The 72,089-nt window shown below is 37.8% G+C and overlaps 1 protein-coding gene across 7 annotated transcripts; it reads left to right on the forward strand.

The window, feature by feature from the left end:
* Positions 1–1,834: 1,834 nt before the first annotated feature.
* Positions 1,835–33,726, forward strand: LOC308634814 (uncharacterized protein). Of its 7 annotated transcripts, none has more exons than XM_081268928.1 (5): positions 1,835–1,974; positions 7,324–7,373; positions 8,167–8,232; positions 15,327–15,364; positions 31,463–33,726. In XM_081268928.1, the coding sequence occupies exon 5, from the start codon at positions 31,762–31,764 to the stop codon at positions 32,938–32,940; it is 1,179 nt and encodes a 392-aa protein (XP_081125054.1). In that variant the 5' UTR covers positions 1,835–1,974; positions 7,324–7,373; positions 8,167–8,232; positions 15,327–15,364; positions 31,463–31,761; the 3' UTR covers positions 32,941–33,726. The 7 variants fall into 7 exon arrangements, with proteins under 7 accessions (XP_081125054.1, XP_081125055.1, XP_081125056.1 ...); XM_081268926.1 differs by lacking the exon at positions 1,835–1,974 and adding an exon at positions 2,140–2,277; XM_081268929.1 differs by lacking the exon at positions 15,327–15,364.
* Positions 33,727–72,089: the final 38,363 nt, after the last annotated feature.

Below are 72,089 nucleotides of genomic sequence, written 5' to 3' on the forward strand. Positions count from 1 at the left end.
GGTGAGCGTGCTACCGCTTGAGCCACATCCCCAGCCCAACAAGTAAAATATTAACAAGATTAAATTTTTTGATTCATTAGGGTGAGATTTATGTGCCATCTCATACTGTTTGCATATATATTAGTCTATGTATACTCACTATAATTTTAAATTTATGTTGAGTTAATGCGTAGTGTGAAGAAATGAGCACTAATTTTCAGACAATTTCCTTATTCTCCTGAAGCATTCCTTACTACTTTGTCTTACATAATTAGAGGCAAAGGGTGGGGTTTTAAATATTGTGTCTTAAAGTAATGCTCACTTAAAGTGGGCTTGATTAAACCATTTTAACATCAAAATTCTTGTGACCAGGATGAATCTTGATGATACAGATTCATTACAAATTATCTTTTCACTTGAAACACTGCTAGTTATGATAGAGAAGAATTAAAATAAAGTTTAGCTCAAGCTAGCTACAGTGTAACAAAAATTCCCTCAACTTGTTTAACTCTAAAAAGGATGTTTATTTTGATTTAAAAAAAATCTTGTAAGGTGTTTGTTATTTATTACTATTGAAAAGTGCTATGGGAACAAACATGTAAATAAAGACTTCTCGGAGAAGGATATATTTTCAATTGTTTAGAGATATATTGAATCTCTTTGACCTGAGAAGTCAGCCAAATTGAAAATAATTAATTTTTATTATTTTGAGCAAGTAAAATGTTCTAGTTTCTAAGCATGGAGGATATGTTGTCAAATAGAAAAAACTTGCATGCCTTTATGGAGTTTTACATTTGAGATACATAAGAGTTAACTAGAAGGAAAACAAATAATTTACCATACAATTCTGTGGTTTATAATTAAGGCATTTCATTGATTTTTAAGATGCACATCTGAGATGGATGGAATCTTAAAATTGGCATGTTGAAACCATATGGCAATTTTTCTTCTGAGTGGTACATAGAATAAGAATGTTCTAAGTGTCTTAAAGGTGATGGCATCTCAGAGGCAATGAAATAGGAAATATATAAAAAATGTCAGCACATTGGTTAATTTTTAGCACCCAAAGCTAGTCAAAGATGACTTGCAAAAAGAAGTTCCAGATTTCTATATCCTTTATTTTTGCGGGAGGGTGAGTACCAGGGATTGAAATCAGGGGCACTCACCCACAGACCTACATACCTAGCCCTATTTTATATTTTATTTAGAGATAGGGTCTCACTGAGTTGCTTAGTGCCTCACCATCACTGAGGCTGGCTCTTGTCTCAGCCTCCAGAGCTTCTGAGATTAAAGGCCATGTGACACCACATTTGACTTCTAAATCCTTCTGTCTAAACTAGTTTTTTTTTTTTTTTTTTTTTGCAAAAGTCAACAATCTTTTATTGTGGCTTCCTGGAGGCCCACAGCGGGGAGGGGAGCGCCATGCTGCCCTAGGGCCTGGAGCAATTGTTGCGAGCCCAGAGCAGCAAGAGGGAGGGGGCCAGGCCACTGGAAGCTAGCCAACCAGCCCACCCCATTGGCACCCCTTGGGAGGCGGTAACCATGGCGACAGCCATTGCCAAGCACGATTGAAATTCAGGGCGTCACCCAGGCTGTTTCAAAAATCTTCCCACACAGCGTGGAGGAGGGGAGGGGAGGCCCCAGCAGCCCGCAGCCCGGCCAGCCTTGACGCAGGAGGCACACTTGCGCGCTGGGGCACCTTGGGGGCGCTGGGCTTGGCCACCTTCTTCACCGTCTCGCTCCCCGCCAACGCTGCTGCTGCCTTTGTCCTTGGCAGCACTGCCTTCGGGTCACGCTTGTCGGCTGTGGATCCTTTGGCAGGCCAGGGGGCGGCGCCTCTGGCTTCTGGGGCTTGTCTGCGGCTTGTGGGGGGCGGGGCGCACCCTCACAGGCCTCCAGCTTCTTGAAGTTGAACTGGAAGGAGTCTTTGGCACCCTTGCCATTGACCTGCAGCAGCCAGTCGTCCTGCATCAGCACTTGCATGGAGCATTTGAGGTAGGTGCGCCCTTTGTGGTGATCGAACCACTGCTACCTTCCTGGCCTCCATTTACCTTCCTGGCCTCCATTTAGATGGCGCCACGCTTGCCCAGACTGCAGATCGGATAGTCTGTACCACCAGCTGAGTGTGTACTTGCCCAGCTGGTTCTTCTTGCCGCTGCCCCCGCTGCTGCCGCCACCCGCCACGCACTGTTTTCTTGGCCTTCTGGGCGCCCGTGGGCGGCAGGGCCTCCTCCACTCCACCTACATGGTGGCCAGTGGGTTGGTAGTGGTGGTGCGCAGAAACCGGGGAAGAGGAAGGTGAGGGGCCGCGCGGGCTCAGGGCGCAGGTGGCTCCACCACGGGCCTGGGGTTGGGTGGCAGGGCTGGGGCTGAGCGGGCCAAGCGCGTGGTGGGGGGGGGGGCGGGTCTGGGCAGCTTGGGGCTCGGGGAGGGCTGGGGGAGCTCGGGTGGCGCAGGCGCTGCTCCGAGGCCTTGGCGGCAGAGCTCAGCTAAATCAGAATTCTTTATTCAGAAGTTTCCTATAGAGATCTTTCTCTTCATGTGAAACAAATGGAAGACTGGTGTTCATAAACATGACTACAATTTTTCTGAAAAGGGTTTGAGGGGAACAAACTTCTTGGTGCTTTTCCATGTAGAGCACATGGCGGGCAGTTAATGCATTTGAGGTTAAGTTGTTCAGACAACACAAGCAGAATTTATGGAATATGGATTACTTTTGTTTTTTTTCCCCATTTCTGAAAGTTTGTCGGTCCCCTTATACTTTTTTTTTTCCAAGTAAGACGTCCTTAAGTTGAATTTTGATGTTTCATAGTTGTTATAGTTTTTATAAGAATGTATTTGAAAACATTTATTCTCTGTGTGCACAGTTTACTTGGGAATCTAGCTCCATGATCTCTCTTGGCTAGGAAGCCTGTATAAGGACTTTTTCCTTCTGATACTGAGGACTGGTTTCATAGGAAACTCAACCATATAAAGGTTACATACCTTTTTTCCCCAGGAGGACTTCAGCTTTGCTTATCCAAGTGTGAGTGTGGTCCTAGAGCAGCATATCTGAAGCATCCTGGATCTTGTTTGAAATGCAGACTGGTGGTGTACATGAACCTGTGGGAAGCACCAGACAAGATATGTGACCCTCAGACTTGAGGGTACTACCAGGATTGCTGGACTAGTACAAAGTTTCTGATTCAGTAGTGGGTGGGAGCCTGAGAATTTTAATTTTAACAAGTTATCACATGATGCTGATGCTGCTGGTACAGGGACCATACTTGGAGAACCATTATACTAGAGTGTCCTCATTGTACATTTTTCTCCTCTTTCCTAATTTCGTACTCCTTCAAATAGCTTTTTAAAAACAGATTATCATATCCTTTACTTGATTGAAGGGGGAAAAAGCATATATATATATATATATTTTTTTTGCGAAGACCACACCAAGATTGCTTTTCAGCATCTAATTTCAGAGCAAAAAATCTCTTTAAAGCTTGGTTTGAAGTCTTATCTATAGATGTCTCTTTCTCTTCTTTCTGTAAGTATTTTTTTTTAATGTTTAAAAATTCTTTTAATGTAGATAACACGTTCTTATGGTTCAAAAGTTAAAATGACATAGGCATGCTTGGGAAAATCTGATTTCTAATTGCTTTGCCCCACCACCTTTACCCTTCTTTAGAGTAGGAGAAATGCCAGTGTACTATGTTCTTTTTATATAAAATTAGCATACAATGTAAGTAATTCTGTCCCATGGCTTTTTCTTTATATGCTCTTGAGATATTTTCCTATTAGTATTTATTTAGAAAGAATATAATATTTGTTTATAGAAAACACTTTTTTTTTTTTTAAAAAAAACAGCTATATTTAAACAGTGTCTATTAATGCCTTGTTTACTTAACCATTCCCCCTGGTGGGTATTTGGGTTGTCTCTAGGTTTATCACAGACCATACTGTCATGAAACATCTTGTATACATATCATTTTATACATGTGCAGGTACATCTCCTAGAAGTGGAATTGCTGCACCTGTGGGCAGTGCGTTTATAATTTTGTTAAATACTTCCTTTCTTAAGTGTTGCACCATTTTTAACTCCCATAAGTACAGTTTCTCTTAATTATTCATGAAGGATTGGTTTGAGGACCCCTTTGTGGATACTGAAATTCAAGGATGCTTGAGTCTCTTATATAAAAAAGCATAGTGTTTGCATATAACCTATGAACATCCTGCACATACTTTTAAATCATCTTTAGATTGCTTAGAAAACCTAATACAATGTAAATGCCATGTAAATAGTTGTTACAATGTATTGCTTATGGAATAATGACAAGGAAGAAAGTTGGTATGTGTTCAGTATGACAATTTTTTAAAAAAATATTTTCACCTATGATTGTCGAATCCAGTCTGAATATCACAGATACAAGAGGGCAGATTGCAGTGTATGAGAGAGTTCCTATTTTTCTGGGGCCTTTCCAATGTAGTGTGTTTACAACCCTTGAATTTGTTAACAGTTTGATAGATGAGAATTATCAATATAGAGTAGTTTTAACGTGCATTGCTATCATTATTAATGAGGCTGAGCATCTTATGCTTAAACTAGCTGTATTTTTTTTTCCTGTAAACCCTCTGTTCATGTGTTTTTTGTACATTTTTGTTTTGGGTTGCTATTTTCCCCTTATTAATTTCTAGAAATTTATAAATTGGAGAGATTAGCCCTGTGTGATATAAATCGTAGTTTTTACAATTATTTATTTATTTATTTCATTTACCTTCACATATTTTGATATATAGAAGTCTTACTTTTTTTTTTTTTTCCGTTGAATTTTACAGTTTATATTGTTCATTATGGTATCTGGAGTTTAAGTCACTGAAAGGCCTTCAAGATTTTTAGAATTTGCCCATGGTTTTTTTTTTTTTTTTTTTTTTTTTTTTTTTAGTACTTTTATGGTATCACTTTTACATTGAAATGTTCAAACCAGGATTTATTCTGGTGTTCAGAATGATACATAGGTTCAACTTTATCTTTTTCTGTGTGCTCGTTCTTTTCACCTGTTGGTTTTAGAGCCCTTATTTGAATATTCTTACTGTATTGTTAACTTTGGGATGCATTGGGGTGTCTCTGGGGTTTGTATTTTATTAGTCTTTTTCTTCATATACCAGTATCACATTATTGGTTTTATAAAAGTTTTAATATCTTTTAAAACTAGTTTTCCCTTGTTGCTTTTCATATTCCTGGCAATTCTTGTTTATTTTTTCCATGAGTACCTTAGAACTGTTTTGTCTAATTCCAGAAAAACAAAAACCCAAAAGAAATAAAAATGAGATTAAATGTATACATTAATAAATGTATACATTTTTTAAAGAGAGAGTGAGAGAGGAAGAGGGGGGGGAGAGAGAGAGAGAGGCAGAGAGGTGGACACAACATCTTTTTTTTTTTGTATGTGGTGCTGAGGATCGAACCCAGGCCGATCGCATGCTACGCGAGCGCGATATCACTTGAGCCACATCCCCAGCCCTAAATATATACATTTAAAATCTATTTATCTTCTCCAAACTTCAGTTTCCTAATCTGTGAGAAGAACAATACTGCCTTTATAAGAAGACTGGGAAAATTAAAGGAGAAAATGTATGGAACTCATCACTGTCTCTTCCACCACCACCATATGCTGAGGGGGTGGTTCTTTTTTTTCTGCTTGTACTTTGCTCACTTTTAAAGAGAGAAAGAAAGAAAAGAACGACAATAAAAAGATATTGGAGTTGAAGTCACAGCTAAAATCTTTCTGTTTTTAGTTTGAAGATAATCAGTGCATTTCAGAACAGGAAACAAACAGTCTTTCCTTCAAGGCATTCCTGCTTATCCCTATCTTGGGTGCACCCTAATAACAGTGCTACTCAGCATTCCCCAAAGGCCCTGTGTATCCTGTGATGCCATCATTTCCACCCAGATTCTTCCACACCTCATTCTGCCACTTAAGATATGTTCTACCCCTAGCCCAGTAAAAACCAGTATCTGTCACTTCAAGAAGCTTTCCTGTGTTGTGGTGTCAGCCTTGGTAGATGGGATGCTCCTTGAGAGAAACTGGGTCTTTTCTGTATAGTAAAGAATCCCAGAACCCAGCAAAATACCTGACAAAGTTTGCTGAGGGCCATTGCCAAGTAGGAATGACGCATCGAAATTTCCTTGCCAGCATACCCCATGTTAAAAGGTGACCCTGCTCAAGGACGAGGGTGGATCCAGGTTTAGGGTGTATCCTGCAGGTTTTAGGAAGTATCCCGGTTTAGGATAATTTGGGTTTAAGGCGTTCCCGGTTTAAGACTTGGGTTTAGGGAAGTTCCAGGTTTAAGGTGTACCCTGCGGGGGAAATAGGGCGTATCCTGCTGCCTCAGGCACGCCTGATCCTTGAGTTCCCCTTGAGTTCTCCTGAGATTCAGAAAGTATTGGAGAAGAAAGCCTCGTGGAGTAGGTGAATTGGGCGGCGGCAGAACTGGGATTTTTCCCAGAACGTGTGTGTAGAGGCCGGTGTGAGTTCGGGAATAAAGAATTGCTGTTTGAATCTACAAGGTGTGTGGTGGCTCGTGATTCTGTGCCCAGCCAAGACTGCGGCAAAAGTTCACATTGAGATGTTTGTTATACAAGCAAATGAAGAATTCACTTTGGACTTTTGCCTTACATGTCTGGGTAGCTCATCTCACCCATTACACATTAGCCTCTAGAATACAAAGACTATGCCTCTTTTCAATAATAGTAATGAGAAATATAATAAATAATAGGGGTTCAGGTGGTGAGTGGCAGATTTTTTAATTACATGAGAGGCTATAACAGTAAAAACATTGGATGTTTGTTATGTTCTTTTTTTTTTTTTAAAGAGAGAGAGAGAGAGGAGAGAGAGAGAGAGAGAGAGAATTTTTAATATTTATTTTTTAGTTCTCGGCGGACACAACATCTTTGTTGGTATGTGGTGCTGAGGATCGAACCCGGGCCGCACGCATGCCAGCGAGCGCGCTACCGCTTGAGCCACATCCCCAGCCCTGTTTGTTATGTTCTAAGAACTATTTTAGAGCCTCTGATGTGGATTATCCTTCATATTCCATAGCAATCTTCCTAGTTGGGCATTGTTATTATACATATGAAAAATAGGCCCAAAGAGGGGGGCTGATGTGACTTGCCCTCAGTCACACACAGGCAAGTGGGAGAGGTGGGGTCCAGGTGCAGGTACTCATTGGTTCTATAAAACCATGGTGCCCCAGACATATGCACTGAATGCAATCATTTATGTAGGTTAGATTTGTAGTGGTGCTCAACTTTACTTCGCAGTTGTCCCATTCTTTCAACTTGTGTTTTGTCCTGATTGATTTCAGATGTTCACATCCTCCAGGAGGATTTCTCTGACCACGTTTGCTGCTGGCATGTAAGTATTTGATAGAAAATAATTTTTACATTGTTTCCCCCCCCCCCCTTCTTTCAGGTTCATAATAAAAGTGCTAAAGAAAGAATGTAAGACAGGAAAATAACTAAATATTTTTACTCTGCTAAGTGTTTTATGATTTTATATTTTAAAAATTCTTTAATTATTATTTTTTTTAGTCTGCTTCCTTAAGGTGTAAAAGTGATATTGTTTTAGGAGTTTTTGAGTTGATAGAACCTATGGGTGGTAAGGTGGATTCTAGGATGTGGGCTGTTTGAATAGTGATGTTTGTCTTTCCCTATCTTTTTGAATCTAATATTTTAATTTCTATTATCTCATCATTTTAAAATTTGGTTCTGGGAAGGAGATCCTATATTACATCTACTTGCAACATTCAATGAATTCTTTCCTCTTAAAGAGGAAGTTGAAAAGATTTGAAGTAATATTGGTGATATTGAGGCACTTCTTTATCTTAAAAGTTTGTTGTGATTTTTTTATTATAATAATTAGAAAAGTTTCCACCCATATAAAACAACATAAAGACAAAAATAAACCCTCAACTTCTGCACAAAGAAATGACCACCATTAACACACTTTTGGAAACTTATTGATGGATATGAAAGTATATATAAAACTTTAAATAAACAGCAGTCTCTTTATATATATGAAACTATATGGTCATTTTTAATGTGTTTTATATATCTCTATTTGTGAGTTGAAACTGATGTGTATAATCATGGGTGATCAATTTACTGGCTTCCTAGTTTTCTTTTCTTCTTCTTCTTTTTTTTTTTAGTTGTCAATGTATCTTTATTTATATATGCGGTGCTGAGAATCAAACCCTGTGCTTCACACATGTCAGGCAAGTACTCTACCACTGAGCAACAACCCCAGTCCTGGCTGCCTAGTTTTCCATAATTTAGAGGCATCATACTTTATCTAGCTATTCCTTTGATAACAATTTAGATTGTTACTAGTTTTTCTTTCTTGTAAATAATGGTATGTTGATGACAGTATACTTATTTATCTTCTTAGAGTTATAACTGCCAGGTCAAAGATTATATACATTTTAAATATTGATAAATATGGCTAAGCTGTTATCTTAAAAGTTATCCCCCTCAATGTCCATGAGAATCCTATTTTTAAAACCCTTGCTCATACAAAGTTTTGTTAATCTTTTTAATCTTTGCTAATCCAGTAGGGGAAAAAAAGTACATTTTTTGAGATAATATGTTTTTTATTGGTACTGTGGATTGAACCCAGGGGCACTTCATCAGTAAATTAGATCCCCAGCATATTTTATTTTATTTTTTATTTTGAGACAGGGCCTTGCTGAGTTTCTGAGGTTGTCCTTGAACTTGTGATTCTCCTGCCTCAGTCTCCTGAGTTGCTGGGAGTACAGATGATTTCCACTGTACCAAACTATTGAAGGAAACCTTGTGTTATTCAAAGACTTTTTTCATTCAATATTCTTATTAACATAAAAAAATTCTCTTCCTTAAGAACCTACTTGTGATTCTTATGTGTGAGAAACTCTTAGGCATTAAATGGAATGATAATATCTAAATATATTGAGTTATTTTTAGGTCTTTTGACTTGATTTTAACTCATTATTAATATTTAAAACTTGAGGGTTGGGGTGTGGCATAAGTGGTAGCATACTTGCCTGGCATGCGTGAGGCACCACATAAAAATAAAATATTTTGTCCACCTTAAAAAAAAAAAACCTAAAAACTAAATATTTTAAAAAATATTTGAAAACTTGATCAGCCAGTTATAATTGTTTTGAATATAGAATGTTTTCCTCTGCAAAGAGCAGTACTTTGGTGTTTTATTCACCTGTAGGGAAGCCTAAAGTAAATTTCAAAATAAATTTCTTAACATTTTTTAAACATGGATACCAATTGCTAAATAGCATACTAAATATGGATTTTTATAATTGGGTGATAATAGTGTTTTTGAGTTATGTAAACTATGTGATTGTGCATTCATGTGTAAACCTATGTGTGTCTCTTCAGTCCAAAAGATTTTATCACTTCTTGATGTAAATATTATTTTTTTAACATTTTATGTTTGCTTTAGATTTTATTTCAATTAAATAAGAGTTACATATAAGGATGGTCTCACATGAAGCAGATGCACAACTTTGTCATTGACCTACTGTTTATCCTTTGGTTTAATAAAAAATAAAATAAAATAAACTGTCTTCTATATATAAAGTACATCTAGATTGCTTTTCCTGAGTGTGCTTGACTTTTCACTTCAATTAACATTGTTTCCTGAATACCCAGAGGCTGGAACCATATGATTCAACTAGTGTTTTATTCACCAGTTTTCATTCAGCACTGAATACCTTCCTACCTGGTAGGCATCCACAGACACCAAAATGATTATTTACTTGATTGATTGATTGATTGATTGATTGATAGATACTGGGGATTGAATCTAGGGGCACTTTACCACTGAAACACATCCCCAGCCCTTTATTTTATTTTAATTTTGAGACAGGGTCTTGCTAAGTTACTTAGGGCCTCACTAAGTTTCTAAGGCTGGCCTTGAATTTAGGATCCTCCTGCCTCAGCCTCAACCTCCCAATTGTTGATGTGTATTGTCATTATTATGTTAAAGATGCAAAGAGAATAGTGTAAATTTTAATTTAGAGAAGACTAACATGGTTTCATTTAAATTTAGATGTGCATAACTGGCACTTGCTGTCATAATGTTTGATGGTACTTTGTTTCAAATTTTGATTTGGACTATATTCTATTTGATTTTAATAATCACATAAGCCATTTATTTTAAATAAATTTTTCCATATGGGCAGAGTAAGTATCTGAACTAGGTATGCTAGTAGATCATATTTAAGATCTGTTTATGTTTCCAGTATAGACATGACAATATTTTTCACAATATGTTGTTTGAAAATAAGGATACAGTGAATGCCCCCCAAATAAAGTAAATATAATTGTATGGTTCACATTTTTAAAAATAAAAACAGAGAATTAGTTTTTGCCAGGCTTTGAGTAGAATGAATATGTTTTTGTCTGGGACCTGCCTGTGAAGCTTTTCTGACTCCTAAACCAGTTTTTCACAGCCAAAGTAAACAGAGAGATGGAAGAATTAATAATCTAATAGATTTAAGCAGTATTTTTGTTTCTATTTTATATACTTTATTTCTATTGGAATACAGGATTCTAAAGACTACATGTAGTTATTCTGCTTATATCAAAGAAGACATTTGGCATTTGTTTTTTAGGGATGGGCTAGCTTCACTTAGCATAATCTGCTCTAATGCCATCCATATCCCTGCAAATTCTATGATTTTGTCATTTTTAATGCAGAGTAATACTCCATTGTGTATAAATGCCACATTTTTTTTTTTTTATCCATTCATCTATTGAAGGGCATCTAGGTTGGTTTCACAGTCTTGCTATTGTGAATTGTGCTGCTTTGAACATTGATGTAGCAGTGTCCCTGTAGTATGCTCTTTTTGGGTCTTTAGGGAATAGACCAAGAAGGGGAATAGCTGGGTCAAATGGTGGTTCCATTCCCAGCTTTCCAAGAAATCTCCATACTGCTTTCCAAATTGGCTGCACTAATTTGCAGTCCCACCAGCAATGTACAAGTGTACCCTTTCCCCCACATCCTCGCCAGCACTTGTTGTTTGACTTCCTAATGGCTGCCAATCTTACTGGAGTGAGATGGTATCTTAGGGTGGTTTTGATTTGCATTTCTCTGACTGCTAGAGATGGTGAGCATTTTTTCATGTACTTGTTGATTGATTGTATGTCCTCCTCTGAGAAGTGTCTGTTCAGGTCCTTGGCCCATTTGTTGATTGGGTTATTTGTTTTCTTATTGTTTAATTTTTTGAGTTCTTTGTATACTCTGGATACTAGGGCTCTATCTGAAGTGTGAGGAGTAAAGATTTGTTCCCAGGATGTAGGCTCCCTATTTACCTCTCTTATTGTTTCTTTTGCTGAGAAAAAACTTTTTAGTTTGAGTAAGTCCCATTTGTTGATTCTAGAACAGAGTAGGGACGAAGAGCATGAGAAGAAGATTAACATTAAACAGGGATGAGAGGTGGGAGGAAAAGGGAGAGAGAAGGGAAATTGCATGGAAATGGAAGGAGACCCTCAGGGTTATACAAAATTACATACAAGAGGAAGTGAGGGGAAAAGGAAATTTAAAAAAAGCAAGGGGGAGAAATGAATTACAGTAGATGGGGTAGAGAGAGAAGAGGGGAGGGGAGGGGAGGGGAGGGGAGGGGGATAGTAGAGGGTAGGAAAGGCAGCAGAATACAACAGACACTAGTATGGCAATATGTAAATCAGTAGATGTGTAATCGATGTGATTCTGCAATCTGTATACGGGGTAAAAATGGGAGTTCATAACCCACTTGAATCAAAGTGTGAAATATGATATATCAAGAACTATGTAATGTTTTGAACAACCAACAATAAAAATTTTAAAAAATTTAAAAAGACTACATGTAACTAGTTTTAATTAGTATTTTTGTAGAAGTCATTTGCATATGAAACTTTTAAAATCAATTAAATAATTCTCTAGCAATTTTTATTTGCACTTTAATTTGCCTAGCAATTGTCTCTTTTTTAATATTTATTTTTTAGTTGTAGTTGGACACAATACCTTCATTTTATTGATTTATATGTGGTGCTGAGGATCGAACCCAGGGCCCTGTATCTTCCAGGCAAGCACTCTACCACTGAGCCACAACCCCAGCCCCCCTAGCAAGTGTTTCTTAATACATAGTTCAAAATTATATCAAGGAAGACGTGAAACTACTGAGTCTTCATTATTGGGCCAAATTAATGAGGTTTTCCTGGACTTTTTCTTCTGGTATCTCATTGTGGCTAATGTTGTAATCTTATTTGTTTTCTAAAATATTGAAGTTCTAGGTTTTTTAATCTCTTTTTTGTGGCAGTACAGGAATTTCTTTATACAGTGCCTTTCATTTTACTGATGAGTTAATTTCTTTAGTTTTGTGCTCTAAAATGTACTAAAAATATTCCTGGAAAGTGAGGGATTAAACAGAAATTGTAAGTGAAATGAAGGCTTTATCCTTTATTTCTCCTGTTAGCAGCATTTTTTTTTTTAAGAGAGAGAGAGAATTCTTTAATATTCATTTTCTAGTTTTCGGCAGACACTCTTTGTTTTTTTTTGTTTGTTTGTTTTTGTTTTTGTTTTTAAGAGAGAGTGAGAGGTGAGAGAGAGAGAGAGAGAGAGACTTTTTTTTTAATATTTATTTTTTAGTTCTCGGCGGACACAACATCTTTGTTGGTATGTGGTGCTGAGGATCGAACCCGGGCCGCACGCATGCCAGGCGAGCGCGCTACCGCTTGAGCCACATCCCCAGCCCGGCAGACACTCTTTGTATGAGGTGCTGAGGATCGAACCCAGGCCACAAGCATGCCAGGTGAGCATGCTACTGCTTGAGCCACATCCCGGTCCCTTGTTAGCAGCATTTGTTAAAAGTTTTATACTACATTTAAATAGATATTAAGACTTTATTACAGGGCTGGGATTTTGGCTCAGTGGTAGGGTGTCTGCCTGGCATGTGTGAGGCACTGGGTTCTATCCTCAGCACCACAACAAACAAAGAAACAAATAAATAATTACAGCTATTATGTCCATCTACAACTACCAAAAAATGAAAAAAAAAAAAGACTTTATTACATATTAAATGAGTTGGATTTTGTGCATTTGAAACAGTGTTTTCCTATGTTAGGCATAAAGTTTAGTTTAGACTGGGAGAGTACATGATCATTTGATTGGAACGTTGGGTAGACAGAGAAGTTCGGTATTCCTGAGCAGAATTTGAGGCTGTGGACTCTGAGATGAAACAGCTTTGCAATCAGGGTGGTAGTACTGAGCTGCAGTAGGAGGAGAGATGCTAAGTGCTCCTGAACAGTGTAGATGAAAACCCTCAGGGCTTCCTTTTATAGACTCTGCAACTGACCAGGTCTCCCCCAGGGACACTGTTAACTCAAAGTCTTATGGGTGGAGTTTTAGAAAGTGGAGGGAAGAACAGTAGCTCTGGGGCACAAGGTCCATAATGAGCTCAGAGCCTAGTGAAACTCCTTAGGGATATCCCAAAGTTCTGCTTGTCCCATTCCCCTGAGAAATTTCCTCCCTCCTAACCCTGAAAGTTTTGTCCAGTGTGTGGCTTGATGCAAATTTGTGTGGAGCTAGGCAGAGCAAGTCTATTACTACAGAATCTAGATGCTGTCTTTAAATAGACATCAGCATGGGAATATGGCTGAAAACCACTATCCCCCTCCATACACCTTATGTGTAGCAGTGCAACTGGAATTTAACACAGTCTTTTCCTTCTTTGGTTTGTTTAGAGAGGACACCTTCTTGAAGATTGTGTATGTGTATGTTAAACCCCATGTGTTTTGTTTTAGATATATTTCAGTCTGTTCTAATATAACAAAGTTTTTCAGTCTGAACATTCTAGCAGCCATCACTCAAACACTAATTGCTGTCAATGGGAAAAGATATCTTCCCACATCTTTTTTTGGTCCTTGAAACCATCCCACTTTTTTTTTCTTTTACCTTAAGGACCAATTACTGACACTTGGGAATTATAATCAGATTGCATCAATTTTTATGAAAAGGTTAACAATTATTGCACTGCAAAATGTGCATTTCTTTCTAATAGAGAGTGTTTTTCTCCATGTCTCTCTTTCTCTCAGTTCAGTGCTTTTATATACCTCTTAGGTGAATGAATGCTTTGTGTCATGCCCTGAGTTAATACATTTAAAGAGACTTTATTGATAGTTTTTTTAAAAAACCTATATGGGAGGGGAATGAAGGAGGAATATTCTTCATTCAATGTGAAATCTTAATAGATCTTTAGATGTTCACAAGGTAGAAGGATTGCCATTGTTAATTACACCTTTTCTGGTATAAGTTCTGAAATCAGTATTTGATGTAAAGAGTTGTGAACAGTGAGGATTTTTGTGGTGGCATGTGGATTGAGCATTGCACTGTGCTCTTTGTATAACTTTATTTTGTTCTCACAACAACAAGGGCTCAGTAAAATTGTGAAATTTGTCCTTGAGCATGTAGCTAGCAGGTTTAAAACAACAACAACAAAAAAAAAAACTTGAGGCTGGGGATGTGGCTCAAGCTTGCTTGGCATGCATGGAGTGCTGGGTTCCATCCTCAGCACCACATAAAAATAAAACAATAAAGATGTTGTGTCCACCGAAAACTAAAAATTAAATATTTAAAAGCTCTCTCTCTCTCTCTTTCTCTCTCTCTCTGAAAAAAAAAATCACTTGAATTCAGATCTTTCTATCTCTAAGTTCCAGTGCTTTCTTATGCATACAGAGAAGGGTGTTGGTAGAATCTTATAAAGTTGTATGTTACTTCAGAGTCTGTGACAGGAAGATTGATAGTATAATGCCAGCCTCAGCAACTTAGTGAGACCCTGTATTAAAATAAAAAGGTCTGGGGATGTAGTCCAGTGGTAGTGCACTCCTGTGTGGTTCAATCTCCAGTTCCACAAAAGAAAAAAAAAAGAAAGTTGTTAGAATGTTTCCATTGTTGTATTCTAGATAATGGAAATGTTGAAAAGACTGACAGTAATGCTATTCTGTCACCACCACTGCCATCATTCATATTATCCTCCTTATTTCTAATGTTCTTCAGCATCAAACTAATGATACCAGGGTTTCCTGCTCATTGTGTTCAATACAACATAGGCTTGTTTAATTTAGCAGCACTCTGAAATGAAATGTTCATGCTGCCAAGTACAAACAGTTCTGTGGGATGTTAATTTTGTTAGAGGAGAGAATGCTTGTTTTTCCTTGCTATGTGCTAATAAAGATGCTGGAAGATTTTCTTATGAGTATAATGTATTTTGACTTGTTTAAATCTATGTAATCAAAAAGAAGTGGGCAGTCCTAATAAACATTTTTCTTTTTGTAGGCTTTGGTTAGTTTCATTCTGTAACCTGCCAGCCAATTGTGAGTTGCATGCTCTTTTGTTCTTTGCTCTTTTTACTTTGGATCTGGTTTTGTGGATGGTTGCAATAGGGATTTATTGGTAGGAACATAGATTATTTCCCCATTTGAACAGATTGCATGTTTTTATGACACATTATCCTGTCAGAGGCAGAGTGATTCAACCAGACCCTTGTGCAGAGATGTTACTATATGACTTTGTGCAGCCATTTTAAAAAATAACAGCTTTGTTGATAGATAACTCACATTACCATCAAGGTCACTCCTTAAAAGTGCAATTCACTGAGTTTTAGTGTTTTCACAAAGTTGTGTGCTTACCCTGCTAATACTGAAATACCTTCATCATCTCCAAAGAAGACCCATATCCTTTAGCAGTCACTCTCCACTCACTCTTGCTCCATGTAGCTATGAATCTCCTTTCTCTATTTTTGGATTTATTTGTTCTGGACATGTTATATAAATGTAATCATTCAATATATAGCCCTTTGTATCTGGCTTCTTAGCTTGTTTTTGAGATAGCACAGATCAGAACTTTATTTTTTTTATTGCTGAATAGTGTTCTGTTATATGGAAACACTGCAGTTTGTTTATCCATTTATCAGTTGATGTATATTTGGCCTCTTTGTGGTTCTTATGATCATGCTGCTGTGAATATTTTTGTACAAGTTTTTGAGTTGACATATTTTATTTTGGGTAGATACTTAGGAGTAAAATGTATGGGCCATAAGAAACTCTGCCAGACAGTTTTATAAAGTGACTCTACCATTTTACATTCCCATCAGCATTGTTTGAAGATTCCATTTCTCCATATCCTTTCCAATACTTTGCCATGATATTTTTCCATAGTTGTCATCCTAATAGGTATTAAGTTACATCACATTGTGGTTTTGAAGTATAAATTTTTTCTTATTCTATAAATTGTCTTTGTACTTCTTAAGAAGCAAATAGGTTTTTTGTTGAAGTCCAATTTACCAGTTTTTTTGACTGCTTATGCAGTTTTCTCTGAAATTTTCTATAAGTTAAAAAAAAAACACATCTTATTTCTCAATATCTCCCATTAATTTTTTTTTTTACAGAAAAAAAATGATCATTTGGTTAACTACACAATGGGTTAGAGATACTAATAAATATTTTGTATTTTTAAATATTTTCATCAAATTTAATGGTAGAAGTCCAAGTTTTCTATCCTGATATGCAGAAAAAAATCAGAAAATGTCTTTGAGTGTTCTGCTTAGCTCAGAATGTACACATTATTCTGTAAACATTTATGGGTGTCTAATGTATTCTGAGGACTTCACTGGGATTGGAGATCCAGGAATGCTTGGAATGTGGTCCTGTCCTTAAGGAACAAGAGGTCATGTGCCAGGCTACAGATTTCTTCAGAGGGTAGTGGAGGGTACCACTGGAGGAGGAGAAGCACTGCCTGGGTAAGAAAGCCTCCCAGGGAGTCAGTGCTGGTGCTCTGTCTGCAGAGATGCATGGGTGACCGGAACCTATTGTTATAGTCTGTGATTATTCTTTCAGACACTTGCTGCTGTGTGTGTGGGGTACATTGGCACTGGTTATTTGTAACAGCATTTAGGGATATTGATGTAATGAAATGTAGACATTAATGTGATGACTTTGATACCTAGAAGCAAGCCTGAAGAAAGCTATTTTTATTTTTTTTCCAGGTTTTCAAAGTTTTCAAGAATGGAAACATCCTACTTACTAATTAATTGTGGTGTGTGTGTGTGTGTATTTGAGCTCCAGCCCAAACCCAAGCAGTTCTGGGTAGTCAGAGGAAAAATGTAGGTCAAAGAGGAACAGCTGTTTGGCCCGAGAGAATATTGTCTATAGAGAGTGGGGTGAGTCCTGTTAAGGAATTTAGATCTTTCTTTAATAATGGAGAGCCATTGACGAGTTTGGGTGTGTGTGGGGAACATGGTCCTTCCTGTTACTGTACCACAGATGCTGGTTGTGAGGAATAGGGATAGGACATTTATGGGCCTGTTGGATTAGTCCAGATGAGAGCCAATGAGGACCTGAGCTAGGGCACTGATAATAGAGGTGGACACACAGACTGGAAATGTTTAGAAGATGCATATTAGGATGCTTGTCTGCAACCAACCATCATAAGTTAAAAGGAGGATTACTGAAGAAGTGAGAGAGAGGGGGACAGAGAGAGAGAGAGAGAATTTTAATATTTAATTTATTTTTTCTTAGTTCTCGGCAGACACAACATCTTTGTTTGTATGTGGTGCTGAGGATCGAACCCGGGCCGCACGAATGCCAGGCGAGCGCGCTACCGCTTGAGCCACATCCCCAGCCCCCACCACCAATGTGTTTTTAACATTTATGTTTATTGTCTCAAATCTTCCTATTCCACACAGTAGATGTGAGCCTTTTAAAAATTTTTTCTTATTTTTTTTGTTTTGCCAAAGAACTTTCAGATGCAGCAGTTGAAAAACCAGCCTCTATCTCAGAGCAAAGCCTGTCCATGAAAGGGGGCCTGACCTCTGTCCTTGGAAAGACCCAGAGAGCACTTCTAGGCACATACCCACCCTGTTGAGTTGTTTATCTACAAATAACAGGAGAGATCTGCTGTTGCCAGGTGTCCCTGACTTAGTCAGGCTAGGTGGGGACCCATAGCAACCTCCTAGTAGCCACCATTCAGCATAAGACAGGGAAATACCTGGGTTGCCAGATGACCCTCCCAGTAGTTTATGTTGGGAAACCATGTAGTTCAGCATGAACACCCCTCTTGGCTTAAACCAATTAGTTCAAATGAATCCCCCTCTTGTAGTAACCAATTACCCCTACCCAACTTTTTCCCACCAGTGAATGTGCTAATCATGTTTTAGAGTTGTTTTATGATTTTCCCGTGGTGTGTGATGATTTGCTAAGAGAGGCTATGATGTATGTGAAGTCCCTGCCTTCCTCAAAAGTGTATTAAACTGTTGCAAACCCTGGGCTCAGGGCCTCTCAGCATCACCAGTTGCTGTGTACATGCGGAGGACCCAGCTAGCTCACAATAAAACACCTCTTTGCTGCTTACATTGATCTTGGTCTCTGGTGGCCTTTTGGGGGTCTGAATTTGAGCATAACACAGTGTCTTTAAGCAAGTTGTAATTTCAGGTAAGAGACACTTTTACTTTTTTTCTAGTGTCTGAGACCAGTCTCCTAGTGAGCTTCTATTTGCATTTCAATGTAAGTCCTGGCAGAGGTCCTGAATGAGCTAGGGAAAACTGCCTTTTTGAGCAGAAACATCAAGCCTAGGGAATTTGAAGCATTTTTTTTTTTTCTGAGTTGGTAATTGGACAGGTTTGAATGTCTAAAATTATGGTACATTACTTTCTTTTACCTTTGAGAACAAGTCTACAATGTTAAGCTTCTTACTGAGATAAGCCAGTTGCTGTTGAGCAGATCCACTTTTTTGTGTGACCATTCTTAGGTTTAGTCTTTCTCTCTCAGTGACAAACAGGTTAAATCTCTCTCCAAAGCCTATTTGTAACTGAGGGAGGGTAAACCTTTTGGTAATAGGCTGTTTAGATATTTTTAAGAGGTCTATGGTAAGAGATGAGAACAGAAAACCTGGCACTTGTATTAAAGAGAAAATTGACTTCTGTCTCCCTACAGAGAAGAAGAAGAAAAATACCCGGGACATTTGAGGCTAAAATTTGGCTAAGTAATAGCATAACATCTTATCAGGTGATGTCAAGCATTTGGCACAAGTTCTAAAATATCTCAATATAAAGAATACATTGATTACATCTGAGCACAAGGACAGTAATGGGAGATTTTAAACTGTCTTGTGAAGGCTAACTATGTGAACAGAGAGAACTTGGATATTTCTTACAAATTATCTCATGACATTTTTTTAAGTCCTATAATCTAAATTGCTAGTGTTTCTAATAATTATTTTACCTCTGACAAACCAATTCCCAAATGCAAGATTGTACAATATTTCAGAAAACCATTCAAAGACCAGATTGTTACAGTAAAACATATTTTTTAGACATGTTTACATCTATAGGTGACCATTTCAGCCAAGACTGTTGTCAAAAAACAATTTATAAGATAAACACATTATAACCAATGTCTTAAGTGCCAGAAACAGATACAGACAAAAACACAATGACAGACAAACCAGACAGACCAGGTAGTGAAAAATATCTTCAAGTTGCCAACTCCTATTTAACCATGACTCCTACATCAGTGGCACCAAAAATTTCCCAAATAGTGTATCAGATGCTCTTACAATTGGAAACCAGGGTAAAATCAAGGGTTTCTGTGTGGCAACTCTGCTATATTCTCTTTCTTTCTTTCTTTCTTTCTTTCTTTCTTTCTTTCTTTCTTTCTTTCTTTCTTTCTTTCTCTTTCTTTCTGTCTTTATTTTTTTTTAAAGTAGTCAAAGATGGATCAAATCTTACAGTGCAAGGAAAGAAGGTGGCAGTTCTCTGAAGCAAAAGGGCTTTCGGTAGTTTCTGAGAGTCCCTCAGTCTCTCTCTTTACTTAAAGGCATAACTCATCTTGTTCAGTCTAACCCCAGATACACTTTCCTGTCTCCCACCTTTCCAGGAGTCATCTCTCAACATCTTACATTCTTGGAATGAAAGTACAGTTGCTAGGAGTGCTAAGCTGTCCCTAGTAAGAGAAGTGTGAGCTTCTCTGGAGTCCCACCTGGTGTGGCAAGATTTCTAAACAAAAAGCTTGGTCCCTATCCAAAGCTAATTAATTCCAATTTAATATTGAGGAAACACTTTTGAGAAAAAGAAAATAGAGGGTTTATTGCTTTACTAGCAAAGAACCACAGGAGACTCCTGTTTCAAAGGCTCTGACTCTCTGGATCAGAAGGGACTAGAGGTTTCCAAAGAATTTTTTAAGAGTTATATTTCAGTAAGTGTTTCCAGCATGCCCTAATGGCATGTTAGAATTTACTTGTTAATTTGGGAGACATTAATTTCCTACATTCCCAGAAGTCATCTCCCTCCTGCAGTGGGTGTACTCAAGGGCAGCCAACTAGAGAAATAAAAGGAGACATTGTTTCCATAATCCTGCTTAACAAAAAGAGGGGTAAAGCTTATCAAAGTTCTCTAAAACACAGCTCAAAGGAATATCAGGCTTACTTGTTTTATTACCCATTTTTTTTTTGTTGTTGTTCAATTTTCTTAAGTTTTCTACTAGAGAAGACACACAATGAAAAGGCAGAAAAAAAATCAAGTAGAACACAGAACAAAACACAGGAGAACATGAAGCAGACCCCAAAACCCAGGGAGCAATACACAATGTCTTGCTAATGCTTCAGACAGAAGCGCCAATGTGCCTCCTAAGACACCTCTCTGTCTCCACCAAACCAATAAAAAGACAGTGTGATATCTTGCTACTGTCCTGGACAGGAGTGTGTTGTGTCCTATCAGACAACTCTCTGTCTTCCCCCATGCAAAAAAAAAAAAAAAAAAGAATCTTACCAACCAATATCAGAAAACAGTGCAACATTTCACTACTGTCTTGAACAGGAGTGTGTATGTGCCTCACCAGGCATCTCACTGTCCCCAGAAGAGATCTCTCTTAACCCAATACCAGATGTTATAAGAGTGCCACTTACCCATGAAGGCCTCCTTCACCAAATGCTTGCTAATCGTTTTAGTGAGTGAGGAAGTTTACTTCATCAATCTGATGCACTAAAGGCTCACCCCAGGGCCTTGGAACTTCAAGATGCACACTCCCTGGGGCAGCACTCCAGTCCTGGAAGCCCAGAGTGAAGATTCAGTTTCATAATTTTGGGTGGTCTTGTCTCACTGGAGTCTCCAGATATTTAACCTTGATGCAAAGAAAAGACCACCAACTCCAATTTTAAATCAAATTAAAGCAAGCTTGTATTTTTGTACACAAAAGCTGGCCAGCAACTTTGTCTTCTGAATACCTGTGGCTACATATCAGCCTCCCAGCTCTCCAGAAACAAGGATTTTTAGTATAAAAATATGCAAATGGAGGTGTCTTAACAACTACAGATAACAGGATTTTGACAAGCATAATACAAAGGCATATAGCAGGTTAATGATCTACATGACATGATAGTTCAAGGTAGGGAGTAAATTCAGAACTTAAAACCAGAATTTATGAGGCACTGCTGAGGTTTCAGACAGTGTTTTTATCTGGTCAAAGGGAGCCAGGATTTATGAGGTGCCACTAAGTTTTTTGAGAGTTTTGTTATCTTGTTAGGGAAAGCCAGGCGTGGGTGAGTTCAAGGCATGAGCAGGAAATCCAAACAAGTATAGAAATCACAGTAATTTATAGTAAAAGAGAAATTAGCTTTTTATGACTTTGTGATGACTCTCAATCTTAAAAAGGAATTAGGCTAGGTTCATTACCCTTCCATATGAAAATGGCTAATAGGCACATGCACATTGGCCTTTCTTATCTCCTCAACCAAAATCCCCAAAAGAAGAGGATTTTTCTTCAAAATTATGAATGGACAAGATTAGAAACATAGTAGAAGAGGCATCATACAACAGGAATTTGGAAACCTGAGGAAAGTTGGATTGAATTATATGGAGATAGCTTAATCTTGCATCAGTTGCAGGACAAGCTGGGAATCAGCCTAATTTTCATTATCTGAATCCCCAAACTTTTGGGAATAGTGGCATTTGGAAGCCATAAAAACCAAAGAGATGTGTGAGGAGAAATATATAAGAAAAAATCTCAGAGCCCTTCTGTACACTGGACAAATAGTGGCTCATGACTTTCACTATTTTCAAAATATATTTACCAACAAAATTTTTTCCTGTTTTTTTTTTTTTTTTTTTTTTTTAACCAGGGATTGAACTCAGGGACACTTGACCACTGAGCCACATCCTCAGCTCTATTATTATTATTATTATTATTATTATTATTATTATTATTATTATATTTAAACACAGGGTCTCTCTCACTGAGTTGCTTAGTGCCTCACTTTTGCTGAGGCTGATTTTGAACTAATGATCCTCCTGCCTGAGCCTCCCAAGCCCCTGAAATTACAGGCATGCACCAGAGCACCAGGTTTTTTTTGTACCTTTTAGCATCTTAAGGAACACAGCTTGGTCAATACCATTAAAATTTGTCTGGAAAAGGGAGTTGAAGTATGTATCAGAGGTCTTTACTCAGGTTAAGAAGACCACCATCCAGGAGGAGGTGTGGCTGCATCAGGTGCCACCTCTACAAGAGTCCTTCCACTGCCCTCCATCTCTATGCTGTGTCTTCCAAGTGGGCTCCTGCCCCTTATGCTACCCACCCTCCATCTCTTCTGCCCTGTAGGAAAACCAGCTCCTGTGGCTCTCAGGATGATCTGGCTGAGCAGAAGGTGGGAACACCACTGGAACATATGTATGACCAGATGCCTCTGAGAAAGCCCCAGTGATTCCTGTTAAAGGAAACCCCTCAGTAGGTCCACACAATGCCCAGACAACCCCGAGGCTGTAGTTTTCTTGACCCAGACATCAGCCTTCAATGAAACACAGGATGCCAAAGCCCTCAGTCTGGCAGCTTGCCCTGGTTCCCTGGGTGACAGGGCAGGTGCACAATGAAATAACTTAACACAGAGCTGCATTAGGAAGACTGGTGGCCCAGAATGACATGAATAAACACTTCTCAGAAGAGTATATTCAACTAATCAACAAATATATAAAAATGTTCATCATCTTTAGCAATCAGAGAAATGTAATTCAAAACTACTCTAAGATGTAATCTCACTCCAGTCAGAATGGCAGCTATTATGAAGACAAACAACAAGTGTTGGTGAGGGTGTGGGGAAAAGGCACACTTATACATTGCTGGTGGGATTGCAAATTGGTGCAGCCAATATGGAAAGCATTATGGAGATTCCTTGGAAAACTTGGAATGGAACCATCATTTGACCGAGCTATCCCTCTCCTCAGTCTATACACAAAGTACTTAAAAACAACATACTACAGGGACACAGCCACATCAATGTTTATAGCAGCACAATTTACAATAGCCAAACTGTGGAACCAACCTAGATGCCCTTCAGTAGATGAATGGATTAAAAAAATGTTGCATATATACACAATGGAATATTACTCAGTAATAAAAGAGAATAAAATCATGGCATTTGCAGGTAAATGGATGGAGTTAGAGAAAATATTTCTAAGTTAGCCAATCCACAAAAAAAAAAAAAATGGCAAATGTTTTCTCTGATATAACGTGACTTACTCATATTTGGTAGGGAGGTGGAGATTGGGAGGAATAGATGAAGTCTAGATAGGGAGAGGGGTTGGAAGGGTAGGGAGGGGGCAGGGGGTTAGCAAGGATAGTGAAATGTGATAGACATCATTATTTATAATACATGTATGAAGACATGAATTGGTGTGAACATACTTTATATACAAACAGAGATATGAAAAATTGTTTTCTATATGTGTAATAAAAATTGTGATGCATTATGCTCTCATGTATTTAAAAAATAAAAGCAAATAATAAAAAGAAAATGAAAAGTGGGGGCGTATCAGTATCACACCCTTCTTAGGCTCTCTCACTCAGGCAAGGTCACTGCTACAGCTCTTTTCTCGGCCTTTTACTGGCTCATAGGGAAAACAATCCTGTTGATGGGCTTTGTTTTTAAAATGGGGTCAATTAATGTCTCCTTGAGGTACTGGACATGAAGTCTCAGCAGACCATGTGGCCTGTGCTGTGTGACTGGGCTATAGAAGCAGCACAGAGTATCCATGGTGAGCACAGCCATGTTCTGATAAAACCATTTACAAAAAAATTACTGTGATTCTCTTGGCCATCAGGAAGACTATCTGAGATATTAGAATCATGCTTCCTGCAATCTAGGGAAGGTCACACATATGCAGCCAAAACATTTCATGTCACTGCAGTTGATGGCTGGCTGTATTCCCTGCACCACAAGAAGACCAAGATCATTCCTCTGCTGATTATAATGGTGGTTCTACTCGTGGTAATTCATATGGTGGTTTATTTCCTTTCCTATTATCTTTCCAATCTTTAGGTGGAAAGAAGTAATATAATACAATAAATGAAATTTGCAAACACATGTCAGTGACATATGATAATGACATATAATAAATGCCACATAAATGTCAAATGAGCAAACATTAACAGACATGGTAATGAGGATAGTGTGCTGGTGAACAGCCACCTGCAGCTGAAAGATGAAGCAAGCCCCCAATGCCACTCAGCTCATCAAATTCAAAAAGCTTTGCCATATTTCCAGATACTTCATTTGGACAGAGTTCTCAAAGAGACTAGTCCAGTCTGTCATTTTCATGTTAGGATACATGATTATAAGTCATTAGGAGGTGGTACCACAGTAAGCTGTAGAAACACCCACAATTTGCAGATATTCAGACAAGTTGTATACTGCTGATCTAACTGTGTGCATGTACCTTGGTTTGGAAAAGTCTAGCATTTTACAATCTAATTATTGTAGGCAAGATTTGCTTCTGATATGCAGGGCCTTGACTTTGAATTCTGACCGAAGTCATCCCAGGTCCACTCCTTTCTACAGCACAGCTGTTCTTGCAAAGAATCTATTCATTGTTTCTTTCATGCATTTACTTATTTACCATTAGAGGTTGTTTATGGAGGACCTGTTTGGTGTCAAGCTTCTCAGCAGACACAGGATAAACAAGGCCTCAAGTTGCTCCCAGCCCAGTGAGGAGACCAGTGTGCAAACTCAAACTTGTTAGCAAAAAAAAAAAAAAAAAACTGTAGCATTCATTTCTTGAAATGTATACTCATAATTATATGAGATGCAGTTTTTTAGATATACATATGTACTACCATTATATATAATTAAAAAATGATTACTACATCTCACATTAACCACATTTATTTCAAATTAATTTGTCTTTTGAAAACACCAATATATGACACTCTTTGGCTATATACATTTGGTGTGTCTTCAAATTTGTCACTTTTTGTATTATGTTCTTTTCTTTATTCTCCTTTTTATAGGATTTCTTTTTCCAAATTATTGAGATTAATGAATTTTAGACACTTCAATTAAACAATGTATTCTGTAGATTTTCTTTTTAACCTCAGATAAAATACATCCCACTTTTTATAAGCTTATTGTTATGTAAATGACTTCTAAAAACCTGCATGTATAACACCCTAAGCTGACTTTACTCTGGACTATTGATATCTGAGTGGAGGGGATCTCAAAGTAATCCATGGAAAAGGCAGAACTGGGATGGGTTGGGATGTGAGATTGGTGGATGTATTTGTGAAATAAAGGTAGAGAAAAAAAGTGCTGTGAAGGAAAGAGGGAAAGAATGACCAACTCAAGGTTCAGATTTAAAAAGTCTAATGGTGGATCAATGATAGCATGAGGGCAAGGGGTAGTTTCTTTGGAGGCAGAAATAAGGTAGAAAAAAAAAGAAGGTAACTCTGGCACAGTCCCCAATAGAAAGAGTCAGATGAATGGGTTATGTGTTTATTTCTTCCCTCCTTAGAGTGGAATTGATAATTCATAGTGTATGTTTCAGTAGGTAGTATAAAACCATTTCCAATTAGCTTTACCAATTTGTGTGGCCACAATCAACCTTTGACAATTCCAATCACATAAAATCTTTGTACTTTTTCATCTGTTTATTTATTTATTCATTCATTCATTCATTCCATTTTTTTCATTCAGTTTTGCTTTACTGTTATTGTGTATACACTCCTGGTGAGTATGCAATGGTACGTATGTATAACTTCTATAACATTAGATTAAAGTCAGCCAGCCTCAGCAACTTAGTGAGGCTCTAAAAAAATAAGCAAAACCCTTTTGCTTTATAGAATATTTTATTAAAGGCTGAGAGTGTTTCATAGCAAAAAAGCATATCTTATTTCAATTTGTAATATGAGAGAGAGATATCTTGCAAAAATAAAAAAGTAATCAGTGACACTCTTAGTATCAAGGACGTCAATAATTCAAAAGTAATAGTGAGCTAGTTGGAAAACTCATCTAGGTTATTAACTGCTTCTTGGGGAAGTTAGTCTGCTCTCCAATGTATAAAAGTGAGAGAGAAATTCTTTATTAAGTTTTATATAAGAAAAAAGAGGAGTTTTGACACAGCTGTAAGTTGACCTAGACTGGGTCAACTTTAGTGGGTGATTAGGGTTCTGCTAAGATGATAGATCCTTGAATTATTTGGAATAATGTGATTTTATCTAGTCTAAATAAACAAAGATAAAGGTCTAATATAAATCATGCTTGGCCAAGGAAAAAACATTTAAATGAAAAGTAATGTATGAGTAAACACATAAAACAATATTTAAGAAAAAGTTAACATTCAGAATATTTATGCAATTATATAATCACCAGTAATGTAAAAACAATGACAACTAAAGAAAAAGTGAATTAATAAAGGAACAAATAAATAATGGAATAAATTAATTAATAAATGAATAACTAACAAGTGCAAAGATGTAATGTGACTGGAATTGTCAAAGTCAGCTTGTAGCCATGACAAAGTGTAAAGGTACATGGAAATGGTGTTTTACTACTTACTGAGACATACCCTGTGAACTATAAATTCCACTCCTAGGTGGGAAGAGTTGAACACAGAGCCCATTCACCTGGCTCTCTCACTTGGGAACTGTGCAAAAAATTAACTTTTTCTTTCCCCCCAAATTTTATTGCTGCTTCCAAGAACACTACCCCTCTATATTCATACCATCATTGTAGACTTGTAGCATATGAACCCCTCTACTGCTCAAGTTTTTCTTTTTTTTATTGCTCTTTTTCTCCCTACTAGAATATAATAAACCAATACTTATTTTGTAATGCAAAATCTACATACTCAGCAGTCTCCAGTCTTATATCTTACTATATCCATTTCCTGCCTTGTGCATGACAATTTTGAGATCCCCTCCATCAAGACATCAATAGTCCAAAGTGATCAGAATTGGGGGTAAAATATGCAGAATATTAGAAGTCAGTCACACAATAAGAAAGCTATAAAAAGTGGGCTTCATTTTAAGGGTGAAAATAAAAAGAAAATCTATAGACTTCACTAGTTAAAATAAAGGATCCAAAATTTATGAGTCTCAATAATTTGAATTATACCTGTGAGTCACTTTTTTGGGGGGAAGGATATGGGGACATTGCTAATGAGTTTAAAGCTCAAACTGTTTTTTATGAGACAAAGAACAGAAAAGTTAAAAAAATATTAAAATTGTGATATCATTTTCATAAATAAAAATATAGATATTTATTCAAAAATTGCTTTAACCTTATAAACAGTTATAAGTGTCAATGCACTTTCCTCTGGGATATGTCCTAGTATTGGAAGAATATTTTGCCTTAAAATAACCGCATTCACTGACATAATAATAGTAATAATAATAATAATAATAATAATAATAATAATAATAATAAATAAGTGATGTGGGGAGGATTTCAGGGTTGTGAAGCATACCTGTAATATAAGTTACTTGAAAAGCCAACATGGGAGAATTTTATACACTGTCTGAAGACATATATGTATAAATTATATATAAAAATGTTTATGGGTTCTGTAGCGAAGGGGCACAAGTCCAATACACAGTCTTTATTTTTTTTTAATATTTTTTTGTTGTTGTTGTAGATGGACACAATACCATTTGTAGTTTGTTTGTTGGTTAGTTTTTTATTGTGGTGCTGGGTGTTCAATCCAGTACCTCACCCATGCTAGGGAAGTGCTCTACCCCAAATTCCTTTACTTAATATTTTTGGCGGGAGTGTATGTGTGTAGTGCAGGGGATTGAATCCATGGCCTTATATAAGCAAAACAAGCACTCTACTGACTAAGCTATATCCTCAGCCCTGATCTGTAGTCTTTTAACAATGACAGTGGAGCAGCCTGTCATTCAGCCTTTGATTCTGCACCCACTTGGCTCAGGTTGGAGGCAGTGCCTGAAGCCTTGACCAATCAGTCTCTTAGGTGAGAAGTGTCCAATCCTCATGCAGCTGGTGATGAGGGGGAGGGCTTCCACAATCTTCTGTTCCCTTCCCGTCTGGAGCCCGCCATTTTTTCAATAATTTTGTAGGCTTTCTATGCTGGATCTACAGCCCAGGTGTCTATGCTATGCAGAAACTGAAAAAAAATCACAGGGAGAATGCTGAGAAGACATTTGGTATTTGTTTTTTAGGGATTGGCTAGCTTCAGTAAGCATAATCTGCTCTAGTGCCATCCATTTCCCTGCAAATTCCATGATTTTGTCATTTTTTAGTGCTGCGTAATACTCCATGGTGTATAAATGCCACATTTTTTAATCCATTCATCTATTGAAGGGCATCTGGGTGAGGGGAATGGGAAAATAAACAAGGAGAGAAATGAATTACAGTAGATGAGGTAGAAAGAGAAGATGGGAGGGGAGGGGAGGGGGGATAGTAGAGGATAGGAAAGGTAGCAGAATACAACAGTTACTAATAGGGCATTATGTAAAAATGTGGGTGTGTAACCGATGTGATTCTGCAATCTGTATTTGGGATAAAAATGGGAGTTCATAACCCACTTGAATCTAATGTATGAAATATGATATGTCAAGAGCTTTATAATGTTTTGAACAACCAATAAAAAAAAAGAGAGAATGCTGAGAACCCTGAAAGCTAGGGAATGGTAAGTGTGCCTTGTTATCTTGAGACTGGGTAGGAAGGTGGCTTAAACTGACAGGAGTGGCAATGGTGGAAACTGGCAGTCGTGGCTAGGGACTCCTTATGGTCCTCTCCAGAGTCTTGTGGCCAGAGGGTCTCTCTGTGGTAGCTTAGCCTTCACCTCCCACTGACTAGTATAGTGAGGCTTGTATCGGCAGTTGAAAACCTGGGCATTTTTGTTCCATCATTGTAAGGTGTTTTCAGCTTCTTTCTAAAGCCCTTTGTGAGCTTCCATGTGCCATAAGTCCAGCATGTCTCCAGATTGTGTAGTAAAGACTGAGATAATTATCAGGAGAGAACCCCAAATCCATTTGTTGTAATCATGCATGAGATAGGCTGTTGATTTTAGGGCTTGTTACTCATGAGGGTTTTTTTTGTTTGTTTGTTTGTTCATTTATTTATTTAATTTTTTTTTGTGTGTGTGAGTGTGTGTGTGTAATCTTATATATTACCTAATTTTTTTGGTAATGGCTGTTTGAGAATAAAATGTCTATTCAATGCAGATGACCAATTTTGAGTATTTAACTTTATGTTGTATACTGAACACATTAACTGTAAATAAAACAATATTTAATGCATATTAATATGAGGCTAGATCTTTGTTTCTGTTTTAAAAGGCAAGTATTAGGATACAATTTTCTCACTCAACAAATCTTGTCCAAAGGATTATGAGAAATTTCATGATTTAAAACTATATCTTATTGATTAAAAATTGTGTAAAAAGATGATATATAAAGGCAGGGGAATCATCCATCTTTAAACCAATAGGGCCTCTAGGAGCAGATCATGCCTGGTTTCTTTCCATGCTCTCTGCTGGAACTGACTTGGCAGTTTCTTTTTTTAGATTCAATCCTGTTAGTAATTTTTTTTCTTTTGTTTTGTGTTGTGCAATAATGCATTGATAATAATAAATATTTTGAAGTGAAAAATTCATTATACTTCTACTTTGTAAGTTGTTTTCTATATTTCTTATTTTCTATTTTGATTAATGATTTAATTTTTGGATCATTGCTTTTTATTGTGGCATGCTTGGAATATATATATATATATATATATATATATATATATATATATATATCCCACTTCTCTTTATATATCCTTTAGGTTTTTAATTTTTACAGTATTTCACAAGTTGCTTAGACTTGTCTTAAACTTTGTCCTGCTTGATAAGCCTCTCCCATATTGGTAGAGTTTCAGCTTTGCACACTAGGAATGCTCTTCTCATTTTTTCCTAAAGAATTATTCACATACTCAATTTGTGATTATTTATATTAATATTTTTGTCTCAATTTCACCCTCCAAACTTTATATAAATAGTTATTTAGTGTTTTTTGAGTAATTCATAACTGCCAGTATCCTAATTTTCAGTTCTTAATTTTGTTTTTCTTTTTTGTCACTTGGATTAAGCCATGCTTCTCTTTGTTTATATTTGCTGTATTATTTTTATTTGTTCATCAAAGGAGCCAACAGTAGATTATATAGTCCATTTTGGGAAAAAAAGTATAAAAACTTTTAAATAAATAAAAATAGGCAAGAAAAGTGCTGCATCCTTGCAATATTTGCTAATTGGGAGGCCATGAAAAGTATTTCATGTTTGAGGTAAGTCATAGAAATTTAGAAACAGCATGACTCAAACAATGTTTAAAAGACTTGTGTTGTAGTTCAGTGATATAGTATTTGGGGAGTTAATCTCAAGCACCACACATAAAAAATTAAAAGTTGGATGACATAAAGATCCAGAAATGCCAGTGCTAAATATGTATCACTGAAAAATTAAATCACAAAATTGAAGAGATACCTCTGCTTTTGTGTTTAAGGCACACATTGTTCTCAGTATTAAAGCTAGGGACTCAATGTATGTGCCCATCAATGATCAGATGAGTAAAAATATTGTACTTATGTACTATTATTATTTAGTTGTAAAAATATTTTGCCTCTCAAAGTGTTATAAGAAATATATGCACGACTTTGCATTACGTGAAATGTAGCAGGCAGAGATTAAGTTGCACGAGCATTTGATTCACATGTGGAAGTCAGAAATTTAGTGAGTAAAATTTTGCTCACCAGGTACTGTGTTTTTTGTAGGGTTGATATTATAGTCAAATTCACATATTTGTATTTTATTGAGCATTAGAGGGTCAAGAGTTTTGTTTTACCACATGGTGAGTGTATTACGTTCTTCATAAATGCTAATAGAAGGAATACAATACCTTGTAAGAACAAAACTGATAATTATATAAAATAATGATTGTGTTAATTTATTCTTTTTTGTGTTAATTCATTATATTTTGTCATTTTACCTTGTATATATAATATCAAATACCATGATATATTTAGGAAATAAACAAACGTGTATTTGTCGATGAAAGAGATCATCATATCACACGAATTTAAAAATATAAAAATCAATTTATTATGCTTGATTGTTATGCATTGATTGGTATTGATTTTTTTAATATTTTTGTTTATTTCAGCCATGACTCCTCATGATACCCAAGAATATTCACCAGAGAAGGGCATAAAACATATATTTCACAAAGTGATAAGTGGGAAATATAGAAGTTGTGATCTTGACTATTTACAGCAAAAGAAAATATGGAAAACTACAAGTGAGAGTGAACACCAGAAATCATAAAAAATCAGGCCTTGTTCACCACCAGAGAATTTATACTGGATAGAAGCACTACAAATATAAACAATTTGGCAAAACTTTTAGTAAAAAAAAAAAAAAAAAAAAGATCTTATTTACCACAGAAGAAACCACACTGGAGAGATGCCTTACCAAAGGGCAGAATGTGATAAAGTTTTTAAAGAAAAATCGATCTTTATTAAGCAAAGGAGAATTCACACTGAAGAGAAACCTTACAAATGTGAAGAATATGGTAAAGGTTTTAGTCAAAAATTAAACCTTATTTACCAAAGAAGAATTCACACTGGAGAAAAGCCCTACAAATGTAGAGAATGTGGCAAAACTTTTAGTCAAAAAACTGACCTTATTAGCCACAGGAGAACTCACACTGGAGAGAAAACCTACAAATGTAAAGATTGTGGCAAAGCTTTCAGTCAAAAAGCAGGACTTACTTACCACAGCAGAACTCACACTGGAGAGAAGCCCTTCAAATGTAAAGAATGTGGCAAAGCTTTTATTGAAAAAGCAGGCCTTATTTGCCACAGCAGAACTCACACTGGAGAGAAGCCCTACAAATGTAAAGAATGTGGCAGAGCTTTCGGTCAAAAAGTAGGCCTTATTTTCCACAGCAGAACTCACACTGGAGAGAAGCCCTACAAATGTAAAGACTGTGGCAAAGCTTTCAGTCAAAAACCAGGCCTTATTCGCCACAAAAGAACTCACACTGGAGAGAAGCCCTACAAATGTAAAGAATGTGGCAAAGCTTTCAGTCGAAAACCACACCTTATTCGCCACAGTAGAACTCACACTGGAGAGAAGCCCTACAAATGTAAAGAATGTGGCAAAGCTTTCAGTCAAAACACAGACCTTATTCAACATAGCAGAACTCACACTGGAGACAAACCCTACAAATGTAAAGAATGTGGCAATGCTTTCAGTCGAAAATCATACCTTATTTGCCACAGCAGAACTCACACTGGAAAGAAGCCCTACAAATGTAAAGAATGTGCCAAAGCTTTCAGTCAAAAAATAAGCCTTATTCACCACAGCAGAACACACACTGGAGAGAAGCCCTACATCTGTAAAGATTGTGGCAGAGCTTTCAGTCAAAAATCACACCTTATTTGCCACAGCAGAACTCACACTGGAGAGAAGCCCTACAAATGTAATGAATGTGGCAAAGCTTACAGTAAAAACTCATCCCTTATTTGCCACAGCAGAACTCACACTGGAGAGAAGCCCTACAAATGTAAAGAATGTGGCAAAGCTTTCAGTCGAAAATCATACCTTATTTGCCACAGTAGAACTCACACTGGAGAGTAGCCCTACAAATGTAATGAATGTGGCAAAGCTTACAGTCAAAACTCATCCCTTATTTGCCACAGCAGAACTCACACTGGAGAGAAGCCCTGCAAATGTAAAGAATGTGGCAAAGCTTTCAGTCGAAAATCATACCTTATTTGCCACAGAAGAACTCACACTGGAGAGTAGCCATACAAATGTATATAATGTGGCAAAGGTTTTAGTCAAAAACCAGACCTTTTAGGCACAGAAGAACTCACACTTTCTACTGGTTGAACTCTACTTTCTTCTGGTTGAATATCTTGAGCCCAAAGATATGTAACCTGGGAGCTAAAAGAAGTATGACATAAATGAAGAGGTCCTTTTTGCATAAGGCAAATTGCACTTTTTGTATTTGATTTTTCTGCTTGTGAAGATGTACACTTCTCTACCTACAATGGTATTATGATTGATGGTGACTTGTGTGAATACACGAGGCTTAAAATGCAGCTACATGATTTTGAGTCCTTCCCCTGGTAAAAAATACTATAATTTGTACTCTAATAGGAGACTTGAAATGGTGCAAGACAAACCTGTTTTTTTTTTTTTTTAATCTGCCTCTCTCTTTATTCATGGTATTCTAATGGTTTTGATCTAGTCAGTTCAGACCATTTCTGGTTAATGGGTATCATCAAGATGTAGCCATGTATTCAAATTCCCTCTGTGATCAATAACAATTCTTCCCATTAAAAATCAAAACATTCTCATAGAGTCTTTGCTATATTTTAAGGATCCACTCTTGCTTTTGCTTTACTAAACAGAATCAATTCCACATAATCGAGTCCCAAAGTAAATGGCAATACATTAATCTAAGCACTGTGAGGAATATAAGAAATACAAGATATCACCTTTGAAATATATAAAAAAAAATAAGAATCATAAATGCTAAGCCATTACCATCTAACCTATACCAGGGCTTTTAAAATGTAATCTTAGATGTTCTACCTACTCTCATAGTAAGAGGCCTTAGACTCAAAGTCATTTTATCTTGTTGTTTTAGTCTGTTTTATAATGCTATAGAAAAATACCAGAAATAGGCCAATGTATAAAAAGAGATATAAATGCATAAATTTATATAATCTGTACAATATGGTAAGTGGTTTTTCATGTTTTTAGCTACAACTTATTGAATATTATTACAATATTACTATGTGGACAAGATGTGGGTATGATGAACCAATAATAAATAAAAATTGCACGCTGCATTGTTAGTAATTCACCAAACAATTTTTTTAAAAACAGATACTCTGATGTGTGGTTTTATCAACTATTTTATTATGAATGAATGAAGTTAAGTAAATGAATAATTGGAACTACATACTTGCTTAGGGTGCCTATAATTCATTGTTAAAAAAACTTTATATAAGATTTTAATACTGTATCTCACATTGTGACTTAATGGAATTTTGATTAATAATGCTGAAGTCTTTCATTGAATCTTATATCAGTTTATGAAATAAACACGCTATATGTGATTTCCTCAATTCTAAGTGTCTTATGTTTTCAGAAACTGTAAGGACAATTCAAATTAAAGTTAACATACTAATACCAATAGCAGAAGCATCACAGGAAAAATGAAAACAAAGAATTGGGAGATTCCACCATTATATATGTAATTTTCTCAACATCTTTTCAATGTACCTAACCCAGTATTAATACCAAAATTAATGAGAAACCTCTTTTCATGCTGAGTGTGCATGATGCTATTATATAAAATGAAAATAATTGCAAATGTTTTAGAGATGCATTTTACAACATTAGTTGAAAATACAATTGATTGATCAGTATCTCACTGTGTTTGACCACAGCAAATACCTTCTCAGTGTTCAAGATAAATGGGTAAATATAAAAAAAAATCAACTAAAATCCATGTTAAACAATAACAACTATTTTTTCATAAGGAAACTATTAGTGTTTTTTTTTTGAAACAACATGACAATAAACTGTCTTATCACATGAAGGAAAGCAACAATTCTTCATTTTATTATTTGAATATGCCAAGTATTCTTTGGCAAACTGCCACATATGTTGTTTTAATTTCACAGGTGTGAATTATATCTGATTTTCTCTAAATTGCTACTTATTTAATATAAATTTGTTGAGAAATTATTTCTGCATGTGCTAATTAGTGAAATATAGTGAGGAATGGAAGTCATTTAAAGCTCTATGAATTGCAATCCTAGAATGATAGGAGGAAGCTGTATATAATCATGAGAAACATATTGAATAATATTAATTTGTTCCAGATATTTATTTCCCTTAGCATCCACTTTTCACTATACTAGTGCTTTTAAATTGAGCTGACTCTTAAATATCATAGGAACATCCATCAGAACAATCAGAATAAGAAATTTAAAAGAGAAACAATAAAATCATAAACATCTGGTTGAAACAGCTAGCCAACTGTTGGATCTTAGCTTTTGACTTTCTCCTATTTTCTTTTGATGATGACTAAGAGGAAGGTACTTCAATTAAGAGCATGACCAGAACAATTTATGGCAATTTGTTTTTCTAAACATATATAAAATTGACTTGCTAACTCAGAATACAATCTATTGAGTATATCTTTTTATGGTCAAAAAAATGTATAACTACACAACATAAAGATTGGCCTTTTGAAAAAAAGAATGTGATGCTGAAAACCAATTTGGAAAGGTAGTATTGAATATCTTATTTCAAGGAAAAGGCAGGAATATTTAAAATAGTTTTGATTATTAGATTCATGTAAAAAATAAATGGTAGTATCCAGGCCTGATGTGGTGGTACATACCTGTAATCTCAAGAATTACAGAGTCTGAGGCAGAAGGATCACAACTTCAAGGCCAGCCTTGGTAATTGAGACCAGGTCTCAAAGTAAAATATCAAAGAATTGTGAATATATATGAATGACAAAGCACCCCTGGGTTCAATCCCCAGGACTATATAAAACTATAGTTTCCAAAATTTACACCCATCAGCAGCCTCTGCTCTATCTGCAACTATGTAAAGTTCTAAAAGGAAACTAAATTTAGGCATACCTACTACTAGTTGTATGATATTGACCATAATTTTGAAATATATACATAGAAGACCCTTTACAATGTATTAGGTGTTCCCATTATTTTTTGCAATTGCAATGAGAGAGGGAGGAAAACCAATTTAGCTTATGGGGCCACTTCTTTCTCTTCAGGACTAATGAGTTCAATATTAAAAGGCTTTAGTGTTTAATTGATTGTCATTTATGTAAGCATAATGATATATGTTCTGTGATTTCCTGCTTAATCTACATTGGACACTTTATTATTTCTGAGTGTCAGCATCTGTACAGACCACTACACCCGACTCTATTATTTAATAGTTACAAGTCCTTGTGTTCATGCTTCATCAGTTAGTTATTCTCTTTTAAAAATAAGTATGTGTTGCATTTTTTGTCTACAGAAAATTTATGAAGGTTAAAAGCCAGTAAGCATTTTCACAAATTTGACTTTAAAATAAATTTCATCGCAAAACACACACCAGAAGTAAGAATTATTTATTTCTCTAATTTATTAGCCTTTCTAACATCCAATATCAGGACATGAATGCTGCTCATGGAGGGATATTCTTCCCATCAAGAACAATCAATACTATTTTCTTCTATCCCATCAAATGTTACAAAAAGTGCACATTTTACTGTGTTTCATATGCAGAACTTGACTTTCCATTATTTTTGTTTAGTGGGTTTTTACTTTCTTTTTCATCACTTTGTTTTTTCTGTATTTTCTAATCTAATATTCATTTTTTTTGTGTGTGTGGTGAGAAAAATAGATCACTAGAATCTTCTAACTTTTCCTACATTCAATCACTGACTACTCACTAGCTAATATTTCTATTAAACCATCATTTTAAAGGTAGGACTGAGGTATGCTAACAAAACATTTTTCAAGATCTGCAGAATCAGCATAACTTTCTTGAGCTCTGTAGTTAGAGCCACTGTTTCTGTCCACAAACTCTGCTCCCTTTGTTTTATTTTTCTTCTATATCGAGTAACTCTTTGAAATGAGGCACAGAAAACAGCTTTTTAGAATTTTATCATATATGAAAATATTTTTATTCATAATTAAAGGACAATCTGCTTCAGTTTAGAGTACCAGGTTGAATACTAATTTTCCTTTAAATCATGAGGTTATTCTGTATTTATCATCTATAATCCATCATTAGTGATAAATACTTTGGTTCTATTCTTGCTTTCTTGAAGCTGACCATGTTTTTTCTTTTCAGGAAATTCTCTTTGTTTTAAGCATATCTACTTGAGAAATTCTGGAGATATATTTAGCATATTTAAATTTTATTTTCTTGATTATAGCATTCAATCAAAATGGAATATTTCCAGACCTGATCTTCTTTCCAGTATATACATGTAGGAAACTGGGTAAAATATGGAAAATAATATGTCTGTTTTTCAGACACCAAAAACAGGCATAGCAGGTGAGTGAAACCATAAGCAATAAGTACTGACTGGTGAAGTAAACTATAACTTTATTTTTAAAATTGTTCTTAATAAGTGCAGTTTGATAAAATGCTGTTAAAACTTATGGGTAAAGGGGAAGTAAGAATAATCAAAGTATACCACTGTAAGAAAAACATGAAATCTGGCACCTAAGAGCAGAGTGTGGGGGAAACTTCATTATGATAGGAAAGAATCCCTCACTTTCCCTTCACCCTCTCACCCACTTAACCTCACCAGAAATCACCAAGACACTTAGAATAAAAGGTTTTAAGTTCAATAGTCACACTCTCTTCAAATACAAAAAGAAGTTAAAATTCAACTGAACACAGAATCTTGTGTGCAAAGTTACAGGGATCTGAAACATAAAAGATAATTCTGTGTTGTTTTTTTTTCATTTTGTGTGTGTGTGTGTTTTGTTTTGTTCCAAGGGTGTGGCTATTCCTTGGTCACCTGAAATCAGCAAAAAAACCTATTATTTTGATGAAGTATCAGTGGCTGACCCACATTAAATACAGACAAATGTTAAAAATATTTTTAAAAAGCCTGAAAAAATATGTTCCTGCTTTCTCCCTCCACATTTTTCTTTTTAAAGTTTTTTTGTTTGTTTTGAAAAATAGTAAAAAAAATCTGGAAGACTTTACAACCAACTGCATGAGGGTCTGGGAAGCTGAGAGGCTGGAGCAGGGCTGGGAGGAGCAGACAGGAAGGGGTCTTTCCCTTAGTTACTGGAATCCCAGTATAATTAAAAAGAGACAAAAAAATCAATAAGTGTTTGTAAACCAGGAAATGATACAGATTATCAAGTTATTATCAGTTATAAAAAATTTATATAATCAAGAAAATAGAGAAATCATGAACAGGATTTGAAAAAACTAGGTGTAAATTTTATTTTTAGAAATTTATTGGTGATACATAAAAATAAAGATGAATTTTATATTTTGATTTTAAATGGAAGGCAGAGAGATATGCAAGTCATATAGTACTTCAAAAACCTTACTTAAGTTACAAAAATATAATCAATTGATAGCTTCTACTTATTTTACTCTCTATCTTCCTTGGCATTTCCACTTGTAGAGTGTGACCAATAACTAAGCAAATAACTAACCAAGAAGATAGTCACTGATGTTATACTCTTTCTCAGAAAACACAAATCAATTTCAGAGCAAAGAAGTGATACAACACCTATTCATTTTTTTCTTTGGAAAAAGGTCCCTTTTTTTGAATCAGATAGAAGAGGAAATTTGTCAACCTTTATCAAAATGTTACTAGAAATAAATACGGGTTAGCTTCATTTAGAAGTAAACTGAAATAAAATAACACTATTGCACAATGTCTTTCAGGGTTAGCCTTGAAAAAAAAAAAAACTTTTTCCAAAGAGCAGAATATTTGGCAGCACACTTCATCCTTAATTTCACGTGGAAAAAGAAGATAACTCAGGTAAGAAGGTACATAACTAATAGGAAGAAATCAAGACTTGGTCAAGGGTCTAGAAGAAACTTTTGAAGACTATAAAATTTGAGGGGTACAGTAACCAGGATGGATCTCTGAGAGAGACAATGCAGTGTAAATACCATGGAATTTTATGCTATCATATACCAAAGCACATACATCATGGACATTCTAGAAGACAACCAAGTTGACAACTTGACTTGGCTCATTGCCTTATCCAGCCTTGGATGATGCCCAGGATGAATGAGGACTGAGTACCACAGTAGTTTCCAGTCACTGCATTTTATCTATCAAATTCTTCTTCCAAATATCCAGCCAGCCAGGAGGAGGGGTCTATCTCTAGGTTCTTGTTACAGCATCATCTTTTCATCATTCTCTCATAATAAATTAACAAGTGAACCTCTTTTAACACAGAAATAATTTTAACCATAAAAACTCAAACATTTTTTTTTACATTTTGCTTTTACAGACAATAAATGCTAAGCAAGCAGCACTAATAAAGTGCCAATAGATCATGCCTAAAATTGAATCAGACCACACTTAACAAAAATAAACATATTACTATTGGTCTATGACCATGGTATCCACTGTATTATCATCTACAAAAGAAACAGAAAGCTGCTGGTCTGGTAGAATTCTAGAACATGTGATGGTGTTGGTAATACTTCTTAAATTTCACATCATTATATCAGGTTGTGCTACCAAGAGATAAGACTACATAGATCCAGGAACTAGAGTGTCAAAGTTGAAGAGTCTTCACTCATGATCACTCCCATTAACCCACTTGGCAATTATATTTTCTTAAATCATGCCTCTGCACCCTCCAGTTTTAGAAATCCTAATTATTTAAGCAGACACTTTGCCAACAGGATGCCTAACAGGATTCAATTAAAATTTAAACTACACCTGAGGACTTTAAATTCTATGTACTAAGAAAACAGAAAGGAAGAGGAGAAATTACAATCCTAGATAGGTCAATTCACTCTCATTACCAGAAGGACATTGATTCCATGTTTCAATGGAGATAAAAATCAGATGATCCAATTCTCTACTTTTTAGTACTCACTTGCCCTACAGGAATTGTAAATGTAACAGTACAGTAGTTGTTTCTTGAGAAAATTATGGTGAGGAGGCTCAACTGATTTGGGGATGAGTATGAGTTTCACTCACTCAGCTAAGTTATAGAGACCAAAAGAAGTACATTTAGGGGATCTAAAATGAACAGCAGAAGAGACACAAGATGACCATTAATTTGACATTCAGTCTATACAGCTGACAAAACTGTAATTAATTGCACTGTTTTCCCTTCTTATAAGTTTTCTTCAGGTATAGAGTCTCACCAGTACCATAAACTAAGTACAGAACTTAGACTGAAAAGTAAATTTTTGTGGTGTCACTATAGGGAACTGTGCTTTATGACACGCTTAGGACTGAATGATTCATTTCCCAGACAATTGCTGAAAGTGGTCTTTTCAAAATATTTTCATCAATAGAAGAAAGTTTTTCTGGCTATGACCATTCAAGGCTTCCTACACTCAAGACTGTTTGAGACTCATGTAAATCACACTCCCATGTCTCAAGTAGGAACAAATATGAGAGTTCAAGACAGCTCCAAAATTTCACTTTGAGTAAATAGAAGCCTCTTTTGAGATTAGACTGCAACCTCAGATTCTGTGTGCCCCAAAGTGCTTCCTTCCCTTTATTTCCATTGAGCTTATCTGAAGCACCCTAACTTATAGACTTCCAAGATGCCTAGTCATAGTCTTAATCTACCTCCTGGGGAGCCCTAATTAGAACTCAAATGCATCCTTCATTTACTTTCAGACTTTCTGTTTTCCAGAAGTTCTTAGAAGTCTTTTGCCACTGGAGATAACCTCCTCTTTTCATGTGGATGTTTATCTCATTTTATGTTTCTCTTTGTTAGTTTAATTCATAGTGGGTAAAATAGACTTGCATATTTGAAGATCCAGATCTCTAAGTGAAATAGTTAGCTTAGTTTATGGGCTTATAATACACAATCAAAAATGTTTAATACATTTTAATATGAATTTAGATCCATGATTAAAATTGGAAGAAATAAAATATGCTTTATAAGGATGTAATTCTGCACTACAAAATTATCATTGTTTTTCAAAAAGGATAAGAATTTTGGAAGATAACATGGCACCAAGAAAAATAATCACTATTTTTTTTAATATAGTTGTGCTTGAAATAGAATAATAATGTCACCATAAATTTACTATATAATATGAAACAAAAAGCTTTATGACCAAGTTCTGTTTATTTTTGACAAAATATATTTGAAGCAAAAATACCAAATCCATGAATCTCCTCAAAATAATATAAAGATACAGGGAATCGCATTTCTACACAAATCATGTAATTTTTATGATATTATGTAAATTTTCTAGACATAGATGTAGAAGCTAAATACACTAATATTCTTTCTCAAGACACATTTATTTTGAAGCAAAGTTCCATAAATAGGCAAATACAATTAAATTTTACTTATTATACACAGATCCGTACCTCAAAAGTGACCCAATACCTGGAAATAATTCATTTGACATATTTCTATTTCCCAGACTATAATATAATATATCTTCTACCTTTTCAGTGACACAGAATTTTAAATTTTAAGTAAACTTTTCCTGTAGGCTGAAAACTCACCATGTAACTATGGTACTAATACAATTAATAATGGATGTTACAAGAAAAATTCTTAGTACTTTTAAGAGAGTTGTTTGAAATGAAACACTAGATCAACACATGATCCTTCAAACAAATTATAATAATGCATGCACAGCAATAAATTTGGAATAAAGAAGGTATAGACATTTATTAGCTACAGGACTTTGAAAACACATGCTTTGGACCTAAAAGACAATTATTTTGCTTTGTAATTACAGCATTTTTCATAGCTGTTTGAGGAGTTTTAGGTGCATGTTTTTGTTTTGTGATCTCACATGCTTCATTTATTCAGATGTATTAATGTAATATATGCTTATATGAGTAATTTGCAATTATGCCTGTTTCTAATTAAATAATTTTTTTTAGAAATTCTTGGTAATCACAGTTTCTAAATTAGAGAGCAATTACCATGCAAGCTAGAAAATGCACAGTGGCTTAAAGAACTCCTCATTCCAGAGTCTAGCCTTAGAGTTTTCACATAGTTGATGGTCAATAAATTTATATGGTTCATAAATTTAAGATCTTTTGAATCTTATCTTGACACTCAAGATGATCAATATGAAAGCACAACATTTAAGACTGTATGTTCCTTGAATATTATATGAAATACCTAAGGAAAGAAGATGAAGTGACCAGAAAAGAATTCAGCATTTATAGATTTATACTTTAAAAAAATCTTCTAGGAAGTATTCTCAATTGAAAACTGATGTTTGAAGCCTATGTTCTATACTGCATGTTTTCACTTAAGTTTTGTCTGGTAAAACATCAAAATAGTCATATGAAAAGTAGGCACTTTGCCTATTACTTACCAGTTAACCACAACTCACATTTTGGGATTGTACATATTAATTGAATGGACAGGTGTATGACAATGTCATATTTCAGGGAAAATGCCTTGTATGGTGTATAATTATTAATAATACTCCTGTCTTATCCAGGACAGTAATCTGGTAGGTAATATCTCCTACTAAGAATATAATGTTGTCCATAAGATTAATTTTCTAGCATATTTCAAATGTAGTCTCCAAGGCAAATTTTTATTTAATATGACCAATTCTTACATTTAAAAAAGTTACATAAGTAAAACTGAAACTTGTGAGATCTTGACTATGTCCATTTTCCTCTGTCTGTTTTCCTCCTGGTATCATGGTGTTTTGATGACTGTTTTTGGAGAAGATTTTGAAGCAAATAAGTGTGACACCTTCTGTTTTCTTCATTTTATTCAAGATTGTTTTGCTTTTTTAGGGTCTTCTGTGAATTTTTGGATGTTTTTCTCAACTTATTAGTTTTTATATGGATTTCATAGAATGTATGAATCATTTTAAACTGTGTGGACTTTTTTAAAATTAATTTTTTCATTCCATGATTGCAAGATATCTTTCATTTATGTGTTTCTTCTTCAATTTTATTCATCAATAATTTTTAAGTTTCAGTATTCAGATATTTCAATTGTTTAGTTAAGTTTTATCCCTGTGTAGTTTTTTGTAACTATTATAATGAGGTTGTTTTCTTTAATTCAAATATTTTATGAAATTTATTTTACAACATTATTACTGTGGTTAACATTAATATATCACATACTCAAATATCACAAAGAGAGCAAATTCTACATACTCTTATTACAAAAGAAATGATCAGGAAATGAGATTAAGAGTATTTTGATTAGCTGAATCTAGCAATTCTAACAATGATTCCATTTTTAGATAAATCACATTATAAACTACAATTATATAAAAATTTTATTTACAATTAGAATGTGTTTTATAAAGAAAAACCATTAGTCAACTAGACACCCAGACAATGAGACTTAATACATTTTGGCCTTCTGTCATGTTTCTAGCAAGTTGTTTTCACTTACAGTCTGTGTAAGTTTGCTAGGGCTGTCATAACACAATACCACTGACTACATGAATTAAATGAGAGAAATTCATTGTTACACAGTTCCAGAGGCTGGACGTTCAAGATCTAGTATTATAAAATTTTATTTCATCCGAGGTCTCTCTCTTTGAGTTTAAAACAGTTGCCTGATCATTGTTCCTCACATGGATTTTTCTCTCTATGTTCATATATCTGAGTCCTAATCACGTCTTATAGTGACACTTGCCATATTGAATTAGGGCTTACACAGAAGACCTTCAAAGGCCCTTCTTCCAAACAAAGTAGCATTCTAGGTACTGTAAGTTAGGATATTAAAATACAATTCTGAGGAGACACAGGCTATCTTCAACAGTAACTCTATGGTTCAGACAAGTTCTGTTTTCTACCGTCTACATGTGGTTCCATGTTGTCCTTGTCTACATCCTCTGTTCTGCTCTATAATGTTCACTCTTTTTTTATATTAAATTAAAATTGTCAGGGGTCTTGACCTTTCTTTATGTGAAATGTAGTGATACTGATGTGGCTTTTATATTTTCTTGATTGCACAGTGACATTTTGCCTACCTTTCCTGAAGTTGCTAAATCCCCACATTAACATGAGTGTTTTCTCTAGCCTGAAGTAATAAGAGTAATTTCAAGTTATTTCCCACTGTGGGTCCATCCAAGTCTAAACTGAAAACTGTATCCTGACTATCCATCTAATTGGGTCAAAGCCATCCTTCACCAGCCCCAGCTTAGCACAACTACTGAGTGGTACATAAAGGTCCCATACATTGTGAATTGTGTAAGGCCACAGAGGCAGGAGAGAAATAGAGTATAATGTGAAAACTTTACCTGGAAAATAAATGACTACTTATAATTTTTATATCTAGATAATTAAATAATACTTCTTTTAAAATATTTTTTCCTGTTAATAAATTCACCATGGTCTTATGTGTTAGTAGGGAATAAAGACGTTTAAAAGTCACTGTTGAAACAAATTAAATTTCATTATCAAGGGATTATCAATCCACAAAATTAATCATAAAAATCACTAGTGTTTAACATCCAAAAGTATTGGCCCAATTTTGTGACTGGTAATTGTTTGTTGTTGAAGAAGAACATTGAAATAAACTATTGGGGCTGGGGATGTGGCTCAAGCGGTAGCGCGCTTGCCTGGCATGCGTGCGGCCCGGGTTCGATCCTCAGCACCACATACCAACAAAGATGTTGTGTCCGCCGAGAACTAAAAAAATAAATATTGGAAATTCTCTCTCTCTCTCTCTCTCCTCTCTCACTCTCTCTTTAAAAAAAAAAGAAATAAACTATTAATGCATTTTTACTATATATGACTTTTATTATCATTTATTGTTGTTAATTATGTTTTCATTTACCTATTGAATGAATAGTTGACAATTTTATGTTTGTATTAAATATTTTCAGTGACATAGTAAACTATATGCTTTTCGATTACAAATTTAATAATACAGCATTGTAATTCTTAAATATTATAATAATTTATTATGCTTAGTTACTTTTAACTTATTTGATTAAGTACTACATAGAAGTTAATGCTTCCGTTTATTCTTGCAGATTTTGAGTCTCTCTGCAACAAAATGAATCCACTGTTGTTGAACCTCTTTAGAAATAATACCAATTTAGTTACTATATTAGTTAATATTAAGTGTCAGTTTTCCATTGTTCCTAGATACCTAGTAAAATATTTTTTCTCAATGTTGTATTGTCTTTAGTGTGTCTTTAAAAATTATGACTTTCACTGATGCACACTGAGAAAAGGAAAAAGCCCTCCACAGTCTGGATTGTCATCATCCAATTAGTTGAAGGCCCAAATTGAACACAAGTCTGAACTATACCAGTGAAGAGAGAATTCTACCCATTATTTAACAGACATTTTGGTAATATACAGACAAGATGAACAGATACTTGACCATCAGTTTGGAATCCAGCATTATTTGTATGTTGCTGTGTCATATTTAAACATCAAGTGCAAAAAGTGAATTTAGAGTGAATAAAAATATGTGAGTACTTGTTGTTCTTTCTAAGTTTTAAAAGTTTGAGAACTAAAAATTACTGAGAAATAATAAATACAAAAGTTCTATATTTTACCCTTGAAAGCTACCTATTATGTAATTCTTCATAATTCTTTTCCAAAGGAGACTTGTATTCTCTGAGATGAAAAGTGCCTTACTTGTAGTCATAAGCTGTACATAAAAAGTAAATGCAAGCATTGACAGAAAGTCATAATTATTCATATTAGTTATAGGTTTTCAAAGTCACATTGATTTATAGCCATCAGCAGTGCTGCACCTACCCGCCATCCAGCTGCCTCCACCCATGCTGCCCTGGCCCTTCTTCATGCCTCTAGTCTGCAAGACCATGTTGGAGGGCAAGACCATCTCATGCTTCATGGTGGTGATGGGAAGCACCTGTGCCTGCCTCAGGTCCTCATCTCAGTGCTGTGCAACTTCTTGCTGTAGCAGATCAACTTGGTGTGCCAAGAACCTGCTTCTCAGGTTGCAACTGCCCACCAGCAGAAGATCTCCAACATCATGGAAATCCTCCTGCAGGTCTACCAGGAACACTGATGCCCAGCACCTGTCAACAGGCTGCTCTAAGGCAGCGCCTATCCACTGCCCTGAAAGAACCTGGTGGCCAGCACTGGTGCTGGGCCTGGAGCTCAGTGAGCACAGCGTCCACCTATGCCCTGTGTGCTTTGGCGAGTGCAAGAGGCTTCTGGTGGCCAAGCTCTACAGCAGCTGTTCATAGCCTGCATCCAGTGCCTCAACTGCCACCTCATGTACCCTCCACAAAAGTTCATGGCACACTCACGCAAGGCTGTGGAGAACAGCATCTGCCATTGGGGCTTGGACTCAGACAAGTGGATGCCAAATCTTGGTGAGCCAGGACTACACAAACAAGGAATAGCAGGTGTACCTGGGCCGCTGTGTGGATGACATAAAGGAGAAGTTCAATTGGCAATAGGGTGCCCTGGGTCTCCTCCAAGTCCTCCAGCCTTTGTAACATCCAAAACACATGCTGCCTCCTTCCAGTACTCCTGCATCTTCTGAGAAGGGAAAGCAGTCCAGTTGGTTGTGGATCTGGGCTTCATTCATGCTCTCCAGTGCCTGTCTGCTTTCAGACTCTGGTTACTTGTAGTTTCAAAAAGTGAAAAAGAGTGCTCCCCACATATGCTGGCCCTGATCTAATGCAGCTTTAACTGCTACAAGAGCTCCTAGATTCCTGTGGCCTCTACCATTATTGTGGCCCTTGCACCATGGTCCTTGCACCATCATTCCTACATAATGTGGTCAGCAGCCCACTCATTACCATTGTTGTCTTTGGTCCCCAGCCTCTCACTGTTTGCATCCAGCCATGGAAGCAAAAGTGAAAGCTAACCACAGACACCCCATGTATCCTAGAGACTCCTGCACCCGTATCTGCTCCTGAAGAGGACAAGGACTCCAAGGACAAAGTTGAAGTCAAAGTAGAAAGGAATTCATCTCCTGCTTGTCTTCACTGTCTTTTACCTTGCCCAGCTCTGCCAAGGAGCTCAGTTGCCCAGGAGTTCAGCCCTGCCTGCAGCTGCCCCAGATGCTACAGCCAAAATGGTCATGCTAAGCAGGCTGGAGGCAGAGCTGGAGCACTTCTGAACAGCCCAGAAGGGTGGGCTGGACAACAGGAAGCCAAAGAAAAGTTCATGCACAAGGTGGTCAAGATGCATGTGAAGAAGAAGCTGAGGGTGGTCCTGAAGGCCAAAAGAAGCCTGGACAAGGAGGTGGACTTCCTGCATTTGGCCAAAAAAGAGAAGCTTCCCATTATCCCAAGACTTGCTCTATGACAAATTTTAAGGGATGGACTACACTGGTGTGTCACTCAGCTGCAGAACTTTAATTAATTCATTTGAACTGATGCACAGTATTTGTAACATGGGTATGTGAAACTGTATCAATTAGTAATGTGTTAAAATGTATCCAGCCACTCAAGAAATGATGAAAATTTAGTTTGTTTACATTCTCCACTAAAATACTAAAGCACATTTGAGGTATTTCCATTTTTTTCTCTCTGTATTTTGATGATGCCCTAAGAATAATTTATTTTCTCAGTCCCACATGATAAAACAACATCCTCACTCAAGTCTTTCATGCATCACTGGTTTTACTTGTGTAGGACAGATTCTCCATTGTGTGGTAGCTTGATGAGTGACATGCATTTCAAATTGTAATAGTCATTTTAAGGTTAATTTGTGTAAAGTTTTCTGCAACTCACTGTTGTAAACTAGGTATGTGAGTGTCTGACTTCATATAGTCATGCCAGCACCAGAGGTCATTTTGCTCTTATTCATATACTAATCTACTTGATGAAAAATGGTCTCCAATGATTAATTTAATTTGCAATTCCTTGATTGCATTCTCTTTTTTGAACTGTTTCTATTTATTTGGATCATTTTTCCTTATAGTCTCAGTTTTTTTTCACCTATAACATGGGGAAAATGAGAGTATGCATCCTCGCTCCCCTAAGAGTTTTATAAAAAGGCTTCATGTGCACTTTGTAACAGAGAAGTCAAAATCCTCATTACCCACTGTTTGCCAAATGCAGAATAACTGTGATATATATATATTTCATACAAAGTTTGTTTTGGAGCGAGAAAAGCTCAGGTTAAGGTAAGAGAAGACAAAATTTTGAGTAACTTGAAGTCAGGATTCAGCAGATGCAGGACCTAGAATAGGCAGTGGAAACTTTCAGGAGTTAAGTCTAGAGAACTGAATTGAGGAGCAACATTGCAAGAGTTGTAGAGTCAATAAGCATGGGTTTGATCCTGAGCATTAACTGTAGGAGTAGTATAAATAGATATTCCCCATATTCTAAAGATTTTACTTAGACAATGTTTCCATGAAATAGAACAAATCATTTTTTTCCATCTCAAGGTTCAGATGGGTTACACAAACTGCCCAAGGTCACACAACATATAAGTCACAGAACAGAAAGGTGAATTCATGATTATGTGTCCACAACTTCTGAGTGTTCAACTATTCTATTTCAGGTATTGAACTACCTGGTTTCTGAGTGATCCTGTTTTAGACTGAGAAAACTCTGACCATTGGGTCATGTGTGAGGTCCAATTATTGCCATTTCTAGGTTTCTTTTCTGAAATTTTAGGATAAAAATGGGAAGTTACTGAAGTCACAACACAGCTATAAAAATTTTTAGACAAAGCAGGAGATTCATTTGTTGCCACATAAATTAGAGCAGAAAGTTACTGAAATGCTTAATTGTAGGATTGAAATATTTGGTGGCAGAGAGTAGTAATTTAGTGCAAAAATTAGTCATTTGATGTTTGTAGACACATAGCCTTCTCAACTTTATACTGAAGAGTAAAATTCATGCATGCATTGTTATGAATTGTTCCTGCTAATGCATGTGTCTAACTTAATGTTTAATTCAGCAAAAATATTTTAAATAAATCAATAACATTTCCTCAGTGCTAGTACAAAATTAACATTTTCCATTTAAAAGTGAAATGAGACTAAAATATTTATAATGAGATTAGAAGTGAACTGAAAAAAAGCCATACAAATATTATTGCTTTCTTCTTTCTTTCTCTCTCCTTTTAGTTTTATGGCATACAAATAATTCACCTTCAATATCTTGTTGTAAGCCAAAAAAAATGCACATAATACAGGTAAAAATTGCAAGCTTTGGAGATGGCCTAAGAATTCTCTCTTAAATAAGACATCTACATTTTACTTAAGAATTTCACTGCTCAGCTCCAGCCAGTGTGAATCCTAAGATCAGAGTGGTAAAATATTGAACATACATAAAGGTAGAGGTATCTGTGACTTAAGAAGAATCTATTCTTTTTTCAAACCAGATATGTTGGCCAATTATGAAGGACAAAATTCTCTGTGAGCTCAGCAGGTGGTAACAGGAGCCCTGGAATAAGTTTTCTCAATAACAGCAGTTGGGTGCATGTACTAGTGTGTGTGTGTGTGTGTGCATGTGTGTGTGTGTGTGCACATGTGTGTGTGTGTGTGTGCATGCACATGCAAGCACACACATTTTGAGGCTTAAAGCCAGTGTCTATTTAAATTTTAGCCCTACCAGATACGGTTCCACTATGGGAAAGTTAATCCCAGTGTCTCCCTTGTAAACTAAGATGTTTCTGGTTCTTTCCACCACCTACCTGGGTTCTAGAATGTTTTGCCTTCCTGTTTGAGTCTTGAACCTGCACACACATGGATCTTAGATGGTCCAAAAGGAAGCTGTAGTCAACTTTCCAATGGGGTGGGCAAAACACAGTCACCCTATCTGCCCCTAGGTAGGCTGATTGCTCTTGTGCTCAGAAGGTGGATGTTTAAGGGTGCAGAGAGAGTTGGTACATAATACTTCTTTCAACAATTCAAACTGATTAAAAATAACTAGCATAATGTATTGGATCTTGTCACCTAGGTATAAATTTATGAATTCATGATATTTTTTTAAACAGAAAATCCTCTGGCTAACTTAGGAAGATACTGAACTACCAGTTCATTATTTTGAAAGTTGGCAATAGAGTAGAAAAATTTAAACACACATCTTACCTCTTTTTATAACAATGGGGAGAATGGCAGAAGGGCAGGGAGATCTTGATTCTATCATTTTCTTAAGCGCCAAGGGGCCACATTTTGGGATAGTGGCCCTGAACTCTGCCACTATCTTGTATACTTGTTTACAATCTGCCATTCAGCAGAATTTTGAACTGATCTCTAATTCCTATTTTCATTTCTAAACTCACAGCATCATGTTTTGTGGTGGTAATGGATTTCTGGTGCCCCAGTGTCAGGGAGAATAAGTGAAAAGTCCACTTTGGAAGAACTGGGTCATTCCAGAGGTGAGAATTAAAAGTAAACTGAATTAATTTGTTTTCATATTGAACCCTGCTTTTTGAGTGTGCTAAATGTAGGATTCAACAAACAACCAAAAAGATAGACTCACTTTGCTATCATTTTTCCATAGTAAGAGAAAAGAGAATTTTTTTTTTTTTTAATTTAAGGTACAGTCTGGAGCTGAGGTTGGAGACACCTGGCGAGGGTTCCTGGTTTTTAGGCGAGAAGGTCACAGGAGTACTGCTGCCTGGGGATCAAGCTGAAGTTTCTGGAATGATGGAAAAAACCTCACCTGATTCTTTTTCTCAGCAAACGCTTAACTGATAACAGGAGCCAGCTGAGAGAACACAGAGGTGCTTTGACCATAGCAGATCCCAACCTCCTCAGAAATTTCCAGGCCTCTTGTTCTCTGTAAGATTCCAGACAGATAGAATTGTCCTGGCCCTGAACCATTCCTGGCATCATCTTCCCTGTGAATCACCATAAATCAGGGCTGGGGGTGAGCAGAGGAATTTTATTTTATTTTTGATTGACAAGCTGCTTCCCTGGTGAAATTTGGCTTTGCTTACTTGGTTAAAAATAGTTGGAGGTGAGAAGGAGGTCTTGCCTGAATCCTCCACATCACTAGTATCTGCTTTGTATTTTAAATATTCCTATGTATTATTATTATTTCATCCAGAAGTTTCCATGCATATGCTGATGTGGGCCTCTGGGGGCCACAGTGATCATAAGTTACACCATTGTTTGACCGACCACACTGGCGGGGGGTGAGGGGTGAATTTCTCAAAACCTCCATTACCCACTGCACTCCCAATTAATTTTAATACAAATACTGGGTTTGGCCTCTCCTGCACACTTTTAGCTATAAGACATGAGGCCATACTGCTTTGGTTAACCAACCTCAGGAGTTGCAGGGGCATGGAAGCTTCCAGGTCTCTGGAAGGCTGGGGTAGTTTTCTTGCCTGGCTCAGGCAGGCCTATTTACTGCAGGGGAATCTGAACCTGCACTTTCTACCTTCCTACCACAGAAATCCTGAAAACATTGATTCTTTTTTTTCCCCAGTCCCTCTTCTCTCTCAAACAACTCTCTGGCCAGTGTGTCACCCAACCACCTCTATAGTTCTTTGAAATTCTCTCTCTCTCTGTGTGTTCTTGCAAACACATCTTTATCCCCCTTGAACCTGATGTTACCTCTTTATCTGCCTCTTTGTTCACTGAGGGGTTTTCTCCTCTCGGAAACCTTCTAGAAGAGACTGGCTGATTGCATAGCTCAGTTCAGGGGAGGAGGGAAGTTGCTGTCTCCCAGAGCAGAGTTGCTGGGCAGGAGGGCTTATTGAGAGTCATGTTGAAACTAGAGTATTGATTTGAGACTAGATTTCCCAATTTTCCAGTTTCCTCTGTGTTTCTGTCTTACAAACATTGAAGAATAAATTTCACAGTCATTCATGGAAGGGGAGACTAAATAGAGCAGGATTTATTTAAGTGAAAAGAGATAGAACTCCTATCATGTGTGAAAATACCTGACAGAAAAATACCCATTTTGGTGTGCCAACTTAGAAGTTTAGGTATGGTTCTGGGTAGAGCATAGAGCAAAATATATATTTATTAGGCATGAAGAAGTACCAAAACTATTGTAGGTTTACCCTGATCTTTCTTCCTATAACTTATCTGGGTTCACCCTCACATTCTGTTTTCCACCTCTAGGATAAAGGATTTGGCTGGAGGTGTTCCCACATGTGAGCCTCAAGTTTTTTTTAAATATTTTCTTTTAGGTTTAGATGGACACAATACATTTATTGATTGACTGATTTTAATGTGATGCTGAGGATTGCACCCAGAGCCTCACACATGGTAGGCAGGTGCTTTAAAACTGAGCCTTAACCCCACCTCAGCCCAAGGCTCAAGGTCATTTATATTTGAAATAGACCTTTACTTTGGAAGAATTGCTCATTAATATTTTACCCTTTAGGGCTGGGAAGATGGCCGCCGAGGAGGAAGCAGCGATTCTAATGTCTCCACATTAACGGGTTCAAAAAGACCCTTTGGAACAGCAGCAGGCTACACACTGAGGAACCTCTAGCAAAATTCCATGAAGAGGGGTCCTGCCGGGATCTGGTAGGTCTATTAGAAGTGTCGGTTTGTGGCCGACGGGACTCGGGGCCCGGGAACTGCGGTACTTGCCGGAGAGGGGCCGTCACCTCCCCGGCCCCAGGCGCCGCTGGAGCCGCGAGCCAGAAAGACATGGACCGGGCCGCGGTGCGGCTAGAAGCCGGGAACGTCAGGGGCGGAGAGAGCGACCAGGGCAGCGCTGGCTGTGGAGGCCGCGGCAGAGAGAGGCGCGGGAGCCCGAGGCTAAGACATACCGGAGAGAGCGAGCCAGCACCCCGCCATCATCCCGAAACAGCGAGAAGAGGAAGATGGCGGCGGGAAGTGAGTAAGCCTCTCCGTGCCCCGCGCCCTGCAGCGCCGCATCTGAAAAGCTGAGACAGACAGCTGCGACTCAGCATTAAGCCATCCGGCTGAGGCGGCTGGTCAGCCCTTCTCATCCTACGGAGGTGGATGCCTGCCGGGCCTTCGTGGGTAGTGGCCGCAGGGTCCAGGCGGGGCTTGGGAGAAACAGTGGGGACCCCCGTGGCGTTGGTCGCCCGGCAGGGGGAGGCGAACTGTCGCCGTTTGCGGGGGACACCACTGTGGCGGAGGGCTGGTGTCGCAGGGCTGCGGCGGAGGAGATAACTTCATTGAAGCCTGCTGCTACAGGTGTGTGGACCCCTGGCTTTCCCTCTCCACGCATCGGGGAAACCTTAAGGGCCCCTTCCAGCTCTCCCGTAAGTGCTACAGCCAGCCCGAGGGAGTCAGAGGTGGTGCGGGACTGCCGCTCCCGCCAGGGCTGACTGCTGAGGTCTCTTGCACCAGCTACGGGGGTGTGGCTACCGGAGGGCAAGTAAAATTCGCTGAGGATTCTCAGCCCCAAGCTCTACAATCTTAGGGTCTGAGGGAATGGCAATCTGGAGGAGTGAGCCCAGTCGTTCATGAAAACAGGGCTCCCGGGAGCAGCAGACCTGGCCTGTAGCCAGTATTGTGGTGAGAGGGGCCTGGCTAGAGGAAAAGTGGAAGTGATTGGACACAAGAGGAGGCCCTAGGCACTCAGGATTGGAGACTCGCCCAGTCTGGGAGGAGCTGCTGCACACTGATTGGTTCCTGCGTACTGACGGGAAAGACTTGACCTGGTGGGCACAGTGCCACCTAGTGGAAGAGAAGTTAATCAAACTCTAAGATGGAATTTATTAGTTTTTTTTGTTTTGTTTTGTTTTGTTTGTTTTTTTTTTGTTTTTGTCTTTGTTTTTGTTTATGTTTTTGATTGGGGTTTTTCTTTCATCTTCATTTTTCTATCTTGTTTTTTTTTGTTTTTTTTCCTTCTTCTTTCTCTTCTAACTCTAATTTTAATTTTTTTTAATTATTATTATTTTTTGAAAAAATTTTGTTCTTTTTTAGTTCCTATTTCTTTCTTCTTTTGTCTTTTCATTTTTCTTATCCCCCTTCCTTGAATTATACCTGCCTACTCTCATTCTTCTTAGTGACTTCTTCCCTTCCCTTCTAATACCTTTCCTCCCAAGCATCAAATAAATTTATAGGAATAAACAGTAACTCAGCAGTCAAACAGAACAAGAAGCAACATGAGCAGCTTCAAGAAACAAGGAAGAAAAGGAGTACAAACAATGCAGGACAGCCTAAATATTCAGGAGGACCTAGAGTCATCAGAAAAATGGTCATATAAAGACCTCAAGGAACACCTTAGACAGATGGAATGGAACCTTAAAGAGGATACAAGACAGCAAATTCAAGCAGCGAAAGAACACATTGAGAATCAATTACATAAACAGCTAAAAGAAGAAGTTAAGCACCTTTATCAGGAGATAGAGATTATAAAAAATAATCAAACAATAATTCTAGAAATGAGGGAAACGATAAACCAAATTAAAAACTCAATTGAGAGTATCACTAACAGAGTGGAGCAAGTAGAAGCCAGAAGGTCAGATAATGAAGACAAAATATACCATCTTGAAAAGAGTCTAGCCAACTCAGAAAGGCTGGTAAAAAATCATGAGAAAAACATCCAGGAGGTATGGGATAACATGAAGAAACCAAACTTACGAGTCATCGGGATAGAAGAAGGTACAGAGATTCAAACCAAGGGAATGAGAAACTTGCTGAATGAAATAATTACAGAAAACTTTCCAGAAATAAAAAAGGAAACAGATATACAAATTGAAGATGCATACAGGACACCGAGCACACAAAATCACAGTAGACCAACGCCAAGACACATTGTTATGAAGATATCCACTATACAGAACAAAGAGAAAATATTAAAAGCTACAAGAGAAAGGAGACAGATTACATTTAGGGGTAAACCAATACGGTTAACAACGGACTTTTCATCACAGACACTGAAAGCAAGAAGGTCATGGAACAATGTATTTCAAACACTGAAAGACAATGGATGCCAACCAAGAATTCTGTATCCAGCAAAATTAAGCTTCAGGTATGACAACAAAATAAAGATCTTTCATGATAAACAAAAGTTAAAAGAATTTGCAGCCAGAAAACCTGCATTGCAAAGCATTTTGAGCAAAACACTACACGAGGAAGAAATGAAAAACAATAACCAAAACCATCAGTGGGAAGTGCCTCAGTAAAGACAGACGGCGAGGGGAAAGATAATCATGGAGAAACAAACTAAATTTTTTTTTTAAAAAAAAGGAAAAACAATCAAACATGGATGGAAGTTCAAAGCATATATCAATAGTAACTCTGAATGTTAATGGCCTAAACTCTCCAATAAAGCGACATAGGCTGGTATCATGGATTCAAAAAACAAATCCAACAATATGCTGCCTCCAGGAGACACATCTGATTGGAAAAGACATACACAGGCTGAAGGTGAAAGGATGGGAAAAAATATACCACTCACACAGTTCTCGTAAACAAGCAGGAGTGGCCATCCTCATATCGACTTCAAGACTAAGTTAATCAAAAGGGATAAAGAAGGTCATTATATACTGTTAAAAGGAACCATTCACCAACAAGACATAACAATTATCAATATTTATGCACCAAACAATGGTGCTGCGACATTCATAAAACAAATTCTCCTCAAGTTCAAGAATCAAATAGACCACAACACAATAATTATGGGTGACTTTAACACACCTCTTTCACCATTGGACAGATCCTCCAAACAAAAATTGAATAAAGAAACTATAGAACTCAATATCACAATCAATAACCTAGAGTTAACTGGCATATATAGAATATATCAACCATCATCAAATGGATATACTTTTTTCTCAGCAGCACATGGATCCTTCTCAAAAATAGACCATATATTATGCCATAGGGCAACCCTCAGTAAATATAAAGGGGTGGAGATAATACCATGCATTTTATCTGATCATAATGGAATGAAACTGGAAATCAATGATAAAAGGAGGAAGGAAAAATCCTACATCACATGGAAAATGAACAATATGTTACTGAATGATCAATGGGTTACAGAAGACATAAAGGAGGAAATCAAAAAATTCTTAGAGATAAATGAAAATACAGACACAACATATCAGAATCTATGGGACACAATGAAAGCAGTTTTAAGAGGAAAATTCATTGCCTAGTGGTCATTCCTCAAAAAAAGAAAAAAAACAACAAATACATGAGCTCACACTTCATCTCAAAGCCCTAGAAAAGGAAGAGCGAAACAACAGCAAATGTAGCAGAAGGCTAGAAATAATTAAAATCAGAGTGGAAATCAATGAAATTGAAACAAAAGAAACTATTGAAAAAATTAACAAAACTAAAAGTTGGTTCTTCGAAAAAATAAATAAGATCGACAGACCTTTAGCCATGCTAATGAAGAGAAGAAGAGAGAGAACTCAAATTACTAACATACGGGATGAAAAAGGCAATATCACAACAGATGCTACAGAAATACAGAAGACAATTAGAAATTATTTTGAAAACCTATATTCCAACAAAATAGAAGATAGTGAAGACATCGATAAATATATGATTTACCCAGACTGAGTCAGGAGGATACACACAATTTGAACAGACCAATATCAATGGATGAAATTGAAGAAGCCATCAAAAGACTACCAACAAAGAAAAGCCCAGGACCGGATGGGTATACAGCGGAGTTTTACAAAACCTTTAAAGAAGAATTAAAACCAATACTTTTCAAGTTATTTCAGGAAATAGAAAAAGAGGGAGCTCTTCCAAATTCATTCTATGAGGCCAACATCACCCTGATTCCGAAACCAGACAAAGACACCTCAAAGAAAGAAAACTACAGACCAATATCTCTAATGAACCTAGATGCAAAAATCCTCAATAAAATTCTGGCGAATCGAATACAAAAACACATCAAAAAAATTGTGCACCATGATCAAGTAGGATTCATCCCTGGGATGCAAGGATGGTTCAATATACGGAAATCAATAAATGTTATTCACCACATCAATAGACTTAAAGATAAGAACCATATGATCATCTGGATAGATGCAGAGAAAGCATTTGACAAAGTACAGCATCCCTTTATGTTCAAAACATTAGAAAAACTAGGGATAACAGGAACTTACCTTGACATTTTAAAAGCTATCTATGCTAAGCCTCAGGCTAGCATCATTCTGAATGGACAAAAGTTGAAGGCATTCCCTCTAAAATCCGGAACAAGACAGGGATGCCCTCTATCTCCACTTCTATTCAATATAGTTCTCGAAACACTGGCCAGAGCAATTAGACAGACGAAAGAAATTAAAGGCATAAAAATTGGAAAAGAAGAACTTAAATTATCACTATTTGCAGATGACATGATTCTATACCTAGAAGACCCAAAAGGGTCTACAAAGAAACTACTAGAACTAATAAATGAATTCAGCAAAGTGGCAGGATATAAAATCAACACGCATAAATCAAAGGCATTTCTGTATATCAGCGACAAAACTTCTGAAACGGAAATGAGGAAAAACACTCCATTCACAATATCCTCAAAAAAAATAAAATACTTGGGAATCAACCTAACAAAAGAGGTGAAAGATTTATACAAGGAAAACTACAGAACCCTAAAAAGAGAAGTAGAAGAAGATCTTAGAAGATGGAAAAATATACCCTGTTCATGGATAGGCAGAACTAACATCATCAAAATGGCGATATTACCAAAAGTTCTCTACAGGTTTAATGCAATGCCAATCAAAATCCCAATGGCATTTCTTGTAGAAATTGATAAAGCAATCATGAAATTCATATGGAAAAATAAAAGACCCAGAATAGCAAAAGCAATTCTAAACAGGAAGTGTGAATCTGGTGGTATAGCGATACCAGATTTCAAACTATATTACAGAGCAATAGTGACAAAAACAGCATGGTACTGGTACCAAAACAGGCGGGTGGACCAATGGTACAGAATAGAGGACACAGTAACCAATCCACAAAGTTACAACTATCTTATATTTGATAAAGGGGCTAAAAGCATGCAATGGAGGAAGGATAGCATCTTCAACAAATGGTGTTGGGAAAACTGGAAATCCATATGCAACAAAATGAAACTGAATCCCTTTCTCTCGCCATGCACAAAAGTTAACTCAAAATGGATCAAGGAGCTTGATATCAAACCAGAGACTCTGCGTCTGATAGAAGAAAAAGTTGGCGCCGATCTACAGATTGTGGGGTCGGGCTCCAAATTCCTTAATAGGACACCCATAGCACAAGTGTTAACAACAAGAATCAACAAATGGGACTTAATTAAACTTAAAAGTTTTTTCTCAGCAAGAGAAACAATAAGAGAGGTAAATAGGGAGCCTACATCCTGGGAACAAATTTTTACTCCTCACACTTCAGATAGAGCCCTAATATCCAGAGTATACAAAGAACTCAAAAAATTAGACAAGAAGATAACAAATAACCCAATCAACAAATGGGCCAAAGACCTGAACAGACACTTCTCAGAGGACGACATACAATCAATCAACAAGTACATGAAAAAATGCTCACCATCTCTAGCAGTCAGAGAAATGCAAATCAAAACCACCCTAAGATACCATCTCACTCCAGTAAGATTGGCAGCCACTATGAAGTCAAACAACAACAAGTGCTGGAGAGGTTGTGGAGAAAAGGGTACACTTGTACATTGCTGGTGGGACTGCAAATTGGTGCGGCCAATTTGGAAAGCAGTTTGGAGATTCCTGGGAAAGATGGGAATGGAACCACCATTTGACCCTGCTATTTTCCTTCTTGGACTATTCCCTGAAGACCTTAAAAGAGCATGCTACAGGGATACTGCCACATCGATGTTCATAGCAGCACAATTCACAATTGCTAGACTGTGGAACCAACCCAGATGCCCCTCAGTAGATGAATGGATAAAAAAAATGTGGCATCTATACATAATGGAGTACTATGCAGCAATAAAAAATGACAAAATCATAGAATTTGCAGGGAAATGGACGGCACTAGAGCAGATTATGCTTAGTGAAGCTAGCCAATCCCTAAAAAACAAATGTCAAATGTCTTCTTTGATATAATGAGAGCAAATATGAACAGAGCAGGGAGGAAGAGTAGGAAGAAAAGAGTAACATTAATCAGTGACATGAGATGGGAGGGAAAGGGAGAGATGAGGAAAATTGCATGGAAATGAAGGGAGACCCTCATTGCTATACAAAATTACATATAAGAGGTTGTGAGGGGAATGGGAAAATAAACAAGGTGAGAAATGATTTACAGTAGATGGGGTAGAGAGAGAAGAAGGGAGGGGAGGGGAGGGGGGATAGTAGGGGATAGGAAAGGTAGCAGAATACAACAATTACTAATAGGGCATTATGTAAAATTGTGGATGTGTAACCGACGTGATTCTGCAATCTGCATTTGGGGTAAAATTGGGGGTTCATAACCCACTTCAATCTAATGTATGAAGTATGATATGTCAAGAGCTATGTAAAGTTGTGAACAACCAATAAAAAAAAAGAAAAAAAATATTTTACCCTTTAGCCTCCAGGTTTGGTTCCTTTGTTTATGACTGACCATTGATATTCTTCTTCAAAGTGTGGGGATCACCCTACACAAGGTGAATGAGAGTAAATCCTGCTCTCAACAGTTGTCCCTAAAAGCTACTGATTCAGTTGCAAGCCAGTGGAAGGTAGAGGAACTCAGTTGTTCAGACTTATTTTCTCCTGAAAAATACTGGGTGAGGAAGGAAACTGGAGACCCAGCCCTTTCCTTGAATTAGTCAGCATCCCAGCCCATTTTCATGACATGTTATGCTCTAAACACACAGTTGGGTGAGATCTTACCCCCTGTTCCAACTGTGAACTCCTTGAGGTTACATCTTTTAAACAATAATTTATGCAAGGCTATTAGGTTACTGTTTGGACTGAGCTCCTTCACTAGGCTCCAACAGACTAGAACAAACCAAAAATGGAGTGATTTATGCTAACTAAAGCTTTAATAAAGGAGACACTTCAAAACAGATTATATCTGAGTAAATGTAATAAGGAAGTCCCTCTGCTTTAACCATAACAAACAAACAAACAAAAAAACCCCTAAAGTTAACCATTGTTAGTCCTTTTAAATTGTTGTCTTTCGTCGTTTCCACCTTTCCAAACACATTGTTTTCCAGTAGGAGCTCTCCATTTTGTAGGATGGCGTTGGATCCTATTAATGAATCATAAATAAAAGCCAATTAGATTTATTACTAGATTTGTTGTAATCTTGTCATTTGACCTCACATCTTTATCACTTTTGCTGCCACCCATCCCATACTTAGAGCTATTTCCTACAGTATCTCCAGTACTCCATGTCTTTTATGCTTCCACACCTCTGCTCCAACTGACTCCCTATTTTGCACTCTCTTTGTTCCTTTTATACTGGTCCAACTCATCCATTTTAAATCAAGTCCACCTGAGGCCACCTCTGTGCTGGTCATAGAGGCTTGCCTGCTTCTCAGGGCTCTCACATGGAAGCAACTTTACTACTGTGGGTTGGTTTCTTGCACCAGATGTGACATGTTGTTTAATTCTTTCTACAGCCTCTAGTGTGAGGCTCAGCAAGGGCATTTTCAATTAGATGGCACATGTCCATGTTTTGGAGACTATGTTGGTGAGAGGGATCAGGTTGGGGCTTTGCTTACTCTTTAACTGCCAGGGCTTCTGGCTGAGCTGAGTGAAGAGTCTTTGAGCAAGAATGTTGCTGTCTAGCCACAAGCTCAGGGAGAGTAGCCAGCCACAAGTCAGACAGCAGGGATTCCAGAGTCCGGGCATAAAGGGTTCAAAGTCCAAATCCCTTTTTGTGACCTGTATCAACTTATGCAAGTTATTTTTTTGTCATTGAACCTTAGTTTCTTCTTTTGCAAAGGGGGGAGAGTAACCTTCACTTCTAAGGCTGTGGCAAGAAAGAAAAAGGATAGCATATGCCAGGCTTCAAGCACATGGCTAGGCATGGGCTGCCTGCTTCTCTAACTAGCACTTCAGAATCTGGACTTCATGCTTTTTCTCTGCAGTTTCCAGGAGGGTTCTACTCTCCACAGGACCCCTCCTAATTTTCTGACAAAACAGAGGACAACAGTCTGTGAGGGGAGTCCATTGGAGATGGAAGCATGCATTTCACCTAGGCTGGTTTAAGCTAAAAACCAAGACCTCAGACAGAAGGGAGGAAAAAAAAAACATTAAAGAATTAAATCCAGAATAAACCTGTAAGCTCCAGGAGGATCACAAAGCAATAAGCCATGGACTTAAAATCTGATCTTTGAAGTCATGGAAGTGGAATGGGCATCCAAACCTAAATATAAGGAGTGGGTTTCCACTGTGCAGTGTGGTCAGATATTTTCTAAAATATTGCCTCATTTTTGCCACTTGGAAAGCATTTTTTTTTCTGCATCTTGTCATGGTTTTTAATAACAAGGAGCAATGTGTAGGAGTGGGCAAATTTTTGCTAAGATTCTACACACAAAATATTTTAATTAAAATACACAAGTCATGAAATTCCATCCTTGTAAAGTGAGACATTTTGGGACTCTGCCCCAAGCAGATCTTACTTTCTGGCATCCCAGGATTATTCTGCCTCTTCTTTGGGCCCTGATGGAGGAGATGCAGCATGATTTGCTGTGTGTTGCTGGTTGAGTAAGGAGGCATCTTCTGGCTCTTCCTATGAACTGTGTCTGGGGTGAAACATATCCCTAGTGTACTGTTCAGAAAGGTCAGGGGGGTCTTGGAGATAGAGTGGGGGCTGTTTTATGAAACTGCAGACAGGTTTATGCATGTGGGTTACAGGACAGACTGGGTGTCCTGAAATGAGGGGGATGAAAATACAGTTTTCCCTTTTTTCTAGTAAAGGGGCAGGAATGGAGAAACACCAGACATTTAGAGACAGGGGTTCTTACATTCTGGTCCCCAAGGTGTTGCAAGTACCTGGACCACATGAACAACTCATTCCTCTGTGGATCTTCCTTTTTTACTGGTTTCCCAATCTGTAAAACAAATTGGGGAGGCTAGATCAGGGATTTTTCAAGCACACATTAAGAAGTCTTAAGAATCTCATAAAACCTCCACAGTTCTTCCCAGGGTTCTCTGATAGTGAAGGTTTCCCTCCTGTGACCATTTTTCTTGCTTCCTTTTTCTGTTTCACAGGTTGGGTTTTGCTTGAACAATGGGTCCAAAACAAAAAAAAAACTTGAATCCTTTGAGGACCTTTCTGGCCTGAACAATCTGTCTGCCCTTTTGCATCTGGCCCCAACTTCCATATAGCAGCGCTTGGCTTGCAAATCCTATTTGTCCCATTTCTTCCTGAGCCTGACCTGGGTTGGGATGAGGCTGATGGAATCCTTCAGTCAGCTCAATTTCTGAGGGCATTTATTCATTTTCCTAGGGACCTAGAACTCAATTTTATCAGAAGGAAATGTCCAAGGTGCCTCTGTAGGGTGTGGAAAATATAATGACTATGGACCCAATATCTCTTCACAGTTCCATACAATTTATTTATAATAAAGAGCCAAATCCTCTGCTGTACAGATTACAGCTGCTAAGACATTCCAAATGACAATAGACTGTATATGAGTGTGGATAGCAGGTACATAGGCCACAATGAGTCATAGGCTTCCAAAATCCAGAGAAGGTCCCATAACTAGGAATGTTATACAACCATTCAACACCCCTTTTCATAGTACCTTAGATTCTTTCCATGATCTTTTCTCCCTGGGGAGAGAGAGATCAATAACTCTTTTTATTTCAACCATGTCCTTGAGTCTGAGTAGAATATCCTCTCTAAAAAAGTAACTGAGTTTAATAATACTGGGAAAATAACCTTGAACTCATTTTTTTCCCTTCAAAGCCATCTTTCTCAAGTGGGTGATTTCCCTTTAGGGACTCTCTTTTCTGGATACCTGCCTTTGTTGTTGTTGTTATTATTTAATAACATATGACATTAAAATATATTTTGGCAAATTAAACATTATTAAAGTATAAATTATCCTATTTAGGATCCCACTCTTGTTGTATATAATTTGAATTTGCCCTGTTTATGTATTCAAATACAAGGCTAATAATGTTAGGTCCAGTTAATTCTACTGTCTTTCCTAGTCCTCTTTCCCCTCCCATCCCTTTATTTTTCTTTGCCAAATCCAGTGAATTTCTTTTATTCCTTTCCTCAACTTCCCTTGTTTCAGGTTAACATCTACAATTCAAAATATATAGCCTTTGGTGTTTGGGGATTGCCTTATATCACTTAGCATGATATCTCCAGTTCCATTCATTTACTGATAAATGCCATCACTTTATTTTTCTTTATGTCTGAATAATATTTAATTTTCTTTATCCATTCATCTGTTGATGGTGTCAAATGGTGGTTCCATTCCAAGTTTTCTAAGGAATCTCCATACTGCTTTCCATAGTGGCTGCTCTATTTTACAGTCCTACCTGAAATGTATGAGAGTATCTTTCTCACCTCATCCCCACCAACATTTATTGTTACTTGTATTCTTTATAATTGCCTTTCTGATTCCAGCAAGATGAAATCTCTGTGTGTTTTAATTTGCATTTCTCTAATTGCTAGAGATATAAAGCAGTTGTTCATATATCTTTTGACAATTTCTATTTTGTTGTCTGTGAAATGCTTGTTCAGTCCTTTCCCCATTTATTTATTGGGTTATTTGGGTTTTCTTTGAGGGGGGGTAGTTAGCTTTTCGAGTTCTTAATACATCCCAGAGATTAAATGCTCTTGTCTAAGGTGTGTGTGGTAAAAATCTTTTCCCATTGTGTAGGTTCTCTCTTCATGTTATTGATTGTTTCCTTTACTGTGAGTAAGCTTTTCAATTTGCTATCTCATTCTTTGATACTGGCCTTCTTAGCATCCCAGGCACAGAAACCAAAAGTGACATATCCAACACACTAATGATCTCTGTCACTGTACCTGAGTCACTAGATGGTTTCCCCAATAGGCAGGGACATAATAAATGGGCATTCTGGGGGTAATAAACAAAGAGAGAACTGGGATAGTTACTGAACCCTCTTCTCCTTTTAGGTGTCATTGAGAAGTCCTGCCTCCAAGGGCCTTTGAGTGGACATGTGAGCCCCAATGTGTCAGAGATGCAAGCTTCAGATGCTCACCTGGATTTAAATGCCCAAATGAGCAGTTGTCAGGGGACAATGTTGGGTCACCAGTTCAACTGTGGTGGTGGTGGACCCAGCCTGAGCATTTCGTCTGCTATCAATAGCTATGTAGCCAACACTGATTCTGAAAACAATGGATGCTCTTCCCAGTTAGGGAAGGAAAGGGAATTTGTAATCTCTGATCCACATGTTGGTTGTCAGAATGTTTTGGGTGGCAGTAATGATGGGCCTCTCCATGTTCTCTCAGGGTCAGACTGAAAGCTAAGATTCTGATATGGTGAGGTGAGCTGGAGCCTGAGGTCTAGGGTTAGATGCACTCTCAGGTGCTGGGCTGGCCTTGACCCAGTCGAAATCTTATGTGTTTACATCTTTTTCATGGTTTCATTAGTTAAAGTAATATTCATAGTGCCAAATCAATAAAAAAAAATCTATGAAATCTTTGTGTAATCTCATACCTTAGATAACTTCTGGTGTTTTGATAAATATGATTTCAAAAAGATGTTTTCATTTTAAATAGGGAAAATTTTCAGTAATAATATAAATCATGGGCCCACAATTTTGTGTCCTGACATATCCAGCTCAATTTTCTTATTTCCTCCCTCTCTTTGAAATAAAGTGACACCTTCACACACAAAGTGCACAAATTGTCTCCTCAATGATTCTGCAATGAGTCCATCCTCTACAATCATCTATCTCCATAGCCATATTGTCAGTGTCCTTATCACAAGGATTCAATTCTGCTCAAATGTGAAGACTGAGCTTTCAGTGCCTCTTGCCCCCTTAATCTGGGTTGTGTTCATCTTTATTCTCTGTCTCTTTCAAAATCAGCTTCTGGAGGCTCTGGTTCTCATGTCAGGTGTGATACTCATCTGACAGATGTGTGTGTAGCTGTGTAGCCATTACAAACCTCTGAGGTCATGTAAGAGAAGAAACCTTGTGCCTCATGTGGAACACTCCCTGGAATGGGCTCAGTGTGCATTAGTAGTGTGTAGTTCTTGAAGCACTTGTGATAACTTGAGTAGTTTCACCAACTTTTTTTCCTGATAAACTCTCTTGGATGCTTCTACAATCCCAGTCAAGACTCATCCCACAAGCTCAGTTGCATTATTGTGTACTTGTATCTAACATGGCATTTTTGAGCATCTGCTTTTCAAACATCTCTTTTTTCCTCATGTTTCTAAATAATTTATGAATTCTAGTGGCCATAATATTAATATTATACAATCCCTCATGTAAACATTCATAATTATATGTTCCCCAGATATATCCATCATATATGAGGTGTATACAGCACTTCTATTAGTAATAATGTCTGTATATAAAATAAGTCAGTCGTATGTAAGATTTAAAATTTTCTAAAGATGATTCTTTCCCAGTTCCTTACTTTTATATAGTTTTTCTTCTAATTTGATTTTGCTTAACTTTGATAACCTCTTCTGACTAAAATCTCTGCCTATATCCCTAATGGTATTATTGCCTTATATACCAGGGAGCTACAGGTGTCTATAACTTCCATATTTCTTGAATATTTTTGTGAATTTGAAGCACACTTGCCTCCTGTCAATTTAGCATTACTGGATATGTAAGAATCATCAACAAAATTAAAGTATCAGTCTCTATAAGCTGCACATCAATCCTTAGGCTTTATTGTGCAAGACTGCTTTCTTGATTTGGTGAACTTTTGGGTCAATAAGTGTGTCACAGGATAATAGTTCCTGTTTTATTTTAAGTATCTAAATTTGGATACTTACAATGAAGTGAAGAACCCTCCCAAGCTTAAGGGTGATGTCCTTGGAGGCTTGGCTGTCAAAACACCTGGATGTGAACTGCATGTCCTTATTGATACCATGAGTGTCCTGACACAGGAGATCAAGAAAAGAAAACAACTCTTTTGCAAGTGGAGGATGGCATGCAGATTTCATGGACTTTAAGCTTCAGGTAGAGTGGTGACTGCTTCTGTTGCTCTGGGATACACTTACCCATTTTATCTCTCTCTGTAAGGATGTAGCTCCTTCTGCTATGGTTTCTCTTCACCATTGGTACATTCCAACAGCACATAGAGACTATATGGTCTTACCTCTTTTTTTCATAATCTCCCACCCTGACAGGTCCTTCCATCTCCATCTCCTGTTTGCATTCTGAAGTCTCCTCTGTTCCTACATCTGCTGTCCTGATATTTCCTGTAACTGCCAGAGGAAAGCACAGCCCAATTTAGAGTCCTAATACCATGAAGAACATCTTTTAGACACATACCATCTTTCCTGGAATCACATGCTAGGCTTTTTTTCTTCTCTTTCCAGCTTCCTTTACTACACTGCCTCTATCTTCTGGAAACATGGCCTTCACAAGTCACTGGCACATGGCCCCTTCTTGGACCCTTCTTGGCAAACAGGACTAAGTCAATGCTGGATTCTTATTTTGGACATACAAAGGAGAATTTTGAAAACTGATGAGAAAGATTATGACAACTAATCTTCATCTGGGTTATAGGGGACAGACCCAAATAGGTCTAGAATCATTTTTGTCTTCACCTCTTAGCCCACTCCATTTTCCGTGACTCATTTTTCTTCTGATTTCTGACTTACATTGCAATAACTTCCAAACTATCCTGCAGATTCTTATTCTGGGTGAAATAGCACTGGTTAATGACTCCTGGCTGTCTTTGAATTTTTTGCAGAAAACTCCACCATGTGGCCTGCGCAATGGTTTCATTAATGAGGTTCTAGGCATAAAGTTAGTTAGATGAGATCGAAATAAAACACACAGACTCAGTTACCTTATTTATATTGCCAGGTCCGAGACGGCTCCCCTCTCTGGTTCCCTCCTCTAACCGCCCAGCAGGGCAGCAAGGATTACTCAGGGCTAGCAGGAGAGAGAGAGAGATTGAACATGCCTGGGAGTAGCCTTTTATTGGGGAACAAGAGATTTAGGGGAGAATTCCATCCAATGAAGGTTGAGGGGGGACTGCACTCCAAGGTCAGGGTCAGTGATTGGGCCCCCGGGGTCAGTGGTCAGGCACACCCCCACACGGATGGGCTCTCTCATCAGGAAAGGGCCGGGAAAGCTCCGACACAGCCAGAGCACCTCAGACCCTTAACGGGAGCCACCCAATCACGTGTCAGAAATGGCTTCCCACAGAAAACCATGAAAATAAGGATGATAAATACCAAGATACACTGAATTCCAGGTAACAGCAAATAATCTGGGGATTGTAAGAAAGGGTAAAATAAGGGGTTAGGGAAGATCTGAAAGGATAAACCATGAGGTCAAAAGAAGCCTCATTTGATGACCAAATGTAAAGAAAGACTACAGTTGGCAGTGGTGATGTTGACTAAGCCCAGTGTGATGGAGCCCTTTAGCAAGATTATGTTTTATATTCCTAGTGCTAGTAGAGTGAATCTGACTAAGAAGAACTGCCCAGTCAGTCTTGGGCATTTCTTGTTTTAAAGAAATCACTTGTTAATTTTGTAAGTTGCAGAATCAGGATTAGAGGCATATCATCTTTCTACACTAATGGTCTGGGATCATGGACAGGCCTGCCATAGAAAGAAAAGAAGAAATATGCCCCCACAAGTATTATGTAAAAAAGGGGGATAAAAAAAGTTCTAGAAGGCACAAGTTCTCTGGCACTCTATCATGTACCAGTCTTTATTTGCTGGCCATGTATATGCAAGTGTAAATATCAGTCATGCCCTAGGTTTAACCACAGCTTTGCTTCTCATTGTGTGCTCCTCCCATGACTGTTACCTTATAGATGGAGTCAAGCTTCCTTTCTCATCATCTTGTTATCTGGCTAGTATATTAGTCACTGGTGACTCCCCCCCTCTCTCTCATACTGTGGCACCTAAAATATGTCTATCAGATGAAAATTGTTTCCTGGATCACATTTGAAGGAAAGGACCTGTTTGGGGACTCCAGACTTCAGCTTTAAATCAGAACTAACTGGGAGGCTGTAGCTTCTAAACCCCCTTGATTTCATCTATTATTCTTCCTTGTCTCACAGTCTTAATGGTAAACTGCAGGAGGATAAAGAGAGTGATCTCTTGCTAGATAAAAAAATTTTCAATCCTCTGGTTATCCTGACTCATTTGACTCACAAGAACTTGTCAGAAACTTTGTATTCCATCAGATGAGCCTAAAGTCATTTCTGCTGTGAATGGTGCCAGTGAGTACTCCCATCATCATTGAGAGCACCCCAGAGGCAGGGCTGAGGCACCTGCCTTCACGGTGATTCCCAACACAGCCACGTTGAAGTTTCCTTCCCTGGTCTTCAGCATTGCTTTTGGGGCCCTGGAGTTTACCCTCTGGTCCAGGAATTTATACCAAATGACACTATTTCAGTTGAAATTGGCACAGTGAGGCTTTCTCATCCTACCACCAAAGTCTCATCCAAAGGCACATTTCTTCTCTCCAGGCTTTCCTCTGCCCCTGTTCAAAGTGGCCTTTCTGTCCTTTTGGTGAAGCCATATTGGAGCCTCAGGAAACTTCGCAACCAAGGACTCTGCAGCATCTCTCTTGCAGATGCTCTCTCATCCACAGCAGAGTGCATTCCCCACATTCCAGAGCCATGTGAAAACCATTGTTTGCACCTATGCATTTCCAACAGTGGGGCTCTCCTGGATGCCTCTGGACTAGTGGGAGGCTCATATCTCCATGGGTTGCAGTGCAGAGTCTGCTTGCTGGTCAGTGGGAGCTGCAAGGCTGTGGCCAGGTGGGGAGCTGACAGACAGGCAAGCAGCACCCAGGTATCTCTGGTTTTGGTCTACAATCCCAAAGCATACATTCAGAATATAAGCAAAAGCATCTGGGACATCCTGCCTGCTGTCCTGGTTCCTAGGGTCACACTAAGCATGGGTTAAAATCTCAGGATCTTTCTTTGAGAGTTGATTCAGGAAGCATTTCACTGCCAGGTTGGGGAACATCTGAACATAACCTCCTGCAGAAAAGTCTCATTAACTCAGGGACCAAACTTTGGATTGCTATCCCCCACCAAGGCAGTTGGAAGTCCTTGAGAGTAGCCCTTATACTGTTTGCCACCCACCATTCTCTGCTGGCCTCTGGCCCTCCATCTGTTCCTCTGAGAGGTGCACTGTGAGGAACCCTCCTCCTCCCAAGATTCTCCCTCCACTTCTCTGGTTTCTCGCTTAAGTATAACATGCCTGAGAAGTGAGCAGCGCAGATAGCTGCTCCTCACCCCAAAGGCCCCCTTCCTGGTCTTGTGCTCTGTGTTCCCCATGGCCTAAATTCTCTGTCCTTCCCATGCATGTCTCACAGAAAGGGCTCCTGTTCCCCATTTTTCCTAAGCAGAGCCAACTGGCTTCTGCTCCCACATTACCAAAATACCTCCAGCTAGATCCAGGACTTTGGTCAGCGACTCCTGCCCAATGGACCCACTAAGGTGGGGTCTCCTAGGGGCATCCAGGAGGCTCCTCCAGGCCTCCTTGTTTTCTCTGGCCCAGCCAGCTGCCACCTCCCACCTCTCCTCCTAGCCTGCTCTATCTCCTGGCTCCATGTGCTCCCACCTCCTGGAGATGGATGTGACCTGGAATCCTATCAATGCACCACACCCTTCCTGCTCCTTACCCTGCCTTGTTGGCCACCTGGTCACCAATGGTTCAAACATCTGAACTTTACCTCCTCCCAGGCCTCTCCTCTGAGATCCCAGGAGCTCCATGATTAAACAGGGTCAGTACTTTACTTTGTAAAGGCCTGAGGTCAGGCCTCAATTTCCACATACACCTGTTTCCCTGGCCTGCCTCTGCAGAGACACACAGAGTCACACTCCTGCTCTCTTTCCCCACCCAGCCTCCCCTCCAGGCCCCTGATCTTCCTCCTAGATGGCTATCAGGTCCATTTCCACCTCATTTCCTCTCAGGAAGCTCTCACTGGCTGTCACCTGGCTGGCTTACTCAGGTCCACAGTGACTGGCCCTGCTTGCTGCCCACCCTCCTGCTCCTCCCTCACAGGCCATCAGCATGGTCTGGTCACCCTCTTCTTATGTGCTCTGTGGCTTCTTGCTGCTTCTAGGGAAGCCCAAGTCTCTTGACCCAGCACCTAAGGACTACAGCCCAGCCTTCCACCTCCCTCCCTGTGTCTCCAGAGTGAAATATCCTAAGTGTCCCCAACATCCCCTGTACCCTAGCAGATGTCATATGCCACACAGACACCTGCCCGAGATATGCAACACTCAACATGAAGTGCTCTCCCAACACCCACCCAGGGCTTTGCCTGTGGACTGCTCTGTGTGCACTACGGCCATGTTCTGTGATGTGGGGCACCCCAAGAGTTGTCTTGAAGAACTGGGATAGCTCTGTTCCTCAGTCAATGCCTCAACTCCTGCTCCCTCCTCAGGAACAGCACCTCCCAAGGTGGGTCTGAGGACCCAGCCTGAGGACTGTGGGCACCTTCTGCAGGCAGTGTTTCTGGGCCCATCAAATTGGAATCTTTGAGGAAAAAATGAAAAGGTGCGAAGAAAGCAGAAGTGATGTTCATGCTTGTGGGTGTTTAAAATCTCCACTTCTCATTTAATTATTTTAAGTAGGAATGAATAAATTCTGAGGTCACTTTATAAATGCAGAGACTGAAACTCTGAAAGGTTAGTTAACTTCCTCAAGGTCACACAGCTGGAACATCTGACCCTCAGCTGTGAACACTGTGAAACCCACTTGCCTTGTACCTACCTTCCCCCACTTCCTACCTCTCCACCCATAATCCCACCCTGCAGGACCCTGCAGGTCCCCTCCTCTCCTTCACAGTTGGCTGGGGCCTCCTGATACAGTAAGTCCAGTGCTGCTCTGCTGCTCAAACTTTGCCACATGCTTGTTGTAGCCCCAGCCCCATGGTTCTAAGAAAGAACTCACTTCCAGACCCAAATCCTCCTGCTGTCTAACTCTAAACTCCTATTGAAAAGGCCTGAGAGGTGAGCTGAGCCTCAAACTGGGAAATGCTAAATGAAATCAAGAAGGCTAACATGGGGTTCTCAGCCACCCACCTGAAGTACATCACTGCACATGGCTTTCTTTAGGCCAGTGCTTCTTGCAACACAGTTTACTGCACAGTTTAAGTCTAAAATAATTATAAGAACATACACAGAGTTGGCCATTCTTTTTTTCTGCCATATTTTTTATTGGTGCATTATAGTTGTACATAATGGTGGGATTTGTTGTTACATATTTGCACATGTGCACAATATCACTATTGGCCAATATCATTCCCAGTACTTCCCCTTTCCTGCCCCCTCCCTTCCCCCTGATCCCTTTCTCTATTCTACTGATCTCCCTTTGGTTTTCATGAGATCTCCCACCTCTCTTTTCTTTTTTCATCTTTAACTTTCACATACCAGATAAACATACCACTTTTAAATTTCTTTAGAGTTTGGCTTTATTTTCCTTGACATACTGTTCTCAAGTTCTATCCATTTTCCTGCAAATGGCATAATTTCATTTTTCTTTACGGCTGAATAAAACTCCATTGTAAACATGGGTGTGCAAATACTGCTCTAGTAGGCTGACTTTAATTCTTTAAATTATGCTGGGTTGTGTGCTGGATTCACACCTACTCCTTTGAGGAGCCTCCACACTGATTTCCACAGTGGTTGTACTAATTTAATCTCACCAGCAGTGTAAAAGTGCTTTTTTCTTCTCCCAACCTTTCCAGCATTATTATTTGTATTCTTGATGACTGCCATTCTGACTGGTGTGAGATTAAATCTCAGTGTGATTTTGATTTGAATTTCTCTAATTACTAATGATGTTGAACATTTTCTTGTGTATTTGTTAGCTATTTGTATTTCTTCTTTTGAGAAGTGTCTGTTTAATTCATTTAGCAATTTATTTATTGGGTTATTTTTTGGTGGTTTTTAATGTCTTTATATAGTCTAGATATTAATCCTCTGTCTGAAGAGTAGCTAGCAAAGATTTTCTTCTATTCTGTATATTCTCTCTTCACATTCTTCTTCTTCTTCTTTTTTTGCTGTGCAGGTTTTTAATTTGATACATCCCATTTATTAATTCTTGGCATTACTTTTTGATCTTTAGAGATTTTATTGAGAAAGTTGTTGCTTGTGCCTATATGCTGGAGTGTTGACCCTACACTTTCTTCTAGGAGATTGTTTATGGTCTAATTTCTTTGATCC

The sequence above is a fragment of the Spermophilus citellus genome, assembly GCF_964194105.1.
Source record: "Spermophilus citellus genome assembly, chromosome: 16".
In the NCBI taxonomy this organism is placed as follows: domain Eukaryota; kingdom Metazoa; phylum Chordata; class Mammalia; order Rodentia; family Sciuridae; genus Spermophilus; species Spermophilus citellus.

Coding starts and splice junctions, on each gene's coding strand:
- LOC308634814 (XM_081268928.1), top strand. CDS start 31,762: ATGCCTTACCAAAGGGCAGAATGTGATAAAGTTTTTAAAGAAAAATCG.